The sequence below is a fragment of the Xenopus laevis genome, chromosome 1S (genome assembly GCF_017654675.1).
Source record: "Xenopus laevis strain J_2021 chromosome 1S, Xenopus_laevis_v10.1, whole genome shotgun sequence".
Taxonomy (NCBI): Eukaryota; Metazoa; Chordata; class Amphibia; order Anura; family Pipidae; genus Xenopus; species Xenopus laevis.
The window spans coordinates 193,487,787-193,559,875 of NC_054372.1; the positions used below are offsets into that span (position 1 = coordinate 193,487,787).

General features: G+C 43.3%; 1 protein-coding gene across 1 annotated transcript; it reads right to left on the bottom strand.

Moving 5' to 3' along the window:
- Window positions 1-14,137: 14,137 nt before the first annotated feature.
- On the bottom strand, window positions 14,138-43,702 carry smad7.S (SMAD family member 7 S homeolog). Its single transcript, XM_018244598.2, has 4 exons — window positions 41,835-43,702; window positions 39,866-39,919; window positions 34,427-34,501; window positions 14,138-15,470 (listed from the first exon to the last, which is right to left on the bottom strand). Exons 1-4 carry the CDS (start codon window positions 42,313-42,315, stop codon window positions 14,932-14,934), a joined length of 1,149 nt encoding a protein of 382 aa, XP_018100087.1. The 5' UTR covers window positions 42,316-43,702; the 3' UTR covers window positions 14,138-14,931.
- Between the last annotated feature and the right edge of the window lie 28,387 nt (window positions 43,703-72,089).

Consider the following 72,089-nt stretch of genomic DNA (forward strand, 5'->3'; position numbering starts at 1 on the left):
GATCTGAGTATCTTTTCTTGAAGGACTATGTTGCTTTATCTCTAAGATATAAATAAGGAGCCATGGTCAGCTGCCTTAACAAGACATTCTGGGGAGAAGCAGATCAATACTGGATAGTAAATTTATACCTTCATTTGTTGAAAATATAAATTGTAGTTTGGTGTAAGGTGGAAACATAATGGGTACAGTGAGTAGAAGATAATACTGGGGTAATAAAGACTTATGGTAAAGAAAAGGGTGCAGAGGAAGATATCATATAATGGATAGGTAGGGTAGAGGAATTGGAGTGTACAGTAGAGGAAGTCAAATGGGTGAGGGAAGAGTAAAGTAGTAGGTAAGAGAAAGTAAGAGAAAGACAACGGGTAACAGAATGGTACATTAAGAATACATCAATTTGTTAACTGAAAGGTGCTATAAGAGGAAGACTATGGGCTGATGGAAGGGTAAATGAGCAAGAACTGAGTAATGGAAAGGTACAGTAAGGAGAAGATAACTAAGTGCTATTTGCTGGGTTCAGTTAGAGGAACAGTATGGGCTAATAAGGGGGTAGGAGTATTAGAAGGGTGCAGCAAGAGGCAGACAATGGAGTAACAGAAGGCTACAGTAAGAAGAAGACTATTAAACAATGGATGGGTACAGTAAGAACCAGACAATGGGGTAATGGAATCATATAGTAAAAAGAACTATTGGCTAATAATGAGTAATGAAAGGGTGTAGTAAGAAGAAGACATTGGAGTAATGGTACAGTCGGGTAAGACTGTGGGATAATTTGTGGGTGCAGTACAATAGAAATTGGAGGAAGAAGAGGCCAAAGTAGGTAGAAAATGGAGGTAGAAAATCCTTGATTGCTAATGTTTATTGGGGAAATTCAAAGCATTTGCTGAACTGATTGGGGTGCACAGTAGAGGCCGTTCCTTCAAACAGATCTTTTTGATTGCAGATTTACACTCAGAGCCATCCAACAACTTTCAGAATTATTTACATGCGGGACAGTTAAGAATTGATTCATGTGCAGAGATCTTTGCTATCAACAACCATGATGTCTTCCCAATAAACTATTCATAAGTCTTTTTTGCCTCCAGAAAGAGCTACATTCTGTGCTGACTGCAGTGTCGACATCACCTGTAATAAATACTTCTCTTCCCTGGTCTGGAGATGGAATTTGCAAATATTTACTTTTTTAACCTGCCTAATTATATGGCCCTGTGTGTGATACTTTACAGCCAATCCCTGACAGTAACACATCCTTGTCCATGTATTGCACACATGCAAAAAAGAGAGCAAGGCTAGGGGTCTTGTGCGTGCAAACCAAAATTATGGGGCAATATCATGCACTTATAAGATGAGTATTAATTGTATCATGTCAATGTTTATATCCAATTAAATATATTAATATCTTTTTTTTAAGAATGGTTTTATTTGCCCTTTTTACCTCTCCTATTATCTAGATCTGTGACCCATGTTTGGATAGGGGAGAAGGGGCATTAACCTTAAATGCCCAACCTGAGAGGGAACCTCAGCTACAAATTGTCATTACAAATGACACATTATTACATTGTAAAATACTTGATAGGTTTTTTAGTATTTTCCAAATATGCTCAACCTTCTGCTGTTGGTAGAATCTAGGGTTTGGGCCTCAACCTCTCTTTGTTGACTCCAACCAAGCCTACCTGGTAAGAAATCATGTCGGTTTTAAAGGGAAAGTCCTTCATTTTACTGTTCAACTGGATGAAGTCTAACACAAAGGGAGGGTTCCTTGGGCCTCGAGGTGCCTCATTTCTTCATCTGGTTTCTGGTGCATCAGCTTTAGCAGATATTGAGGCTTTGATTCTGTATGATGTATCTCTGGGGAACCAATGGGCATTAGTTAAGAAAGCAAGAGCTCAAGTCAGCCGAAGCAAGAAGAGAAGGTCTTCCAACTCTGAATCTCAATTTGCCCAAAGGGACAGGTCCTCTCAGAAGAAGAAGATAAGAGCTTTAAGGTTCTTTCTTTGATCCAGAATGTATTTTCCCCTTATGTTTGGAGTGGTGGCAGAAAGGGAGAGGGATCAGGCAGTTTCTTCACTACTAATAACATGCTTTTCTTTATTCTCGGGTCTCTGGTCTGCTCACCGTGGGCTACAGGCTGATTAGGTAACCCCTGATAACACGTGCCACCCCAACATTTGCAGCTAAAGGCAATTTCTGAGCTGAAAATAACTTTTGTTTGAATTTACTTTGAAGGGTTGGTAGGCCCCGGGCATCAGTGTGTATTAATAAAGAGCAACTCAGAGGCCGGATGCCCTACGCTGGGCAAGGATCACACAGCACAGGTATAAAAACAATACAATAAAAAGAGAATAAAATCATGGTTTTCACTTCAAAGACAAGAGAAGGGCAGGGTGCAAAGTGAATAAAGATGTTTTTTGCTCATTGCCCTGCACATTCCATTGGCCTGGGAAGCTTTTCCTTAGTACAAAGGTGGGCAAGTTATGGCACTGGCCACCAGGAGAGGTGGTAATGTGTGATTCATTGGTCAGGGGCATCATTATATCATCATGAGATTTTTATTGGTTAAGGAGCCAACCAAAAACCATGCCGGGATCAGAAAGCATTTACAGTATTTCCTTTTGAAACTGAATTGATATTTGGCCTGCTGGGACTTTGCTTTCACCATGTCTGTTGGTAGAGGGTTTTGGCTAAGTGAAATTATTGGCATTATTGGCATTTAGTATTGGCTTCAAAGGGGAAATGTGCCCTAGTTTAGCTCTATTTCATAACTGGAGGGCAGTGATACTTTGTGGCTGTCACACACGACAATGAATTCTCATCTAATGTGGCCATTTTCCTAAAGAAGTGTAGCATCGTCTGTATCACCTCAGCCCCAAGAGGAGCATCGGAATGTCCCAACTGGTTACAGGTCCAATCACCATTGCATGTTGGGAGCAGTTTGTTTATTTTTGGTTGTGTTTTCTGTTGAGTTCCGTTTATTTGCCTGACCCGCACGCCCTGCCTTCTCACTCTATTTGCTATTGTGATGGGAATTTAACCATTTTATTTGTACTGCTCAGCCCCGGGATTTCTTCGTGTTCATTCTGCAGTGTGGAATGGGGTTACATCTAAAGGGCAAATGGCATGTATGTGGTGTTTATACAAAGGGCCTGTAGGTGTCACTGTGCAGAAGAGTTTTACTGTGTACATAGTACTTTCTAGACTATTTTAAAGTATTAGAGTTGAAGTGTATAAGGCTGATTAGTAATTAATACACATAATTACTACATGGCAGCACAGAAACCAGTGCAATTAGCATCAGAATTTAATAATCAGCAAACCTGTAGCATCAGCTTATATTACAGCCAGGGAAGCTCATTTTCTGCTGGATAATTAGTGACGAGCCCTAAGCTTATTGTTTGTCCATATATTGCAATATATTTAAGATGAACAACTACGTCAAAGTCATCCCATATCTGGCCAGTCCTATGCTCAATTTTCATCTGATTCATTAAGAATTCTATGGTTTAATTATACATTTTATAAAAGGGACGAATACGTTTTACCTGCAACTTACTAGCTGCTTTCAAAGTAAAACTCCCAAACTTGGCTGCCCTTTTATTAGACACCAGTGGGATCACCTGACTATAGTTGGAGGGGGTGGGAGCTACAACATAGAGCTGGTCACTGCTCTTGTAGAACTATAACAAACAAGGGAAAGTTGTGCTCACCACTAGTTTTTAAAAACATTAGGCGGGGGTGCAATGAGGCTGTGACCACAAAATACATATAGTCAAATACAAGATTCCTCTGCACTCAACCCATTATCAATATATTTAAGACAGAGACATTTTGTGCACACTGCTACTGAAAAATGCCAGGGAAGCTCATTTTCTGCTGGATAATTAGTGACGAGCCCTAAGCTTAGCTTCTCAACAGCCAATCAGAGCCCACTGAGCATGTGAGTGTCACAGACACTTTCCAAGATGGTGACCCCCTGTGACAAGTTTGAAGTCCTGGATCATTGCTGCTATTGACAAGCTCAAACTTTAGCCTCGTGCAATAAGTTCACTATATAAATATGGCATTTTTAGCCGTATTCATTTTTTGGGTTTAGTTCTCCTTTAATGTGCTCATAGCCTGTATATATATATATATATATATATGCTCTTCCTTATCATCATTATGTGTTATAAATAAGTCACAGTTTGAAAATAGGTCAATGCTCTTCCGCCACTTTACGTAGGTCGGGCAGGAAGGCTTGCACTCTACAGAAAATGACCCTCTTGCTTTGCTGTAGCACAAGTGTTGGCACGCCTATATTATTTGGCTGGGACTACGTTTCTCCTTCCTTGTGTAAAATTCCCAACATATAAATTCCCAACATAAATTCCAACCACAGTGCCCCCCCCCCCCCCGAATAAGAACAAACAAAGCTTTCCAGTGTTTACTTTCCCTTCTGCTCACACACCCGTAAATGTAAATGTTTTGGATGATAATGTATGTTTTGGACAGTAAGCAGAACATTCAGAGGGAAAAAAAAAGCAAAAGAAAAATACCCGGTAACTTTATACTTTTGAGAAAGTAACAAAGTAACTGGATCTGTGCTCCCTCCTCCATACAACTGGCGTATTGAGAAGAAAAGCAGAATAAAGTGGCCAGTTTCAGCCATAGATTTGGGAACAAAGGCATGCGAGGAATTCATGAATCCCAGGACCCGCTGGGGCTAACAATCTATTGTTTTGGGACCCCGGGCTCCAAGACCACAGAGAAAGCTTTTGTAGAGAGCTGATTTCTGGAGACTTTTCCTTTGCTGGTTGTTTGTACAACATGGAGTAGTCTCGCTTACACTCGGCACACAATATCCAGCCATTTCCCCGACTTGTATACATTTCCCATATTGGCTTTTGTTGACAGAGCGGTTTATGGTGATGACATAACGACTGTTCAAGCTGTAGAATAATGAGGCTTTTAGTACACAACGCGACACGTCTGCAAGACAACTTTGCGTTCAACAACTTTATGGGCCATTGAATGATTTAGAAGCCAAAAGGGACAGTGCCCTAAATACCACTTGGTGCTGGCGCTGGAACCAGACTAGACAAACCGACAGTCAGTGTGTCGCCAACTTGAGAATCACAGGAGGGCTTGAGACTACATAAGCTGGATATACACAGGGTCACCAAACAAGGCCCAGTTTGACCCAGGTGGTGAGAAAATGGCAACATGATTGGAAAACCATATCAATAGCCTGACGGGTTCCTTGGCCAATGGGATTTTCTCCCTAGCCATCTTAATGCCTGTACAACAATGGGTTGATCCATTAAATTGGTGACGTCTGGTTATTGGCACCAGGGCTTTGAGACGTGACCACAAAGAGTACAGGTTTGGGACCTGTTATGCAGAATTTTCTGGATAAAGGATTTTTTCTGTCATTTGGATCTTCATACCTTAAGGGTCAGGACACAGGTTCAGATTCGGGAAGATTAGTCACCCGGTGACAAATCTCTTCTTCGGGCGACTAATCTCCCCAAACCGCCTCCCCTGCCTTCCCACCAGCTAGAATGAAAATCGCCGGCGGGATGGCACTTGGAGCACTTCGTTTTCTGAAGTTTTCTCGTGAGGCAACTTTGTGCGACTTTAGAAAACGAAGCGCTCCAAGTGCCATCCTGTCTGCGATTTACATTCTAACTGGCGGGAGGCAGTTCAGGGAGATTAGTCGCCCGAAGAAGAGGAGATTAGTCGCCGGGCGACTAATCTCCCTGAATCGGAGCGTGTGCCCTGACCCTATGTCCACTGAAAAATAATCTTAAACAACAAATAAACCCAATAGGCTGGTTTTGCCTCCAATAAGGATTAATTACCGTATATACTCGAGTATAAGCCGTCCCGAGTATAAGCCGAGGTACCTAATTTTACCTCCAAAAACTGGGAAAGATTATTGACTTGAGTATAAGCCTAGGGTGAGAAATGCAGCAGCTTCTGGTAAGTTTCAATCAAAAAATTTAGGGTTTCTTCTCCCATTGGAGGTGCTGGCGTCTCATTTTTGATGCCGGCGACCATTCTTGGACGCCGGCAAATATTCTTGGAGACTATTCTTGGATGCCGGCGAATATTCTTGGACGCTGGCGACTATTCTTAGGCGCCGGCGACTATTCTTAGACGCCCGTGACCGTTTTTTGCGACTTGACCCGAGTATATGCCTATATGCCGAGGTAGAGTTTTTCAGCATAATTTGGGGGCTGAAAAACTCGGCTTATACTCGAGTATATACGGTATATCTTAGTTGGGATCAAATACAAGTTATTGTTTTTTTATTACAGAGAAAAAGAAAATCATTTTTAAACATTTGAATTATTTGATTATAATGGAGTCTGTGGGAGACGGCCTTCCTATAATTTGGAGCTTTCTGGATAACAGGTTTCCGGATAGTAGATCACATACCTGTAGCGGGTGTTTTCATCACTTTTAGAAATATCGTCCATTTGTGCTAATATCTTAAAACTGGCTTGGGTAGAGAAAAATAGGACCCAGAAATAAAAAATGGTATAGGAGCCATTATCCAGAAACCCATCATACAGAAAGCTCAGAATTAGTGAAAAGGTCATCTCACATAGACTCCATTTTATTCAAATAATCCAAATAATAATAAAACAGTAACTTGTACTTGATCCCAACTAAAATATAATCAATCCTTATTGGAAGCAAAATCAGCCTATTGGGTTTATTTAATGTGTATATGATTTTCTAGCAGACTTAATGAAGATCCAAATTAAAGACAGATCCATTATCTAGAAAACCCCAGGTCCTGAGCATTCTGGGTAACAGGTCCCATATACCTGTGCTCACATGTCAGTAGTCTCAGTGTAATGGGCGGTTAGTTACCGTGTAGTTCTGATCGTGGACATTGGGGCCAGGACTTAAACGGTTACAGAACCATAACATTATTTATTTGTTTAGACATGAGAGTTATTTCCAATCTTTACATGTTCATACGCCCGGAGCGGCTGATTCTCTCCATTCTACATCTATTTCTATCTGTTTTCTCTCTTCTTTGTTAGAGTAAACAGAACTGATCCTCAGAATCCTCTCGGCGCATTCCGGACCCATTTACAGTCACTGATTATGTGCGAAAATCATCTCCTTGGCTGGGAAACGGCTTTATCATAAAGATTTCTGTCCTGTGGGTGTTTTTACTCAGCCGTGAAGCCTTATTGTTGTGCACAAACCTTGTCACTTCTGACTCGGAACAAAAGAATATTTGGGTCTTCGGCACGCTAGAAAAACAAACGATTGCTACTAACCCCCAAAACAATGATTCTTTATACTCCACACGCCAGTCTGGTCTATCCTACGCCTGTTATAATGTCTCCTGGTTTTCCCATAGGAACCATTGTATTTTATCCAAGCAAAGCCCCAGATCCCTAAAAAATACACATCCAGTATCTGTCCCTGAAAGCTCTGCAAAATGAAACTACAGGACAACGGTGTAACTAGATATTACTGGGCCCCACAGCAAATTATTTTTCTAGCCTCCAAAATGTCTAGAGATTGACTTGCGGGGTCATTGTGGGGTTTATGATAAGTGGCCTCTCTTTTAAGTGCAACGTGGGACATGATGTTTATTTGGGGGGCCCAGTTGTTACCCGTATTGAATACATTTCTAAGGTGGGGACATTTTATCTGGCGCAGTCACACTGGGTTTTTTTTTCTTTAAGTTAAAGATTTCACGGCGACAAAGGGAAAGCAAAGGGAAGCCTCGGGCAAAAATAAAGATTGGGTTTCATAGATTTCAGTGAATAACATTATTTTGTAGAGAACCAGCAGAACATATATATGAAAGTGATCAAAAGAAAAGAACAGAATATTGTGTAAAAGAATCTGTGAGCAAAAAATGAGATCCTTCTATTGGATTTTCCTGCAGAGAACAGGGGGGAAGAGATAGGAGCACCAGCCAGTTTTAGGTAAGTAAATACAATCACTTGGGGGTGCCTAACATTTTGGCACCCCCCAAGTGCTAAACGACTTTCCTTCTCCCTTAACTCTCTACATGTTATGCTCCACTACTGGGGTGACTTATAAGGGCAGAGGGAGACGGGGAGATTTGTCTCCAGAAAACGCCTCTCCATTGGAAATAATAATAAAGTCGCAACAATTTGCCTCTGGAGGAAACATCGTTATGACGGACATTATTTCAAGAGAGGCGTTTTTGGGAGAATTGTCACCCGCAGTCGCTCATGAATAGTCGCATGCGACAAATCTCCCCGTCTCCAACTGCCCTTATAAGTCACCCCAGTAGTGGAGCATAACATGTAGAGAGTTAAGGGAGAAGGAAAGTCGTTTAGCACTTGGGGGTGCCAAAATGTTAGGCACCCCCAAGTGATTGTATTTACTTACCTAAAACTGGCTGGTGCTCCTATCAGCAGAAAACTGCACCGGCCCGGGGTTATACCAGTGAGCACCATGGAGCGATCCTCTTCCGGCTTCTTCTTTCTTCAAATTTCCCGGAGCAGACGCATGCGCAGTAGAATTAAATAGCCGACTTTTTAAAGTTCACCTCTTCGCTCTCATGCGCATGCACAGCCACGAGAAGAAAGAAGCCGGAAGAGGATTTGCACCCCCAAGTAGAAGAAGACTTTCCTTCTCCTTTAAGATAGATGATTAAAGCCATTAAAACAATATACAGTACTGTGATGTCTCATTTAGCATTTCTATTGAACACCGATGATGGGGATGCAGAAATTCCCTTAAGCATCTTCAGGGATCTAGGTGCTTCCTCTACAATTTTTAGAAATTGTCTCCTACTATAGGTGCCCTACTATACCTGCTATCCCACAGTCACACTCCCTTCCCAGAGACTATTATCCACTGTTACTATAGGCACCATTTCTCCCTACTATACCTGCTATCCCACAGTCACACTCCCTTCCCAGAGACTATTATCCACTGTTACTATAGACACCATCTCTCCCTACTATACCTGCTATCCCACAGTCACACTCCCTTCCTAGAGACTATTATCCATTGTTACTATAGGCACCATCTCTCCCTACTATACCTACTATCCCACAGTCACACTCCCTTCCCAAATACTATTATCCACTGTTACTATAGGCACCATCTCTCCCTACTATACCTGCTATCCCACAGATACACTCCCTTCCCAGAGACTATTATACACTGTTACTATAGGCACCATCTCTCCCTACTATACCTGCTATCCCACAGTCACACTCCCTTCCCAGAGACTATTATCCCACTGTTACTATAGACACCATCTCTCCCTACTATACCTGCTATCCCACAGTCACACTCCCTTCCCAGAGACTATTATCCCACTGTTACTATAGACACCATCTCTCCCTACTATACCTGCTATCCCACAGTCACACTCCCTTCCCAGAGACTATTATCCCACTGTTACTATAGGCACCATCTCTCCCTACTATACCTGCTATCCCACAGTCACACTCCCTTCCCAGAGACTATTATCCCACTGTTACTATAGACACCATCTCTCCCTACTATACCTGCTATCCCACAGTCACACTCCCTTCCCAGAGACTATTATCCCACTGTTACTATAGGCACCATCTCTCCCTACTATACCTGCTATCCCACAGTCACACTCCCTTCCCAGAGACTATTATCCACTGTTACTATAGGCACCATCTCTCCCTACTATACCTGCTATCCCACAGTCACACTCCCTTCCCAGAGACTATTATCCACTGTTACTATAGACACATCTCTCCCTACTATACCTGCTATCCCACAGTCACACTCCCTTCCCAGAGACTATTATCCACTGTTACTATAGGCACCATCTCTCCCTACTATACCTGCTATCCCACAGTCACACTCCCTTCCCAGAGACTATTATCCACTGTTACTATAGGCATCTCTCCCTACTATACCTGCTATCCCACAGTCACACTCCCTTCCCAGAGACTTATCCCAGGAGAGAGAGGGTGCAGCACATACATAAGGTGTAGTATAAGGAATATCCAGTATAGAGTGAAAGGAGTCACATATTTGTAGCAGAATTTTCTCTCCTACTGACTGGGGGGATTACGACAGCGCTCAGATATTCTCAGGGAAATGCCAAAGTAAATGTTCTGCTCAGCGAGTGTTGCTGCACATACAGTAAATGTGTCACCTTACGGCTAAGGTGCTGGTTGAAATTTTTTTTTGCACCAGAGACAAATTATTTTTGGGAGGGGGGGGGGTAGGGATACCATCCTTACTGGTGCCCCCTTTAAAAAATGATATAAAACAAGAAATGTATATAAAGGTGAGCCCATATACAGTGTATTTGTTACCATGTCAGCCCAGCCAGAAATCCACACACGGTGACTATTAGTTAAATGCTTTCTGCAGACTGCACTGATTTTTAAGCAGCTGCGCAACAGGTCCCTATACTGATTCTCAATCTGCCATACACTGCAGCATGCGGATTTTATATCTTGCCAGGGTTTCTCTCAGTAGCAACTATAAGTGGCTGCTCCTGCTGAATTGTAAAGGAGACGCTAGGGGTTCTTTATGGTTTACACTGCAGTGTTGGAGTGCAGGGGTTTGTTGGGGTACAAAAGAGTAGTGATTGACAGTTCTCCCTGAGAATACAGGGAAACCCTCCATCCTTTATGTGAGAGAATGATGGAACGGATTGCTGTCTCTGGTTCATGGCTTGTGAGTGTGGCGACTGTTTTTATGGGATTGAGTCAGAGAACATTGTTCAGTATAAAAGGAAGAGAAATTTCCTTGTAGCTCCTGCACCTCCCCATTGTGAAATGAAAAACTGGAAACCCACAATATTTGAGCCTCTGCTGCTGGTGGGGACAGGCCTGCGCTGCTGCAAGTCGGCACTGGAATCCGACTAAATCTTTTAATGACCCACAACTATGTAGTAAATTGTTTTGTTTCCCTGGCGGAAGCCTTGCAGAGCCGTCATTGTGTCATAAAACAAGTATTAAAGCTCACAAAAGAGAGATTAGACAGGAAAAAATGTGTATGGGGAGGGTCCTCTTTAATTATGAAAAAAATCGGTTGAAAATGTGTTTGCTGCAGGTCTAGTAGCCCATAGCAACCAATCAGATATTTGCATTCTGACCAATAAGCGCCACTTGCTGACCTTGTAGCTATGGGATACTAGACCAGGTACATAGTTTGTAGTTTTTTTATTCCATTATCCCCTTGTGCTTTGATGAGTGAGCAGACATAGAGTTTGCTGTTGCTCTGAGTCGTTCCCATGCAGAAGTAGGTGAAAATGAAAATATGCAGAAGCTGTGAAAATTCAGCAGGAACGCACTTGTCTGGCTGTCTGTCTCCCCTGTGTCCAGGTGCCTGGAAATTTCTCTCTGATAAAGATCTTCTAGATCACAGGGAGGAAAATGTTGCAAGACTTCTTGGTAACATGCCTACATTTTACATTTAAAAAAGAAAATTCAAATTCTACCAGATTTCTAGGGTCAGCGACCCCCAGCAACCAAAAGTACAGTACAGTAATATCATTCATTATTATCTTATCATAATCTTTCAGCATGGAGTGAAAGTAGTCAGTACTCTATTATACAGATAGAATCTCAGCTGCCATAAAGCAGGACAGGACTGCTGCTTACAATGGGGATCAGATAGGATCTGTGCAGCCACTGGGACAGAATGTTCTGTTATACAGATAGCTAGAATCTCAGCTGCCATAAAGCAGGACAGGACTGTTGCTTACAATGGGGATCAGATAGGATCTGTGCAGCCACTGGGACAGAATGTTCTGTTATACAGAATCTCAGCTGCCATAAAGCAGGACAGGACTGCTGCTTACAATGGGGATCAGATAGGATCTGTGCAGCCACTGGGACAGAATGCTCTGTTATACAGATAGATAGAATCTCAGCTGCCATAAAGCAGGACAGGACTGCTGCTTACAATGGGGATCAGATAGAATCTGTGCAGCCACTGGGACAGAATGCTCTGTTATACAGATAGCTAGAATCTCAGCTGCCATAAAGCAGGACAGGACTGCTGCTTACAATGGGGATCAGATAGGATCTGTGCAGCCACTGGGACAGAATGTTCTGTTATACAGATAGCTAGAATCTCAGCTGCCATAAAGCAGGGCAGATCTGCTGCTTAGCATGAGTATCAGATAGGATCTATATTGAGAAATATGTCATTTTATTGTAGAGTATAATTTCCAGCATCATATGGCAAAAGGAATCTCTTATGCATTAGACCCAAGACATAAGAATAAAAACATTTCCCATTCCCACCTCTCCCCTGGAACCCCATAAGAAACACACCAGACATGTCAGAATTTTTTTTTGTTTTTTTTAATTTGGCATTTTGTTATTTGCATTTATATTAAGCAAAGTGCATCTTTTTAATTTTTCTCGTTTATACACATTGCACAATATATAAATAATGATGCTTATAAAACGTCTTTTATATTTACAAGTAATAATATATTTATATATATATATATATAACATAAAATACAATTTTTTTTAATAAATCTCAGGGTTTTTTTTTTTTTCAAGGAGTCCATATTTTTTTGTTGTTTTGCGAAACTGTTTTTTTATTTGAATTTCGCTTTTTTTTTTTTAAATTTTCCAAAGCACTAGGATGCGTTAATTTCCAAAGAGTGCCTTTTTCTTGATCATTTAAACTTCGGGATTTAGAAAAATAGCTTATGTTAAACATGCTCACTGAGCTAGGAAAATGCTAAAGTTACCACACTCCATGTATGATAATAAGAGGAAACAATAACAACAACAAAAAATGAAATTTAACCCTTCCCTGTGCATAACGTGTACCTTATAAGGAGAAGAGCGTATAGAGCAAATACTGTATGTTTCATCTCAGACATATTCATGAGTTACTTATACACTGTGTCATTTAAAGAAACAAAGGCAAAGGAATATTTCCCCTTGCAGGGTTGTGGGCCTGGGAGGATAATCCCTTACTCATATGGTCTTGTTATTGAATTTTGGTTTCCAATGGCTAAGGGCAGAGACACACTTGGAGTTTCGAGGAAATTTAGTCGCCCGGCGACAAATGGGCAACATCTCCCGAACTGCCTTCCCGTCGGCTAGAATGTAAATCCCTGGCAGGATGGCACTCAAATCACTTCATTTTCCGAAGTCGCCCGAAGTTGCCTTACGCGGGTAAATTAAGACGACTTCGGGAAAACAAAGCAATCCGAGTGCCATCCTGCCAGCAATTTAGATTCTAGCCAATGGGAAGAAATTGCGGGAGATGATTCCGCCCGAAGAAGAGGCGATTTGTCGCCAGGCGGCTGATCTCCCCGAATCTCCAACTGTGTCTCTGCCATAAAAGTCCCATCATTCTTCAATGTATAATCAAAATAAAGAATGGCGGGAGTTGTAGTTTGGTTCTACATCACATTTGTGTTACGGTGGGATGTAAAACCAGCAACCAATCAGGTTTCCCTAGAATTAAATCTAAAGTCAGGACCGTATAACAAATACAAAAAAAAAAAACAGGGGCGCCTCGACCATTCCCTATTTTCTTAAACCATAAGGGATTACCCTCAGCCACACCCTGTATTAAAATTCAGGAAATCAAGGAATTAACTTGTTTGGCGTGAAGCCGTTAAAGGAGAAATCAACCCTAATCTTAAAAAAACCCTACAACCCCCTACCCTACATAGACCCCCTCCCTAAGTGTTACCCCGGGCAAATGCCCCTCACAAGTTTTACTTTCCCCCCAGTGCAGATTCAGGCATCGGAGTTCACGGGTGCCATCTTCTTCCCTTTGGTGGCGCACGCGCAGTTGGAGCAATTTTCTGTTTTGTGCCGAAACTCACGAAAATTGCCCAAGCGCCAGTCTCATTCCGAAGATTACCAAAGAGAAGAAGATGGCGTCCGTGAACTCCGATGCCTGAATCTGCACCGAGGGGTAAGTAAAACTTGTGAGGGGCATTGCATTTTTTTAACTTTAGGGTTTAGTTCTCCTTTAAGGGCCGTTCCTGAAATTCGGATTCATCACAGAATATACACTTGCAAAAAAAAAAAATAAATAACTTGTTTCCACCAAGGGGGCTGAAATAACACGGAGAAAGGTCAGTTATCCTGTAACGGTCTGTTTAAAACAACAAACCACGTGTCCTGACCCAAGACATTGCATTCTTTTTATCTTGTTTTTTTGGGGGGGGGGGGGGGGCAGGTAACAATATGGCAGTTTTTTTTTTATTGGTTTGGTCTTTATCGGGACATAGGACGACAGATCACTGCAAAACCTCGGAGGAGCTTTGTCAGGAGTGGAGCTGCGTGAAATGTATAATTACCAGTCGTGAATAAAAGACATTGGTCTGAAGAGTCTGCAGTGCTCGTTTCGCTATAGGACAGCAGAAATAGTAGCGCAGCAATCTAAGGTGCCTTTATTATTATTAGTATTGTCCTTGTTGTCGCCTAGCAACAGCATCAGCATCCTTTCCCTGTTATCCCTGCAATGGACAAGCCAATAAAAGCATCTAAGATGTTGCTTTAAAGTCGCCCAGAATACTTGATAATGGTGCCAGGCAGCTGTTGCCCGTAATTAGGAGATGGGAGGCGTAGCAGTGGTCACCCATATGCAAACATAAAAAAATACTGAATTTAATTCTGCATCACTCAGCCCAGTCCTAAGCTCCTCCCCCCACCCACCGTCAAAAATATCTTCTGTTCATTGCACAAGAAAGCGGTCGATACCCACCCAAAAATAACATTATTACAAGCACACGCCACGCGTTGCCCGAGCACCCGTCCCCTACCCGGGGGCAAAGCTCGGCCTGAAGTCATTCACACGGGGAAGAATAGAAAAAAAACAAGAAAAGATCATTCTTGACATAAGCTATTTCTCAAAACGAACAATTAAAAGGTAAAAACAAGAGAAAGTCGGCGTGAAGAAGCAAGAACTCAGGAGGAAATATTAGCAGCAAAGTAGTTGAGAGTCCAGATGTCCAAGTCACCGGTTATTAAATATCACCTCCAGCCAACACGGGCAACTGCTGATAAACTGTCTCGTGTAACATTGGCCCCAGCCTTTGACGAAGCTTATCTGTACAGTAAATCCGGTCCATGGTTGTTGCATGAACTCGTGGTCATTAGGTCTCTGCAGACTGTAAGCCTTCTCATAGTCAAACACTTTGATGGAAAATCCAGGGAATACTTTATGGACCAATAACGTCCTAGAGTCTGGGTTGTCCAGTGTGGCCGACTTGATGAAGATGGGGTAACTGCTGCGGTTGTAGACCCAGATGCCGTCCACTTCCTTGGTCAGCTGGATGCCGTAGCCGATTTTGCTGCGGACCTTCTGCACCAGCTGACTTTTATTGTCCGAGTTCAACTGCCCAAGGCAGAAGCCGTTCCCTTGAGGTAGATCATAGAAGATATCCAGGGAGGGCTCTTGGACAGAATATAAGCGACCCACCCTCGTTTTCTCTTCCCAATACGCCACCACGCACCAGTGGGACGGGTCACCAGTCTCGTGAAGAAGTTGGGAATCTGTTGGGGTGAAAAGGAAAAAAGGATTAAAATCAGGAAACAACAAAGCATCATTATGGAAAATAGTTAATGATGGTTATGATTTTTATTGTCATTTTATTTCTAAATTACACAGCAAATAATTCACTCCACAATATAAAATTTCATTCCTAACCCAACAAGTGTATTTTTTAGTTGTAATATTGGTGTGTAGGTGCATCTCAGGTCATTTTGCCTGGTCATGTGCTTTCAGAAAGAGCCAGCACTTTAGGATGGAACTGCTTTCTGGCAGGCTGTTGTTTCTCCTACTCAATGTAACTGAATGTGTCTCAGTGGGACCTGGATTTTACTATTGAGTGCTATTCAAAAGGTGGCCATACACAGGGAGATCCACTCATTTGACAATGTTGCCAAACCACCGGATCTCTCCCCGATATGCACACATTAAGGTGGGCGATATCAGGCTGATCTGATTGGATCAGAATGGAGGCAAAATGGGCGGTTGGATCATGGGACCACATCGACGAACAGATGTGGCCGCGATCCAATGGGATTTTTTACCCTGCCCCATCGACATCTGGACGAGTTTCGGCCAGAAATCGATTGGGGACTACCCGTCGGATGGCCCCAGAGTGACTGTAGTCAGAGCACACAAAAGAGCCACAAAGCCCACAATTCATTTCAGGCATACTGTTTTGCTAAACGACAGCAAATCTGGTACGTCTCAAACTATAAATACAAACATACAGATAAAAGGACAATTCTGGGCACACAATACACTATATCATTCGATAATACCCAAAAGCCATGAATATCTTGTAAATGATATCCTTATAAACGGTGAGCAGTGATGTCATCAGTTATAAACGCTGAGTAGTGATGTCATTTCTGTCACATGACTCACTAAAACTTGTGTATTATAATAAATAAATTACCCCTTGTTGGAAAATATGAGGATATAAGAAGTCACCTCGGAGTTTCCATGACCCGTTTAAAAGCACTTGGTCTTCGACCTCGTGTTTTTATATGGTCATGAAACTCCTCGGTGACTTATAATATCCTTATATTTTATTATACTTTTTTTTCCGGAGCACAATAAAAGCCATTGAGCTTTACCACTTTTTTTTTTAATTGTAACTGCCAGCCTAATCCATGCTGCTATTTGGGCGTCCGGCTTTTCTGGTTTAGTTTTGAGGGGCCGAATGAAAAGGCAGGGTATTATCTGGTGTATGATTTATACGGAGCCTTTAAACGCTTCTTTCTGGAGCCTCGGTAATAAAAAGGTATAACTCAGACGTCAGATGAATTATAGATTTAACCGAGACTATTAAGTCTGTGGTTTGTAGTGTGCAGGGTGGAGACCGGAAGTCTTGTGTTTGTTAGTAAAAGTGCACTCAGCTTTTCCCTGCAACTTTCCTCCTGACGGCTACAGAGAGAATTCGGCACAGTACAGGGACTCCTTTAGTATTTGGTAGGGCCTGGGGGCATAACAAGTACTGCAGGGCCCCACTATTACACATATTATTAGGGTTCCACTGGAATAGCCAACGGCCTGCAGGTTTGGCACCGGTATCATTCCATAGTGCCGCCATCTTGCTTTTGACTCTTCCCAATGATAAATACTGCTCTTTAACACCCTGTTCAACATTAACTCCTTAGTGCACCCAGGCCTGTAACAGATGCATTAGGGCTTCATGTCAATCAATCATTGGATTTTATGCTAAATAGGGAGATTTTAGGCAAGTTATTATGTTTTTGGGTTTAGCAGAGTATCTGAGTGTGTGTGATAGGGGGGAACAAATATTCTGCATGAAATAAGCAGGAGGGATCAGACAAGCTTAGGGGTGCCTGGTCGTCTCACATACAGCCCCCCTCTCGGTGCCTCACACTTTGTTTCAAATATCTTTATCCCACTGAAACCTGGCACTGAAACGCAGCGAGCGGTGAAAGAGGGAAGAAAAAAAATTGTGGGGAGGGGTGTAAAGGAGGGAGCGGTGGGGGGGGGGGAGAAAGTGTGTTTAGGGAGGGTTTTTGTTGGTGCAATCGGATCAGGTTACCTTAACCTTTTGAAACTACACGACTTCCATGGAGAAAATTATTTATTAGTAAGGGGGGGGGGGATTCAATCACATTAAATAAAAAGCCATAAACAAAGTGATTATTAATAAAGAAAACCGGTGGATATGCACTTAATAACCAAAATCAATTCTGATATTGGAACCGCACAGACTAACGCACACAAAGGTGAGCACACGCCAGCCCCTCACAACCCCGCACACGCCAGCCCCTCACACCCCCGCACACGCCAACCCCTCATACCCCCGCAAACGCCAGCCTCTCACACCCCCGCACACGCCAGCCCCTCACACGTCAGCCCCTCATAACCCCCGCACACGCCAGCCTCTCACACCCCAGCACACGCCAGCCCCTCACACCCCCGCACACGCCAACCCCGCACACGCCAACCCCTCACACCCCCGCACACGCCAACCCCTCACACCCCCGCACACGCCAGCCCCTCATACCCCCGCACACGCCAGCCCCTCACACCCCTGCACACGCCAACCCCTCATAACCCCGCACACGCCAGCCCCTCACACCCCCGCACACGCCAACCCCTCACACCCCCGCACACGCCAACCCCTCACACGCCAACCCCTCACACCCCCGCACACGCCAGCCCCTCACACCCCCGCACACGCCAGGCTGAAGGGAAAAGGACATTTCTTAGAAAAAACAATAGTTTTCGGCTGCAAACAAAATAAATGCATTCTGAGCGAAAGGCAAAAAAAGAATAAGAAAAAAAAAGTTAAAGAAATGTGTATAAAGCGAGGCTGTAGACACCCTATTGAAAATCCTTAAGCTGCATTTTTGCCTTTCATCTCCAGGGCCCGCCTGTACACCCAGCAATTTTCAGACAGACGTCAGTAAGGAGAAGTTTTGAGATTATGGTAATTGCCTGCCTGATAAATTGCAGACTATGTGCTGCCTCTGTAACCCCTTCCTGCCTGGAGATGTACCACCAAACATAGATGTAAAAGATAACTCTGCACATACTCTATGGCAGCCCCCACTCACAAGGTCTGTAGGAAGGAATGTTCTGGGCGCACAGCGGGTTCCCAAACGGTCAGTTTGGTTTGTTTGGGGGGGGGGGATTTGTGGCAACTGCTTCTGCTCTCCTAGATATTCCTGGAACTATGGGGTTTAAAGGAGAACTAAATACCTCCAATAATAAAAAAAAATCCCTACCCACTACTCTACATAGTCCCTGCATTGTTGATTACCCCTGAAATTGCCCCTAATTTATTAATCACGTATCGATGCAGAGTAAGTGCAGCAAAGCTCATGGAGCGACATCTTCCGGCTCCTCTGTTTTCTTTGGGTCCTCTTCTTTTCCTTTGGCAATTTCCCGCACTTTTTGGAACTACGAACCGGAAGACTGATCCAACTGCGCATGCGCCAATACGGCGTTCACTTCCCGAAGAAGGCTGAAGAGCTGGAACATGGCGCCCATGAGCTCCGCTGCCTTTACTCTGCACCTATATGTGAGTAATGAATTAGGGACACTTTCAGGGGTGATGAACTATGTGGGAGGGACTATATAGGGTAGGGGATTTTATTATTAGGGGGTTTAGTTCTCCTTTAATGTAAGCAATATGGCAGCTCATGCTTCTACCTTAACAATATTGGAAAAAAAGGTTATCTGCATTGGATGTGTCAGGCCCAAATAGTCTCAATTCACAGTAAAAGGAGTCTCTTTCTACCCACTCCATCAGGCTCTTTTGTGCCAGAATTTTTTTTTATATATATTTGTTTTTGGGAGTCGGAGGCAGCAAAGAAAAGAAACCGTGTATTGACTCCACAGAAGTAAACTGTTCACCTTTCAGAATTCTGTTTGATCGCCGCTGAGGGACGGATCGGCCGCTTCCAGAATGAAACTAAAAATATTCTTTAAGAACCCACCAGAAATTCTTTCAGGTTTATTTCGTGTTTATTTTCGTTTCCTATTCCCACACCCAAACTTGAAAGAGCCCCTTCCAGGAAAGGAGGGGGGCGGGCGAGTGGAGGCCCCGGGCGTCGGTGTTTGCGCATGAATTAGTGGATCCCACATTACAAGAAGTGCCCGGGCCGCTTACAAAAGGTGTATTTAAATTGAGCGGCGCGTCCAGGCCGAGCCATTCTGGCGAGAGATGAAGAGACCATTATGGGAACACTGGTAGCAGTTCATGAATGAATCTCACCAGCTTTTTCAATGACACCAGGCCCAAAGACTCTTTTTTTTTTTTTGGCCAAACCAAATTTTTTTTTTAATGATTCGGAGCCAAAGTACACTATAAATATGTCGAGTAAGTTCCGTTCTGAGGGACTGGAGTGTTGACTGGGTGTCTAGTCATGAATCCCAAACAGAAAGCTACAACTGTGATTTGCTTATGAATGGCAATTCAATCTCCCCAAACGCCTTCCCTCACTCTGCGCCGGCTAAAATGAAAAAACAAAAAAAAAAAAAAAAAAAACGCTGGCGCTAATCACACACGGCGGTTTGTTTTTCGAAGTTGCATCACGAGTTCGGAAGTTTGCCGTGTGTGATTAGCGCCGGCTTTTTTTTATTTTAGCCGGCACAGAGGGACGGAAGGCGTTTGGGGAGATTGGTTGCTGCAAAGACGAGACGATTTTACTTTGACCGCAGAATACACAAATTTGATGAAAAAAGTTTGAATTTGATATTCTAAGTATTTTAATTCGATGGTCGAAATTCGAAGTATTTTTTACTTTGAAATTCGACCCTTGATAAATCTGCCCCTTAGCGTTGAAGAATGATAAAACAAACAGACAAGGATTACACAAAGAGCTTTAGGGTAGGGGCACACGGTGTGATTTCGCCGCGATTCTGCGCTAAGCGAGTTGTCGCTGCGTTTTTTAAGCCGAAATAGCTTTGCTAACTTTGGCGCTGGCGTCAATGCAAATCGCGGCGAAATCGCTGCGCTAATTCACACGCGGCGATTCGTTTTCTATTGTCGTCCGAAGTTGCCTCGCTGGGCGTTTCCGGGCGACAGTAGAAAAAGAATCGCCGCGTGTGAATTAGCGCAGCGATTTCGCCGCGATTTGCATTGACGCCAGCGCCAAAGTTAGCAAAGCTATTTCGGCTTAAAAAACGCAGCGACAACTCGCCCAGCGCAGAATCGCGGCGAAATCGCGCCGTGTGCCCCTAGCCTTATGCAAATGAGGGCTGCAAGCTGCTTGCCCTCCAGCCATAGGAAGGGGCTGCTTTATGCAGCAAGAATAGAAGCCTCCAAATCCAAAATAGGCATGAGTACTCCTGGGCCCTGCAGCAGGTAGACAGCAGGCCAAGGAACATTTATATGTGTGTTGAGCAACCATAGCCCTCCAGCTATACTAGGAGTAGCCATCACCCTCCGGCGACAAAGTCCAGCTCATTATAATGATTTCTTAATTGGTACAGTCTGTCTTAGAAACCTTCAGCCTATTCAGCAAACACACCCAAACGTATGAACTACTGAAGCATGCAAATCTAAAGGAGAGCCATACAAATGACTAATAAAGTAATAGGATATGCCATGTGGTTTAGCTGGCCTGTACCTTTAAAAAAAATGGAAAGAGAAATACCCTGTACAATCAGAAGTCAAAAAATCTGCTGGAAAAAGCTATTGGTAGACAGAGAGCTGAATAAATCTTACAGATACAATAAAAGCAAAGAGAGTCCAGATAGAAAACAAGATGGCTGACCTTAAATTCACTTCCTTATCTCAACATATATCAACACCAGGAAAAAAAGGAATGAACAGAAATATATGTGGGACACCCTCGCTTATCTGCATTTTTGGGTTTGTTAGAGGACTGGAAGCAGCCATGGCTGTTCTATCAAGATAGTGTCCTTCACAGACTCAGCAGGGCACTGGCTGCATTGTAAGGAAAAATGGCGGCACGCATGCCTGGTGTTCAGTGGTATAACTTGTCAACACAACACATCTCTCAGACAAAACAAAAGGCACAGCAAGATTAGTCACACAAACAGATACAGTCATCTAAATCTATAAACTGCACAGTTCCTTTAAGACATGGTTGCTTTCAGGGCACCTAAAAGAAGTTTGGCGGACATTTTTTTTGCCCCAGTAAGCCATATACAATGCTGTAGGCTAATGTTAATGGGAGTTGTAGTTCTTAAACAAACAAATTGCACACAACTTTTAGGGCAGAGACACACGGTCAGATTATGGGCGATTTAGTCGCCCAGTGACTAATCTTCCTGAACTGACTCCCGCCTGCTACAATGTAAATCGCCAGCGGGATGGCAATTGTTGCGCTTTGTTTTCCGAAGTTGCCGCACGAGGAAACTTCAGCGACTTCTGAAAACGAATGCTCCGAGTGCCATCCAACCGGCGATTTCGATTCTAGCCGGCGGGAGGCAGTTCAGAGAGATTAGTCGCCCCGAAGAAGAGGCGATTTATCACCGGACGACTAAATCTCCCCAAATCTGAGCGTGTGTCTCTGCCCTAAAGAAACAGAATTGAAAAGTATTTCTAGGCAATGGCTGCATTCCTCTCAATAAATTCCATCGCTACCCCCCCCCCACACACACACCGCCTTTTTTAGTTTTCACAAAATCTCCAGCCCGTCTGACACAGGGCAGCTCAAGGTCCCCATAGACACAAAGATTTTTCTTGCCGAACGACCGATTTTAGCCAAGTCCAACCAATCCTTCGAAATTATCGTCCAATCTATCTATGTTTGCAGGGCCAAGCAGGCAGCTCCCCTTTGTTTTCCTGCCAAATTGGTCTTTTTAGTTGATGGACAATTCGTACGATCGTTTTGAGATAATCGTGGTCTCACGATGACAATCGGATCTTTTAAAAATCTCAACATCTATGGCCAGCTTTAGGGAGTAGAGGGAAAGCAAAGAAAGAAAGAAAGAAAGAAAGAAAAAAAAAGCAGCAGCAGTCAGGTTGGAGACAGTATGCAGACTGAAAAAGTTAATCATTACTTGTGTCTGCATGTATAATCTAATCATTTCTCCTAAGCACATGTTCAACTCCCATCCACACGCACGATCATGCTCACACAAATATTCCCTCTCTGGCTTTCTTCTTAGGAAAACCCCAGACACATTCATATACCGTCGATGGACGATGGATGGAGCTGCTGTGTAGCCATGGGGCAGCCATTCAAGCACAGGATACACAGTAGATAACGGATAAGTACTACTATAGTTTATATAAACAAGCTGCTGTGTAGCCATGGGAGCAGCCATTCAAGCACAGGATACACCGTAGATAACAGATAAGTACTACTATAGTTTACATAAACACGCTGCTGTGTAGCCATGGGGCAGCCATTCAAGCACAGGATACACAGTAGATAACATATAAACAAGCTGGTGTGTAGCCATGGGGGTAGCCATTCAAGCACAGGATACACAGTAGATAACAGATAAGTACTACTATAGTTTATATAAACAAGCTGGTGTGTAGCCATGGGGGTAGCCATTCAAGCACAGGATACACAGTAGATAACAGATAAGTACTACTATAGTTTGTATAAACAAGCTGCTGTGTAGCCATGGGGGCAGCCATTCAAGCACAGGATACACAGTAGCTAACAGATAAGTACTACTATAGTTTATATAAACAATCTGCTGTGTAGCCATGGGGGCAGCCATTCAAGCACAGGATACACAGTAGATAACAGATAAGTACTACTATAGTTTATATGAACAAGCTGCTGTGTAGCCATGGGGGCAGCCATTCAATCACAGGATACACAGTAGATAACAGATAAGTATTACTATAGTTTATATAAACAAGCTGCTGTGTAGCCATGGGGGCAGCCATTCAAGCACAGGATACACAGTAGATAACAGATAAGTACTACTATAGTTTATATAAACAAGTTGCTGTGTAGCCATGGGGGCAGCCATTCAAGCACAGGATACTCAACAGATAACAGATAAGCTCTGTAGTATACAATGGGATTCTTCAGAACGTATCTGTACTCTATTGTGTATCCTGTGCTTGAATGGCTGTCCCCATGGCTACACAGCAGCTTGTTTATATAAACTATAATAGTGTTTCTATAGCAAGCACACCAGTTTTATCAGTGCAGGGCAACAGTATATTATATTGTCATTTCATTAAAACTCATTTTTTGGCGATACTGTTCCTTTAAAGGTTGGGCTCTACAATGTTTGTTTGGGCCCCATGCGCTACTACCACTACTACCACAAATATGGCATTTTCCCTCCTTTTAAAGACAGACTAATAATTCCAGCCAGTAAGCAACTATTTATGTCTGGATTCTGTCACCTATGCTAAATATATTATGGTGAAGGAAAGGAGCGACTTTCCTCATTAAGGTACATAAACTGCCATACCGATTGCTTCAACCTTGCCCTTCTCCTTAACCTGGAAACACAAATCATTCCTTAAGAAAGCAGTATGGCTAAGGGCTGATAATGCCACGGGAAAGACAAGTATGACTACAAATTATACAACTGGAGGAAAAGAATCCAGAAAACGAATGCTCTGTGCTTACTGAAAGTTATCCAGTTATACCACACGGTCTAAGAAAAACAATATGGCAGCTCCAGCCTTTGCACAAATACACATACAGAGAAGGAATGCTCTGTGTTCACGTTTTATATTTGAGTAACTTTAGCCCAAGTCTTCTCGCAGTTGCATACAAAAGCCTATTTAGCCAACACGGTCCCCTTTCATCTAGGCAAGTTAACAGCCATCAAATACTTCTTGTATGATTTAAGAGCAAAAGAAAAAAAAAAAATACCTTGCCTGGTAGAATATCTTTAAATGAAATGGAAGAGCTGCCTAATTACCTCCTTGCACTGTAATTTGAAACATGTGTTTGCACACAGCTGCCATGCCATCCAGCGACCATCAAACGCAAGCTCACTGATTAAACTGGTGTCACATCGATTCAGTCCAGATAATATATCTGTGGCTCTGCACACCGAGCAGGGGGGACTCTGGACTTTTTAGATTAAAACCTTTAATATTGGAGAAGCACGGAAGCCAGCCATTCCTGATCAAAACCACATTGCCTACCTCCCCATAACACAAATGCTACCATTTATTCGACTGCTCCAAGGGCATGGTATCCTTAAAGATGTTTAACATAGGGAGAGCGCTAACCTACCCAAAGCCCTGCCTCTTTTGTATATGCAAAACAGTTATCGCTGAAATAGCTACATTAGTAGCATTCTTAGGGTTCATGTTTGTACAGAAAATTCCTACAGGGTCCAAAGGAAGGATTCCCAGAAGAGTCCTGCTTGTGTTGTGTTGGGATCCCAGCGTCCAAAGTCATCATGAGGCCTTGAGCTGCAAACAAGAGCTGCAGAGCTAACAGTCTGCCCTATATACTTTAAAAAAAAAAAAAAGTATCTCTCCTAATAGGTAGCAAACAGTGTGCACAAGATACACCAACGTTTAACATTTTCCATAAGTGGGAAAATGCTCTGTGCACACAATACAACATGGCAAGCAACATGGCAGCCCTACGTGCATGTACAAACACAGCTATACAGAAAGCTACAATGCCCTTGTACCTTGAAGTTAAAGAACCATGAATATACTGTAAATTATATCCTTATAAACGTTGCTTAGTGATGTCATCGATTATAATCTGATTATATTATAATCTAATGATCTCATGACTATAATAAATAAAGTTCCTCCTGTTGCAAAATGAGGATATTAGAAGTCACCTCGGAGTTCCACGACCTGAATAAAAATACTCTGCCTTATGCTTTTATAAAGCCATGGAACTCCTCTGTAACTTACATATTATATCCTTATATTTTACAAGAGGGGGTACTAAGTTTTCTAAGGTCCTTGGGAAGAAAAGAAAGCAAGGGAGATAAAGCTGCCACATTGCTTTTCTTTTTATTCTAATGATTATTTAACTCTAGGAGACGCGTCTCACTCAGCTGCCCCCCTTCCCAGCCCCTGGCGGCTTGTGTGTGTGCTTTAGTCTCATTATAGGGAATGTCCTAGAGGGGCGTCTTGTCGATTTTACAGTCCAGGATAAGAAAACGTTTGTCTGGCTCTCTATGACTTAAGGGCTTTACTGATTAACTGTGCCTTTTGTTTTATCAAAGGGAAAGGGGAAAGGCTTGTTGTGTCCTCCCAGTTTTAGTCAATAGGCTGCAAAAGAACCAGTTGTTTTGTTTTCTTATTCACAAAAGCCAGTCCTGCAGACTAGGACAACTATGGGAGGACTTAAAACATGAATACATTATACTGAGAACTCTTGCCGAGTTGAAGGGGTGGTTCAGCATTAAGTTTACTTTTAATATACTATAGAAGACCAACTTTTCAGTTGGTCTTCCAATATTTCATTTGGATAGGTTTTTAATTATTGTTATTATTTTCATGCTTCTACTGACCCTTTCCAGTTTTCAAATGGGGGTCACTGACCCCATCTAAAATAATCCCCAAATACTCTGTATGGCTAAATCTTCCTATTCAGGCCTTCTACTATTCAAATTCCAGTCTCTTATACAAAACAATGCATGCAGTATAGGGGTGCAGTATAGGGGTGCTGAATTCAAAGCAACTGCTTGATAAACTTTATAGCTACTGACTAGGCCCCTGGAGAATAAGTTGGTAGTTTATTAGCCTATGTATGGGGGCAAACCTACAGCATGTCTGACTCATATCTCCCAGGAGGCAAATCTGAAAATTCCACTGGGTAAAGGTGGCCATACACGTAGAGATCAGATTGTTTGGCGATTCTGCCAAACGAGTGAATCTCTCCCCGATATCGATCGAATTGAGGTGGAAGATATTGGGCTGATCCAATCATGGACGATCGGATCATAATGTAGCTAATACGGGAGGTCATATTGCTAGACTGCATGTACGAATAGATGCACCCGCAATCCGACTGGGTTTTTAACCCTGCCAGATTGACATCGGGCCGTCTTTTGGGCAGATATCGATCGGGAAATCCCGTCAGAGGGCCCTTACACACGGGCCAATAAGCTGCCGACAGACGAGTCTTTTATAGTCCTGTGTATGTCCAGCTTTAGGCCTGTTGGCTAGCAGCTCCGCCATTGTGGGCTCTAAAGGACGGCATTTGAAGCACCCTAGCGTGCTTGCAGCGGCTATCCTTTTAAATGAATGAGGAATATTCTGGGGATCATTTTGTTCCTATGTGACCCACACGTGCATGCACCGTCATTAGTACTAAAGAGTTAATGGCAAACCTCCCATGTGTAGTACTTAGATCAACAGCCTATTCCAGCCTGGCTAACAATTAATGAACTCCAGAGAAGCCGAGGCTAGCAGGGGTTCAGACAAAAGTCAGTCACTGCTGCTAAAGCTATTGTTGCGGATTAGACTGTGGCTGCCCATAGTCTGGCCTCTACGTGTCATTAATCCCATGGAACAAAACAAGCCATTTAAGTCACAGAACAGCAAAGCCGTCCCACTGCGAGGAGGGAAAAACAGACAACTCTAAAGTGTGTTAATTTCACTCACTAACACAAAAAGAAACAAACACACACAGGCAACATCCATTCTGTCTGTGTAACAGTGCCCACCAATAGCATAATACAAGGAAGTCACATGATCAAGCACCATCTTGTAAGAATCTGTCCCATTGGTGGCCTTGCCCTCACATGGAAAACTACAAATGGCTGTTGCCTTCAACACTGTAGGCCCAAACCATAGTAGTAGTAGTAGCACCTTCCAGAGCTGCTTCCGACCATCACACACACACACACAAGGACATTAATAAACAACAGCTTTTCTATTAAATATCAACTATTCTTTCATGGAGGTAGAAGAGATATTAGTCTAATAGTCGAAATAAAGTTAAACCCAAGATAATGACATTGGGTGGGGACCCGTGTGAGACTCCTGCAGCCAAAGCAAAATTAGCTCTCAGCCAACACTTTCCTTGGCCTCAAACTTCAGGGAAGGAAGCAAAAGTCATGAAAGATCCTTTAGAAAAATGAGAGGGGGAAAAAAAAAAAAAACTCAACTCCAAAGCAGCTTAAACTAGTGGTGACCTCTGCTAATAAAATATATATATATTTTTTAAAATGCTACAAATAAAATAAAGTCCTCTGACGTTGAATAAAAGCTTTTATTATTCTCTTTCTTGAGAATGTTAAGTTTTTTGGCACCGTCTGCATAAAGAAATGATGTAATTTCCCCCTCCTCATTATTTCCTGTTAACCAACAAGGTGAAAGTTATTGCCACAATGTACTGCTCCTACCCCCTCCCCCTCCCAGGGCAATTAATGCGCCTTTTTCGCCCTATGGGAAGCTTGATGCTGATGCACTTTTAATTAGCGCTGGGGGCTTAGTTGTTGCTAAATATATCTGTTTTCTTCGATTTATTACGAATGTTAATAGAGGTTTCCTTTGCCTTCCTAATATTTCCCATGCCAGTCACTCTGCTCACTGATTTGCTTAAGGACTAAATTCTTTAAAGGGCTCAATTCTGTTGTAGTACAAACAGTGGGTATCAGATATTATAATCTTGGACCATAATGACAGAATGTTCTGTTATACAGATGGCTAGAATCTCAGCTGCCATAAAGCAGGACACAGTGTCGGACTGGGGGGCCCGGGGCCCACCAGGACAGCTGTCTAGGGCCCCCCTCTGGCCTCCCCGTCCGGCCCCTACTTTGAAGTGCGCCGGCGCGCACGCATTCTGGCGCGCTCAGCGCGCACGCACGATGCTGTACTCGCCGCATCGGCGCATGCGCAGGCTGCGCGGCGCAGTTTTTTCTTTCCGATTTGTGAATGGAGAGAGGTGGTCTGGCCCGGCGGGGGCCCATGAGGGTCGGGGCCCACCGGGTTTTTTCCCGGTGTCCCGCCGGGCCAGTCCGACACTGGCAGGACAGGACTGCTGCTTCCAATGGGGATCAGATAGGATCTGTGCTTGCTAGAGCTAGACACTAACGCCATAAAGCAGGGTAAATGTAACGCAACATCAGTATGAATACACGTTACACTTTTTACACAAAAATGAACTCTGACTACTCCAGCAGTGAAAATACAATTCAGAAATTTTAGAGTTGCGTTCTGGCAGGTAACCATTTACTCGTTAATTCATTACACGACTTTAATGGCCTTATTCTGGGGTGAAATCTTAGAAAAAGGGGAACCCGCTCTCTATTTATTTGTGTGTCCCGACTAGCAAGTGTGTGGCTCAGAAGGCTATTTCTATATGGCTCAAAATAAACTGCAAAGGAAGCTGCTGTGAGACAGTAGGCAGTCAGCCAGACTGCTACGTGGGTCATTTAATCCTGCTTAAGAAAGATGGTGGTGTTGGCAGTGACCCCTGTGTGGCCTGTTAATTTATTCCCCCCACAGCCTGCTCACTGCCAGGTCACTGTGAGACGGCACCAACAGGAATGTGGCATTCACCTTCCAAACTCAACAGCTGACTGGGTGCCAGGCAGCTAGGGATAGTGAGACATGTAGTTCAGCAACAGGGGTAGTGTTTTGGCATGCTGCTACAGGGTAAGAAAGTATTAATGGGGTTGTTCGCCTTTAAATAAACTTTTAGCATGATTCCGAGAGTGATATTCTGAGACAATTTTCAACCGGTTTACATTTTTTATTATCTGTGGTTTTTGACTTATTTAGCTTTTTATTCAGCAGCTCTCCTGTTTGCAATTTCAGCCATCTGGTTGCTAGGGTCCAAATTACCCTAGCAACCATGCATTGATTTGAATAAGAGACTGGAATATAAATAGGAGAGGCCTGACTAGAACGATGAGTAATAAAAAGTAGCAATAACAATACATTTTAACCTTACAGAGCATTTTGTTTTTAAGATGGGGTCAGTGTCCCCCCATTTGAAAGCTGAAACGAGTCAGAAGAAGAAGACAAACAATTCAAAAACTATAAAAACAAATGAAGGCCAATTGAAGAGTTTCTTGGAATTAGTCATATAACGTACTAAAAGTTAATCATCCCTTTAAGGTATAAAACTATTGTACCATTACAAATTTTTTTTTGTTACTATAGGGGGTATGGCAAGTCCTTAATAATTTAAAAATGCTGAAATAAACTGTAGGGCCAGAGAAATGTAAACTTATTTTTCTTCCATGTCATAAGTAACCCGTAGCCTCACATAGCCCACCCTAGCTGCTTGAATCAGAAAACTACCAGAAAGGGGCCAACAGAAAAAGTAAAAAAAAAAAAAAAATCTCACAGTCCAAGAGTTATACAAAGAGCTTGCCAAGTCCCAGACAGTATTTCTCTCCTTCACCGGCCCGGCGGCTCCCAGCAACGGTCAGATGATGTGCTGTTTGTAAGGTACACACCGCCTGGCAGGCAGCCTAGACTTATCCAGACCCTTTAACTCCTGATAAATATGTTTGGACCGCTGAGCATCAGCCATTACCACTTTAAGTGCTGCTTAACTACATCTCCCAGAATTCACAGCAGGCCAATAGCATCAGACAATGGATGAAAAGCAACAAACATTATTACCTTTTCAAATTCTTTTAGACTGCAACTGCCAGCATCCCATTTTTTGAAAAATCAACGTTATTTTGCCCGAGGCCCCTGCATAAAAACGTCCCACCAGCATCGTATTAAAAGTTCTTTATTTTGAATGCCCAGACTTGGGCTGCATATTGCCGAGATGCCACTGGGGATCAAAGGCCCAGAAAAACATTTCATGCCTCTCTGTTATGTCACAATGAAACCCGAGTCGGATACACAGCAGGTCTTTTGTAGGAAGGATGTATCTACATTAATTCCAGGTGGGCGCAGCATGAAACCACTGAAAAGCAGGAATGCTTTTAGGCTATTGGGATACATTTTTCCCCCAGAGGGGGCAAAAAAAAGTACATTAATACAAAGTATATTAAAGGGATATTGTCATGGGAAAACATGTTTTTTTTCAAAACACATCAGTTAATAGTGCTGCAACAGCAGACTTCTGCACTGAAATCCAATTCTCAAAATAGTAAACAGAAATTTTTATATTCAATTTTGAAATCGGACATGGGGCTATACATATTGTCAGTTTCCCAGCTGCCCCCAGTCATGTGACTTGTGCCTGCACTTTAGGATGGAACTACTTTCTGGCAGGCTGTTATTTCTCCTACTCAATGTAACTGAATGTGTCTCAGTGGGACCTGGATTTAACTATTGAGTGTTGTTCTTAGATCTACCAGGCAGCTGTTATCTTGTGTTAGGGAGCTGTTATCTGGTTACCTTCCCATTGTTCTGATGTTAGGTTCCGGGGGGGGAGGAGGAAGGGGGTGATACTCCAACTTGCAGTACAGCAGTAAAGAGTGACTGAAGTTTATCAGAGCACAAGTGACATGACTGGTGGCAGTTGGGAAATGGACAATATGTCACGCTCCATGTCAGATTTCAAAATTGAATATAAAAAGAATCTGTATGCTCTTTTTAAAAATGGATTTCAGTGCAGAATTCTGCTGGAACAGCTCTATAAGTGTTTTGAAAAAACATACAGTGCCATGACAGTATTCCTTTTAATATGCTGCATGTACTTTTGGCATTGCCAAGGGACCCTGCTCTTCTTGTTCTCTGGCCTATAAAAAGGGCAGGAGAACAGACACAGAATTATGTAAAAACATTTAAACCAGGTCTGCTGCCCATAGCAACCAATCTGTTTTCCAATAGATGATTGGTTGTTATGACTTAGTTATAATAACCATGTGCTTATTATTACAGGTATGGGATCAGTTATCCGGAAACCCGTTATCCAGAAAGCTCTGAATTACGGAAAGGCTGTCTCCAAATAATCAAAATTTTTAAAGACGATTTCCTTTTTCTCTGTAATAAAAAACCAGTAGCTTGTACTTGATCCCAACTAAGATATAATTAATCCTTATTGGAGGCAAAACCAGCCTATTGGGTTTATTTAATGTTTACATGATTTTCTAGTAGACTTAAGGTATGAAGATCCATTATCTGGAAAGCCCCAGGTCCCGAGCATTCCCATACCTGTACTGCCCAGCGCCTTGCCATACACACTGCCCCTGTCCCCTGCTCAGTATAATGTAACAAAATGTTTGGAAGATGTAAAACATAAGCCATGACGAGAACAAAGGCCCCCATGACATCATTGCCCCATAAATTCTCTACGAGGTCAGAACACACACACAACTGTACGTGCCTGGACCCACGGAGCCCTTTAAATGCTTGGGGCCCCCCACATCGCAGCCTAAAAATTCTTCTAGGACGCACAAAAGAAAATGGCTTTGCCGACATAAACTGGCATTTGTATTGTCCCACAGTTGTTGCTGAACTACAACACCCAGAAACCTCCGGCAGCGCAGTTAATGAAAGAACAGAGTGCACTATTTCGGACAAGGGACGGTCCCCGCAGGAGGGATCATTAAATAAGAAGACTGGCCACAAAAGTGGTTTTCTGTTCCAAGATCAGCTTCTTTTAAGAGAACTAGGAGGGGGGGGAAACGTTCCCGAATGCAGCATGAAAGGGCAGCGCCAGTGAATTAAAAGGTCACCCCTGTGCTTTCCAAGAGGAACCAGCTTCTTTTGTGAGGGGGGCCTCCGGGGATTAGATTTTTAGCATCCACGTTATTTCTTCCTTTGCCAAAGGAATCAACTCTCTGGCTCCAGCCTCCTGAGTTCCGACCTTTCTCCAACCCCCCTGAACTGTGCCCCATTGATTAAGTCAGCTCAGTGAGGCAGGGCCCAGCCAGGAGTCCTGGGGGAGGCTGGGGGGGGGGGACGCTTGTATAAAACAAGGCTCTGATTGGTCATAGCCAGAGACTCAGAAATGTTACACTTTAGTTTAGAAACTTCAGAATATTATAGGGAAAGGGAGGGTGTCGTCTACTCTCTTGGAACCAGAATGTTACAAAATAATAAGCATTCTAATGAACTTCAAATACAAAGCAAGTAAGCAACAGTCTTACATAAATCCATTAAATATTTGTCTATAATTTACTATGTAAGCCTGTCCATTGTTGTTCTCTGCACTGCTGGATACGACTACATGTACCATAGAAACATCAAAAAAACTATTTCCTCCAATAGCTTGCATGTTCTTTGCCAGGGGTCCCCAACCTTTTTAACTTGTGAGCCACAAAAAAAAAAAGAGTTGGAGAGTAACACAAGCATGGAAAAATCCATGGGGATGTCAAATAAGGGCTGTGATTGGCTGTTTGGTAGCCCCTATGTGGACTGGTAGCCTACAGGAGACTCTGTTTGGCAGTACACCTGGTTTTTATGTAACTAAAACTTGCCTCCAAGTCTGGAATTCAAAAATAAGCTCCTGCTTTGAGGCCACTGGGAGCAACATCCAAGGGGTTGGTGAGTAACATCTTGCTCTCGTGCTACTAATTGGGGATCACTGTTCTATGCAATGGTGCACTAAGCAAACTGGCTTTGTGGGAGGCAGCAGAATGCCTGCCATTGCCCCTCCATAGTAAGCGCCTTGACCCTGCTGGTGCATTAGTGGGTCAATATTTCAGCAGAAAAATCCTGACCATTTATCTGCATTTAAAAACCAGCAGCTGCCATGGATTCTGGGTACCAGTTCTATGACATTCCCCTACTATAGACCAGACAAAGAGCTTACCATGACTCTTGAATGTTATTCTTTGTTCTAAAGGGGTACAATGTAACCAAAACACAAGAATAAAAATTTTTATTTTTCCAGTCATGCAGCCCGGAGGGGGGGGGGGAATAAACATTAAAGGACTGTGCAGAATAGGGGTGCTAGTAAATCAGACTTAATATAAAACAAATGCTCTTTCATGTGGTAGCACTTGGCTTTGTTTCATGACTTGCATAGTTAACCCAATTGCTTCATGGAGCAGCCCCGTTAGCTCCCCCTTAATAAAGGGAAAGCCAAGGGAGGAAAATGTATTATAAAGAAAAAGAAAAAAAAAATTACAAAGAGGAAAAAGGGCGAACCCCCAGATTGGTCCATATATGAGTCTAATAGTAAAAAAAAAAACAGAATTGTATTTTAGGCATTTGTTGTGGGTTCAAATCTGGTCTGCTCACTCCAATGGATTCCATGTTCTAGGTGCTACAAAAAGACCCCCCAAACCGGTAACAAAATTGACTATTTGAATTCACCTACTGACTTTTACGATACATAACTTATGCAATAATCAACAGTTTTGAATAATATTACAATTGTTTCTAAAGCAGCAACAGCAGCACTATATGCATCACACAAGCACTGAACAAAAAGAGCTTACAATCTATTCAGGGTATAGAGGGTAAAAGGAACTGTAAAAAAAAAACAAAAAAAAAAAAAACCACCCCTGACGCCAACGCTCAAGCCTCCTGTAAAAAGCATCTTTCTGATGTGATCTAGAACCCTACTGCCTTGACTAGATCACGTTGTATGACCTAGAACACAAGCAGGCACACCCCAACGGGTTCAGAGATGAACAAGAAGAGTTACATCACATGATAAAGCCCCAAAACCAGTGCTCCCTTTGAAACCCCAAGAGCAGAATGAAGCCCACAGGGACAAACAAGCAAGACTTTTCCATAAAGGTTTGTACCCACGCCATTTAAAAAAAAAAAAAAAAACATTAACAAGAAGGTTTAAGCCGATGACATCTGGAAGTGGAATTATACAGACTGCTGGTGCCTTCTGGCAGAATTCTTAATGAAGACTTGGGAAGAATTTACAGAGCTTTTCTGCTTTTCATTTTTCCTCCCTCCTGTAGATGCGAGTCTGCTTCCCCATAACTGGCCAATTAAGATCTGCGCCATCCTGCGTTAAATGCAGCGCCGCACTCAAATGCTATGGTACCTAATAAAAGTGCCAACTGCACCCAGGAAATGCTTTTAATATACCAATATTTTCAAAAACAACCTCTTAATATTATTTCCACTCCAATTTCCTTCATATACAACCAGGCTACATCAGTTGTGGCGTCACCAACATCCTAACAGACATGCTACACAATAAATAAATAAATATCAATAATTTGCATCAACCAGTGCTCTTACCTGAAAGCCCCTCAGGGGCCAAATAATTTGTTCCCCCTGTTTCTGTGGAGGAAGGGACAGAGTCTGGGGGATCCGCTGCAAAAGAAAAGGAAAATGTGTCAATAGAAATGGCAGGATACTGTGATTTACAAATACACAAGGATAATACACATTGCTGCAAGTGCTACACACCCCCATGGTTCAGTATAACAAGCAACAGCCCCCCTCAATGTATAAAGGAGGGCACAAAAACCTGCCCAGTTATATATCAATGAACCCTAATGCTCAAGATGAACCCAACTCAACACGAAGTCTACACTACAACACCTTTGCAATGGATTGGCTCCTTTACAATGAACACAAATAAACCTCCATTACATCAGCTCCCACAGCTTTAACTCAATACCTGAAGCTCTTCCTGTTCCAGCAGAAATACAGTGTATGTGTAGTCAGAACCTCCAGTGCAGAGAAAAGAAAGGAAGGGATGGCTATTGATTTCATATTTTAATACTGGATTTACATCCCCTTCAAATGAGGCAAAGTGACAACTAGAGAATACGGTTCTAACACGATTCATTTAATCAAAGCGGGAACAATGGAGAGCAGGGGGACATGCCATTGGCCCCATATGGACATTGGAGGCGTTTGGTGCAGAAAATGCTTTTTAGCCGCTGACAGTTACTGTATTTTTTTGGAATTAAACAACTGCCACACGCACTCAGATTATTCCAACACCACTCTGCAACAAACACCGGCCCTCACCCTTGGAGCCTCTGAGATTTCACTGACCCATAAGGAAGAATCTAAAAGATAAATCACCATCCACTTGAAATTAGACCTTGGTTTAAGACTGCAACAACTTGACTAAGGGACATGCATAAAAATAACTTAAAAACCTTATTATAAATGGATACTTAGTCCTTGTGCAAAACACTAAAAAAAGACTGCAAGTATATCATCAGCAGCCTCATGTCACTACATCAGAGTTAAGCACCATGGCAGTTCCCACTTAATAAATATAAATCTGAATATAGAAGGGCTAATTAACTACAAGCTGTCCCTTCCAGAGGATGAGCAAAAATTGGGCTATGGATCAGGAGTTTGATCCAAACACACCCTCAATGAACACCAGTAATGCCCAATGGGCCCTTTAAAGTGGGAGGTTGCCTTTAAAATAACCTTTAGTACAACGTAGACAGTGATATGCAAAGGCTATTTGCAGTTGGTCTTTAAATTATTTTTTTTTTTGGTTCAGCGGTTTGGGATTTCAGCAGTTATCTGGTTGCTAGGGTCCCATTTAACCTAACAACCAGGCAGTGGTTTGAATGACAGTCTCGAAAAACAAATAGAAGACAGCTTCACTTTGACTTGAAAGGCAAATAATTAAAGAAAAAAAAAAAAAAGGAAAAAAATGAAGACCAAATGAAGTTGCTGAAACAGTCCATAATATAAAGGTAAATTCCAGAATGCTGTAAGCGCAGTAATATAAAACAGTCCCAGACAAAAACATTTCCCAGAATTCCATCCGGTGGTCTGGCCTGGAAGTAGCCCTTTTAAGGCCTTATTGCTCCAACGTGCCACAACTCCCAGCATCCTCTGCTCCTCTGAAAGCATTGCCTTTGAATTTCCCTAATGAGTTATTCTCTCTTCCCCTTTCAAGCCATTATGATGATGATGATTAAGGGCCCAGACATCGAGGCTGCACTCCCTCTTCTTGTTAAACTGGTTATGATTTCAGCGTTGTTCCATTACAAGGCGATGTTGCTTCTTCTCACCTAGTAACGTCAGATAAATATACGGAATACACACATCTTCCTGCCCAAACTCCCGCTGCAATGCTTTTAACCCAATCCTTTCCATGGCGGGGGGCATTTAAACATGGGTGGGCATGGCTTTTGAGGAAAAGGCTAGCGGGTATTTCAGGTTCAAGTCAGAACCCAGCGGTACATTGCAGAGCAATAAAGCATCAAATCAGCAGGGCGTTGTACACACTCCTCTATATTATGAAACACCAGGGCTGGAGGATAAGTTGGCCTTTATTTAAAAAGGGGGGTTATGTATTTAAATGGAAACACAATGAAAGAACTTTCCTTCCCTGCAAATTGTAGTGGAGGGAGCTGCCATATTGTTTCTCTCAGACTGTACAGTAGGAAGACTCTGCTTTCCGTGGGAAATGGATGCGCCTCGTGTATGTTTGTACTTATACAAATGGGTGGGAGCTGATGAGAGATATGCACAACTGCATTTATACATGAGTGGGTGCTGTCATATAAAGCCCTCCTGAAAGCTGGATCAACCAAGTGCTATGGCAGCTTCCGCTCATGTGTATCAGAGTGAATAGATGGGAGAATAAATATTCTGTGCAAATAAAGCATCACACACACACAGTAACACAATGAGTAACGCAATGCTGCACACACAGCAACGCAATGCTGCACGCACACACACAGTAACGCAATGCTACACACACACACACAATGATTAACGCAATACTGCACACAGTAACGTAATGCTGCACACACACAATAACGCAATGCTACACACACAGTAACGCAATGCTGCACACACACATTAACGCAATGCTGCACACACACACATTAACGCAATGCTGCACACACACAGTAACGCAATGCTGCACACACACACAGTAACGCAATGCTGCACACACACACAGTAACGCAATGCTGCACACACACACACAGTAACACAATGCTGCACACACACACATTAACGCAATGCTGCACACACACACATTAACGCAATGCTGCACACACACAGTAACGCAATGCTGCACACACACACACAGTAACACAATGCTGCACACACACACACAGTAACGCAATGCTGCACACACACACACAGTAACGCAATGCTGCACACACACACATTAACGCAATGCTGCACACACACAGTAACGCAATGCTGCACACACACACAGTAACGCAATGCTGCACACACACACACAGTAACGCAATGCTGCACACACACACACAGTAACGCAATGCTGCACACACACACACAGTAACGCAATGCTGCACACACACACAGTAACGCAATGCTGCACACAAGGGGAAGTGATATTTCCCCTCACTTCCTAACACGTCGGCTGAAGACAAACAACACAGATGAATGACAGACAGACAGCTTCACTTTGCCCCACTGTAACATCCATCTGCTGTGCCCAACCAGAAGGTCAACGCAATCAATGCACCTTCCTCGCAATAAATGCAGTAAACTTTCCCCTGGAACCTGACTCTCTTCCTATCAATCCATGGGACTTTCCTTTAGTACAGCAGGACACACAGCTCCATGGAGGCCTCTTTATTCCACATCTCACTGCCTACATGTCATCACTTGCTAATGAAGCCAAAGATCACTCAGCTCCCTGGGACTTGGGAGGACAATGAAACTGATGCACTCACGGCTTCCTCCAATCAAAAAGGGGAGCGTGATTAAATTCTGAGGTGGAAGCTTATGTTGTGGGGATGCAAACCCAAAAATGCTGAGCACTGAAAGAATCTGTAATAAACTTTCCCATATACATTAAGTATGACTTTTCAAAGGTTTTAAAGTTATTTGTAAATGTTTCATTTGCTGTTGAAAGCACTATCTGTTCTGACTCCTGAAACAATGTTGCACAAGCAGCTGATTACGAGACCTGCTACACTGTATCCAGTCAGAAGAATGAACAAATGCTGCTTTCAATTTCAACATCATCCTTCAGCCAAAATCCTTCACACTTGAGGTCTGCTTAGCAGGGGGAGCCCCCCGAGTTTGGGAACCTTCATTTCAGCCAATAGACATTCCATTCTATAGCAAAGGCCGTGTCAGTCTCCTATGAGTGAAATGGGATGTCAGAAAGGTGCAAATCATTGGTTTTATTGCAGGGAAATGATGGACGAGGCTGGTTTACTGCTGGTGTGACATAAAGGACATAATCACAAATAAAAGACTCACATGGATCAATATGCAGAGGGGCATCATCCATCTCCGCTCTGTGACATGAGCTGATTTGTGGCCACTCCGTGATATATTACTGATTATATATATATATATATATATATATTTATCAGCAAACCACAATCTTATTTGTCTAACAAGGTGAGCCAGATGCCAGGCACAAGTTTTATTTGTCCCTCTCCAAGTGGCTCAACAACTCTGGTGCCAAATAAAAATGGGTTTTGGTTCTGGCATTGAGCCCATTCATTAAAAGCAACAGGCGCTCCCAGGTTCTGTTTTAACCCCATGTCTCCCACTTTGCCCTTATGCTGCCACCTTGCCCTCCTACACCTGTAACCCCCCACTACAGACACCACAACTAGAAACGTATGCAAACAGGCAGCCAAATGGGCATGGGAGCAAATCAACCAATGAGAGTGAGAGCAAATCAACCAATGAGAGTGCAGCTCTCGTGCGGGGGAAAAAAAGGCGACATTCTAACATGACACCACTGCACTGGTAATTGCATAACAGCTGAAACCCAATGTGTTGTGCTGCATATAAGTTGTTTAGATCTATCATAGACTGTAAGCTCTTGGGGGTAGGGTACTCGATTCAACAGAGTACTAAATTTCCTACAATATATGTAAAATTGAGATAGACCTTACCCCACTATGTACATCTGTAATAACGCTATATATATATATATATATATATATATATATATATATATATATATATATATATATATATATATACACACACATACACACAAAATCACCCCAAAAAAGTAAAAAGGAAAGATTTCCTATATATGGGGATGCAAAAATCTGAACTATTTTTATGGCATTTTGAGCTGTCCAGCTGTTGCAGAACTACAAATCCCATCCTTCTCTGACAGCAGACAGTTATAAGGAAATATTTATGACAAAAACTCACAGCAAATGAGCTACCCAGAAAAACTCAAAAAGGAGCATCACGACATTGCAGTAGAACAAGGAACTGGATCATTTATAAAAAGTCACAAACATGTGGGAGTCGCTAATACTAAACAGGCGATCCCCCCCAATAGACCCAAAACTCCACCGGACCCCCAACCCTAACACACATGCACACAATGAAAGGTAAAATACCATAAAGTCTCACAGCCGTGAACACTGAGAATTCCGAAAAAAAAATTCACCCTAAATGTCCTGATCTCAGCACATGAGGAAATTTAAATGCACACAAAAAAAATTCCAGAAATCTGTGTTAAAACCTCCCAGCCCAAGATGTAGAGGAGTCATAAAACCCTATTCCCCAGGGGGGACAAGTCAGGGGCCTCCTTATTCAGCCCCCCTTGTCCCTGATCCAGCAGCAAAATATTAAAAATAATAAATAATAATAATGATTAATAATAATAATAATGATTAATAATAATAATAAATAATAATAATAATAATAAGCATAATAATAATGATGATAAATAATAATTACATAAATAATACTAATAAATAAATAATACTAATGAGAAATAGTTACCAGTGGGTTTGAGGAAGTCCATGGGGTATCTGGTGTAGGGAGGTGGGGGAGATTCTGCAATGGGAAGAAAGAGAGAGAAAATAAAAGCAGGTCCATGAGGAAAGAGATAGAGACCAGAGATAATAAAACTGACATTCTTCTTGTACGAGGCAAAGTGTTTGTGTAACAAGGCCCGGGGGTGAGAGGCAGGGCACAGAGTCGGCCATTCGTTGATATTTAGCAGAGAGATAAACAATCGCTGCGGCTGGCGCCAGCCCTCCCCGCTATCAACTCCTGCAACTGTCTGACCGGGGGCTCAAAAACGCTCCAGCCAAAAGCGCTCCCGCCAGCGCCGCTCTGTGTCCCTTTATTTCACTGAGGCACAAGATAAAGGGACTTTATTCTTTGACACCCGCCTGGACTATAAAGTAGCCGCGCGACTGCAATTTCCTATCCTTACTGTACTCAGCTGGGGAAACGCTGCAAGTCGCACAGATACAGCCGCGCGTAATAAACAAAAGTCTTTTTATTACAATCAGTAACATTCACTCTGCACCCCAACTTGCTCTCTCAGGACTTTAATAACAAACTCGGGCTGGGGATTAGGAAACAGGGGGGGTGGTTATAAATAATGAAACAATAATCAGGACAGAAACAAGGGGGGGGTCTTATAAGGTTAAATAAGCAGCTCGGTTATAAAAATGCATCATATAAATGTAATATACACGTGCCAGGGGCAAAACTGAGGGACACCCCACAATTCATTGATTGGGGAGATGAATGAAATGACAGAATTACACAGAACTGTCAGAAAATAATCAGGTTACTCACTCTACTCTCACTGTCTACTCACAGACCCCACTCTCACTCTACTCTCACTGTCTAATCACAGACCCCACTCTCACACTCTACTCACAGACCCCACTCTCACACTCTACTCTCACTGTCTACTCACAGACCCCACTCTCACTGTCTACTCACAGACCCCACTCCCACACTCTACTCTCACTGTCTACTCACAGACCCCACTCTCACTCTACTCTCACTGTCTACTCACAGACCCCACTCTCACACTCTACTCTCTCTCATACTCCCAGACTCTACTCACAGACATTACTCTTAGACTGTGGCACAGGGAAGTGCAATAACCAATAATGACACAAGCTGAGCCCCCAGGTGCATTTGAGGTGCCCCCTCTATATTGCCACTGGTAGGAGCCCCACTGAGTTGGCATGGAGGGGGCAGATGCCTCTGGATGATCATGGGGAATATCTGGGATTCAAGGTTTTCTGGCAAACTGACAAGTCACCCACAAGCCCAGTCAGGGGGGACACACAGTGTAACTGAAGCCAGACACAATCGCATAGATAATGACACCTTCCAGCAGCAACTGTCACCCAGACTTTCCCTTCAACCTCTCCCACCTACATCTGTGTGCCCAGAGCCCCCCACCATGCCCACGACATTATATGCCAATATACCCGGGGAGTATAGCCATGACAGAAAGAGGTACAGGTTGGCATTAGCCCATTGGCAGGGGATTGGCCAGCAGTGCCTGGGATTAGGGAAACATGTGCCCATGTAGCCCAGAGATAATTATGCCAAGGGATAATCAGTATAAATATTGCCCCTTTGCAATGTGCCTGCGCCCCCAATGCCAGTAATAACCCCCTCTCAGCACAGCCAGGCCTTCTGATTAACTGCCAGTTACATACACACAGCAGCTGTGCCAATGCCCTTGCACAAGAGACTGGCAGTCAGAAGTGACAGTGTAGATGGCAGTAGTAAAAGTAGCAGCAGTAGTAAAAGTAGTAATAGTAGCAGTATAAGCAGTACTACCAGCAGAAGTAGTAATAGTAACAGTATTAGTAGCAACAGTAGTAGTAGAAATAGTAGCAATATTAGTAGCAGCAGTAATAGCAGCAGTATCAGTAGTAGTAGTAGTAGCAGCAGCAGTAATACTAGTAGTAGGAGTAAGGAGGGCACGTACCTAGCTCGCACAGTCTGCTGAGATGGTGGGGGTTGCAACAGAGCAGCTCCGGGTTGTTCTTGCCATAGGAGTCGCAGCAACTAAGTCGCTTGACGTCGGACGAGTGCCTGAGATCCGGCCACCTGAAGACCTTGCAGAGGAGCAGCGGCAGAGAGAAGGCTTGTTGCCCGAGCCTGGAGTCCAGCTTGGCCGCGGGTAACAGGAGACAGGGGCTGCGGGCTCCCCCTTTACACTCCACCGCCTGCAGCAGCCCCTCCAGTTGCTTCTCCTTCAGCTTCTTCAGAACACAATGGGCGAGCGCTTTCAGTTCTGCAGCCTCCGAGCCCACCAGCGCCTTCCCGGGCACCTTATTCGCCGATTTGCCCAGACAGCAGCCGCCGGCTCCATGCGCCCTCTCCCCGCCTTCCCCTTCCCCGTTCTCCCCGGGAGCTCGGCTCCTCCAGAGTCGCCGGACGAGCACCGATCGTTTGGTCCTGAACATGCGGGACGAGAGCAAGGCTTCCCGGCTAAAAAACGTGCATGTCGCCCGCAAATCATGAAGAATCCTGGATCCGAGGCCGGACAGAGACCAGCAGCAACAGCCCGGAGGGGTCGGGAGGGTCGGGGGGAGCTGAGGATCCGACAAACCAATGCGATCTGGAACATGCGCCAGTCTTTTATGGGAAGAGATCCTGCTGCAAAGTGTACGGGGAATAATAATAATAATAATGATATTAATGATAATAATAAGGCTCAGCGGCTCCCGGGCATTGGGTGCAGCCGAGAGAAGCCCCCGGGCTCAATCTGCACCGAGATCTCAAGGACATTTAATCTCCACGTGGGAAATCAGGGTCCCCCCAGAACTGCTACATCCAAAGTGGGGTGCGCGCTCCTGACTGCGGGGAAAGCGATAGAACTGGGGGGTCGCTGCCTGTGCGAGGGGTCAGCGCGGCCAATAGAAGCGACAAATAATCCGTTACAGGCGCTGCGGGTCCCGGACTGAAGCTCTGGCTGCGCCTCGTTTAATCCACAGGGAAAAATCGTTCATCCGGCCGCTCAGTAGGAGCGAGGGGGAAAAATAAACTGGGACTTGTCTTTTCCTCCTTCTCTAAACGCGGCTCCGCCCCCGGCTGTTTTATGCAAATGTCACATCAAATGAGGGGCGGGTGGGGGAAAGTCACAGGAGGAGTCTCCGACCCCAACCAACAGCAGCAGAAGCAGGGGAAGCGCTTAGTGCTGGGAACCCTCCGATAAACCGGAGCAGCCTGTGCCACAGAGCTCACACTCACTGACTAATCTACAGCTCCTGCTTGTCACTCACCCTCCTCCTCTCCCCACATCTCTCTCTCCTACTTACAGGCTGTCTTTCTCCATGTCTCTCCTTCTTACAGGCTGTCTCTCTGTCCCCAGCTGTCTCTTCCCCCTACTCTGTCTCTCTCCCTGTCGCTCCTTTTCACAGGCTGTCTCTCTCCCCTAGACTGTCTCTTCTTTTCCCCGGCTGTCTCTCTCCTCCATAATCTCTCTCTGTCCCCAGCTGTCTCTTCCCCCTGTCTCTCCCCCTACTCTCTCTCTCTCCCTGTCTCTCCTCACAGGCTGTCTCTCTCCCCGGCTGTCTCTCTCCCCCATGCTCACTCTCTCTCCAGGATGTCTCCCCGACTGTCTCTCTCCCTCCCGTCTCTCCTCTCCCCGGCGGTCTCTCCTTCTAACAGGCTGTCTTTCTACTCTCTCTCCCCGGCTGTCTCTCCTTCTCACAGGCTGTCTCTCTCCCCTAGGCTGTCTCTCCCTCCCCTGTCTCTCCTTCTCTCCCCCCTCCTCTGTGTCTCTCAGTCTCCAGTAGGCAGTGGCGCGGCCCGTCACGTGGGCGTCTAGACACCCTGTCGCTTTAAAAAAAAAAAAAAAAAAAACCCCGAGGATTGAGTTGCGCAAAACTGTCGGGTTACTGAAAGCTCCTCTTTTATGTCGCACTCAGTCACATGACAGTGTAGCGCGGCCCGTGCTCATTAGTGGGGTATAAAGTCATTATGAGCAGCAGCTCGTCATTAAAGAAGAAGTTAACTTTTAGCATTTAGTTAGAGACTGCCTAATTCTAAGCGACTTTCCAAATGGTCTTCATTTTTCTTTTTTGTATCTTTTTTTTTAAATAATTTGCCTCTTTCTTTTGACTATTTCTAGTTTTCAAATGGAGGTCACTGACCCCATCTAAGAAACAGATGCTCTGTAAGGCTACAAATGTGTTGTTATTGCTACGTTTTATTACTCCTCTTTCTATTCAGGCCTCTCTAATTCATATTCCAGTCTCTTATTCAAATCAGTGCATGGTTGCTAGGGGAATGTGGAGCCTAGCAACCAGATTGTTGAAATGCAAACTGGAGAGCTGCTGAATAAAAAGCTAAATAACTCAAAAACCACAAATAATAAAATATGAAAACCAATTGCAAAGTTTCTCATAATATCCCTCTCTACATCATACTAACAGTTAATTGAAAGGTGAACAACCCCTTCAAGTTAACTTTTAGCATTTACAGCAGACACAGGGTCATATTTGGGGAGATTAGTCGCCCGGTGATAACGCTCCTTTTTTTTGGGGAGACTAATCACCCCGAACTGCCTTCCCGCCGGCTAGAATGCAAATCGTCAGCAGGATGGCACTCGGAGCGTTTCGATTTCCGAAGTTGCCTCTAGTTCGGGGTGATTAGTCGCCCCAAAAAAAGGAGAGTTATCACCAGGCAACTAATCTCCCCAAATCTGACCGTGTGTCTATGCCCTTATAGTGCCTAATTCAAAGCAACATTCCAACTGGTCTTCATTTTTTTCCTTTTTTTATAGTTTTTGAATTATTTCTTCGGACTCTTTCCAACTTCCCAATGGGGGGGGGTCACTGACCCCATCTAAATAAAACGAATGCTCTGTGAGGCTTCACATTTATAGTTATTGCAAATGTTTATTACACATCTTTCTATTCAGCCCCTCTCCTAATCATATTCCAGTCTCACCTTGAAGTATGTTGTATAATGGTCAATTCTAAGCAACTTTTCAATTGGTTATATTTATTTATTGTGTATATTTTTTTTAATTTGTAGCCTTTTTCTTCTGACTCTTTCCAGCTTTAAAATGGGGGGGTCGCTGACCCCCATCTAAAAAAATGCTCTGTTAAAGGGGGCCATACACAGAGAGGTACGTTTGTTTGGCGATGACGCTGAATTAGCAGATCTCTCCCTGATATGCCAACATTGAGGTGGGCAATATCGGGCTGATTCGATCGTGAGCCCTAGGGCCCAACGATGGGAGGGCCCAACGATCGGATCGGACCACATCAACGAACAGATGCAGTCGCAATCCGACAGGATTTTTTAGCCTGTCATACAGTAAAGGTAGTAGATGCATGGAGTGGGCTCTCGAGAGAGAGGGTAATCTGCTTTAGTAATCAGGTCAACAATATAAATGTGAATGGAACTCAAGTGTGTATTGGTGCAGGTGAAAGGGTCAGGTGGGTAGTAAAGTTGGAGGGTGAGTTTGGATGGGCTGAGTAGTTTCAGTGTATGTTGTTGGCTAAGTCCCCTCGAGCTGCTACTTAAGCCTCCCTGTTGGCTCCTGACATTTGGGTACAAACTACAAAGTGTTCATGTTGCAACTTCCCCGGCTTGTGTCTGGCTCCTAAAGACTGTCTGTCTGGTACCTGTCCTTCTGTCTGCCCCTGGGTCCCTATGCTCAGCCTGCCTGAGGACTTTACCCCCAGCTGGGGTTGCCACCTTTTCTGGAAAAAATACCGGCCTTCCCATATATTTATCCTTTCTCTCTTTTCATAACATTGGGATCAACCATCATTTTTACCGGCCAGACCAGTAAAATATTGGCCAGGTGGGTAACCCTACCTCCAGCCTGTCTGACTATTTCATCCCACTGGTTATGTTGTAGTACTGGATCCAGTTCTGTGACTTCTAGTCTGGGCCAATGAGTATTTTATCCCTGTCTGTCTGAGAATGTTATGCCAGTTTGTGCAACTGCCACATTTTAATATCTGTCAGTGCTGTGTCCCAGGCTGGTTAAGTAATTACTGTATCCCAAGCTATTACTGTATCTCAGGCTAATTACTGTATCCCAGATTGGGAGAGTACTGTATATAGGCTAATTACTGTATCTAGACTAATTACTGTATCCCAGACTGGGAGAGTACTGTATCTAGGCTAATTACTGTATCCCAGACTGGGGGAGTACTATATCCAGGCTAATTACTGTATCTAGACTAATTACTGTATCCCAGGCTGGGAGAGTACTGTATCCAGGCTAATTACTGTATCCCAGACTGGGAGAGTACTGTATCTAGGCTAATTACTGTATCCCAGACTGGGGGAGTACTGTATCCAGGCTAATTACTGTATCTAGACTAATTACTGTATCCCAGGCTGGGAGAGTACTGTATCCAGGCTAATTACTGTATCCCAGGCTGGAAGAGTACTGTATCCAGGCTAATTACTGTATCTCAGGCTAATTACTGTATCCCAGGCTATTACTGTATCCCAGGCTGGGGGAGTACTGTATGCAGGCTAATTACTCTATCCCAGGTTGGAGAAATACTGTATCCAGGCTAATTACTGTATCCCAGGCTGGAGAAATACTGTATCTCAGGCTAGTTACTGTATCTCAGGCTATTACTGTATCCAGGCTAATTACTGTATCCCAGGCTATTACTGTACCCAGGCTAATTACTGTATCTCAGACTAGTTACTGTATCCCAGGCTATTACTGTATCCCAGGCTGGGGGAGTACTGTATCCAGTGTAATTACTGTATCCCAGGCTAGAGAAATACTGTATCCAGGCTAATTACTGTATCTAGGCTGGAGGAGTACTGTATCTAGGCTAATTACTGTATCTAGGCTAATTACTGTATCTAGGCTAATTACTGTATCCCAGGCTAATTACTTTATCTCAGGCTAATTACTGTATACCACGCTAATTACTGTATCCCAGGGTAATTACTGTATCCCAGGCCAGGTTTGTACCTGCTGGAGATTTGGGTAACTCGCCTCAGTCAGTGCTTCTCATTCACCCCTGGCTTTATTTGGTGTCTGGAGTCCCAGGCGTCTGTACGAGGGAACTGAAAGTCAAACAATAAAGGCAGCTAATTTGCATTGCAATTCTGAGCTTGGCAGACAGTTGGAGCCAGGGCACTGTTAACCTAATTGTTTAACCAACAGCACCGGGGTGTGAGACACAACAAAGACAACACAAGAGATAAATAAGATCCTAGAGAAAAAATCCCTTCCACAAGCCATTAAGAGCAGACACTACACACAGTTGTTCCCCTTGTGCCGTCACGCTAGTATGTATTATGGCTTCCACCCCCCCAGTATGTCCCCCGCATCTCACTCTTGTTCTACTACTACTACTACTTGTTCTATATGATTATATACTGTATACCAATTAAACCTAGTTTTTCACAATTTAAAGGGGAAGTTCAGTTTTACATTTTTTCAATGTGGCAATCTTGCAGTTGCTGGAACAAGGATGAAGCAGAGCACACTCCTCAATGCTTTTCAGAAGATAACCCGGTGCCCAGAATAAAGGGTACGGCAATGCTTGAGAAAGGGGTTCGCCCCGAAACGTCGAACGTCCGCACAAATAAACAACAAGGGGTCACCCTGCACTGCAATTGCCTTGTGTTCCAGTGTATCTTTACTTGAAGAATCTTGCAGTTGCCACTTTAGGATGGAACTGCTTTCTGGCAGGCTGTTGTTTCTCCTACTCAACGTAACTGAATGTGTCTCAGTGGGACCTGGATTTTACTTTTAAATGCTGTTTATCTATTAGGGAGCTGTTATCTTGTGTTAGGGAGCTGTTATCTGGTTACCTTCCCACTGTTCTGTTGTTAGGCTGCTGGGGGGGGGGGTGATATCACTCCAACTTTCAATACAGCAGTAAAGAGGAACTGAAGTTTATCAGAGCACAAGTCACATGACTGGGGCAGCTGGGAAACTGACAATATGTCTAGCCCCAGATTTCAGTGCAGAATTCTGCTGCTGGAGCAGCACCATTAACTGATGCGTTTTGAAAAAATATTTTTTTCCCATGACAGTATCCCTTTAAGTAAACAACAGGATGGTCTAGCAGGGATTTGTGGAAAGGCCACCAAGGCCTGGGCCTAGGGTGGCAGGATTTTTAGGGGGTGGCATGCTGCTCAACCACATCCACATTGTTTAGAACACTGGGGTTGTCCAGGAAATACAATAGTTTTGTAAAATTTCCTGTGCGCCAATCCCCAGTGCTCTGAGCATTTGAGCATGAGCATGTGCACGAATAAAGGGGAGGTGAAGGGGCGGCTAACAGGCCTAGGGGCACCCGCTATGTATACCCGGCCCTGTCTAGATGACTCTGATGGAAGCTTCAAGGAGTTGTCGGAAGTCTTTACACCAAACAACAGTATGGTCTAGACTCAGACTCTGGAAGACTCTGATGGAAGCTTACTGGTATAGGCTTTAAGTCAAGTGGTGGGTCTTTAATGCAAGATTTCATACTTTACAAAAGAAATAAAGAAATTGAGTTGCCTTCTTAGCTAAGATTATAGTGTAAACGACAAGGATCCAAACCTTCCCTTGTAAAGAAATGCTCTCTCCAACTGGGAGCCCACTTTTTTGGACATGTTATGTATGATTGATATATTATATATATATATATATATAGAAGCCACACTCACAGGTCTAACGTTTCGGCTGTGTCACAGCCTTTGTCAAAGCTACATACACCATTCCAACCTACCCCTATATACACAGTATATGGAGCGAAATTCAAAATCCCCATCCCCCAATGACATGTCTCACAACCAACCCATTCGTTGGATGCTCATACTGCCGTATATTGTATACAATTCGTTACATTGATCAATTGACTGATCTTTTTACAAATGAAAAACTTTTTGTTCTTAATTAAAATCCATATTCCTCTATTTGACCCACCTATCAGGGATTCACCCTACAGGTAAAAGGTATTTAATTTTTCACACTATGGCATTCTATACTGCACAAAGGTAAGCTTCCTTGTGGCAGGGTGACCGTGGTACCGACACCGATGGAAGGGTTTTTGATTCAGGGGCAGCGTGTGTCTTCACGATGAGTGCTGTGAACTTTGGGGTTTTTATGTGTAGAAATCCAATAACCCGGGTGCTGCTCCAAGGAAAAACTGCACATAAACGTAGGATCGGATATAGCACTCCTGGGATTTTTTTAAAAGACAGTAGCCGAAACGCTGTAGTGCTATTTCCGATCCTACGTTTTTATATATATATATATATATATATATATATATATATATATATATATATATATATATATATATATATATATATATACAGTATATATATATATATATATTATATGTTGTATCTAACTGGGCTGAATGAGCAAATGTGCCCTTCTTATGAATGCTTTCCACTAACCTTACTGGCTCTCTATCACTGTCCATTTGCTTGCGTGAAACATGCCTTACCCTCAGCAGTAATCTGCCTATCCTCTCATTTTCATCCCAGGAATGTCCTGACTTCCCTTTCAGGGAGATAAATGATACCATAAGTGGATGCAGCAATTACCAGCACAGACATGTCTAAAGCAAGAAGGGATTGGCGTTACTGAGGGTACCAGTGAGTAAAGTAAATATCAGTTATGTCCTTGTGCATCTTCAAGAATTCCGTCAGCAACCAAAGCCCGTCTGGGGGAAGCTGGGAGTTGTAGTCCAAGCACAGCTGAACATGCCAGTTTTAAATCATTTTCAGCTTCAAATGGGGACCCCAGCCTTGGTGAATGGATAAGGGGCTCCCTGTGACACCAGTGGTGTCCCTAATTTGCAAGGTCAGATGCTGCAAGGGGTTGACAGTAGTGATGTGTGGACTGGCCCGATATCAGCGGGATCCGCGGGTCGGTCGGGTTCGGGCCAACCTCGCACCCCCATTTGCGGATGGCCACCTTACACTGCCCCGCCCCTTTGGAGGGACCCTCCTCTCTTACTGCCTCCTTTGCTTTTAAAGGTTCAACATTTGTATTCCATCAGTGTGTTAGTATATTTAAGAAAACGTTGCACCTACTGAGCACTGATCTAGTTAAAGGGGTTGTTCACCTTTAAATTAACTTTAAGTATAATGCAGAGAGTGATATTCTGACACAATTTGCAATTGGTTTTCATTTTTTATTATTTGTGGTTTTTGAGCTATTTATTTTTTATTCAGCAGCTCTCCAGTTTGTAATTTCAACCGTCTGGTTGCTAGGGTCCAAATTACCCTAGCAACCATGCATTGATTTGAATAAGAGACTGGGATATGGATATGAGAGGCCTGAATAGAAAGATGAGTAATACAAATTAGAAATAACTAAACATTTGTAGCCTTACAGAGCATTTGTTTTTTAGAAGGGGTCAGCGACGCCCATTTAAATGCTGCAAAGAGTCAGAATAAAAATGCAAATTATTATAAAACTATAAAAAATAAATAATGAAACCCAATTGAAAAGTTGCTTAGAATGGGCCATTCTACTACATATTAAAAGTTTCCTTAAAGGTGAACCATCCCTTTAAGGGAAACATTTTTTAAAGATTTTTTTTCAATCACTCTCTATTTTCAACCGTTTTTCTAATATTTAAGTGTAAAGTTTTATTTTTCACCATCTTATGTCTTTTAAAATCAGCTTGGGGGGGGGTCGCCGACTCTTTAACTGTTCTAAACTGATATAGTTAATACATGTTTTATCTTTGTCCCTGCTGAGCAGAATCCCTGAGTTTCATTAAGGGCTGGGACACACTGGGCGATTTGGGGAGATTTAGTCGCCTGGCGACTAATCGCCACGACTTTCCATGACCAATCTTCCCCGAATGCATTCCCTCGCTCTGCGCCTAGCTATAATGAAAAATCGCCTGCACTAATCACACGCGGCAATTTGTTTTCCGAAGTCGCTCGAAGTTTCCTCGTGAGACAACTTCGGAAAACGAATCGCCGCGTGTGATTAGTGCCGGCGACTTTTCATTTTATCCAGGCGCAGAGCGATGGGAGGCATGGATCAGCCAAAAATAGAAATTGGACAGCGTTTGAAACAAGTTTTTGTTTCTGATGAAAACTCTGAAAAGTGTTTGGAAGGTGAAAGCCACTTTAAACCCAAAAAGTAAATGTAATTTTTGGCTTCAGGTTACACAACCCCCTCTGATAACAGTGTTTGTCTATGATGTGCCATTACTTCTAGGAGGATAAAAGACCAAGCAGGAAATGTGTAAGATTAGGGCCCTGACCTGACTTCCTGCCCAGCTGACAGTTAGCATGGCATTATCAAGTAGGCACCAATGGAGGTCACTTACTGCTGATAAGTCATAAAAATGTCTAATTTGGGGCTGATGTGTCAAAGAGCCAGTGGAGATCAAAGCAACGGGATATTACATTCATCCTCCCCTCCAGCCAAATGTGTCACCTCTGCACAGATCCACGTGCTCAGGAGGAACCTGAAACAACCCCACCATTCAGCCTTGTACAAGAGATAACCTCTCCCCAAGCACCACTGGTTTTCCTTCCAATAATCTCCTTCACTAGGGAAATCTCCATTGGCTTCCAGTGCATTAGGAACAAAGCCTTGGGTAGGGGACACAAGGGAATTACAAAAAACTCAACACTGTTCAAACATTCCTAACCATGCCAGCCTGGCTGCTCCACCGTCAGGTCCCATATATCTCTATGGGTCTGGCCACACGGGCAGATTCTGGGAGATTAGTTGCTCCTCTTCTTCGCGGCGACTAATCTCCCCAATCTGCCTTCCCCTGCCTTTCGCCGGCTAAAATGAAAATTGCCTGGGGGCTAGGGTTGCCACCTTTTTAATAAAATGCTCACTGGCTGGTGAGGTAAAACCACCAAGGTAAAAACCATCGCTTGTTAGTCTAGCACAGGGGCCCCCAACCTTTTTTTTTTACCCTTGAGCAACTTTCAGATGTAAAAATATTCGGGAAGCAACACAAGCATGAAAAATGTTCCTGGTCCCTATGTGGACTGTTGGCCTACAGGAGGCTCAGTTGGCAGTACACATGTTTTTGTACAACCAAAGATTGTCTCCAAGCTGCTTTAAGGCCTCTGGGAGAAACATCCAAAGGATTGGTGAGTAACATGTTTCCTATTAGCTACTGGTTGAGGAACACTGGTCGAGCAAACCTACCCCCATCAAAAACAAATTACCTCCAAAATCACCTATTTTTTAATGTGGACAATTCTCATCATCATCATCATCACTTGACAATCACCACTTTCTTGTGGACTGTGGCGCAGTGGGTTGACGCCTATTCAAGGGATTAGCTGCTTTTTAATGTTGCTGGGAGCAGCCAATCACATTATGCCTTCTTATGATATCATAAACTTTTATGTCAGTGTATAGGCAAGTATTAGACCAGTGATCCCCAACCAGTAGCTCGTGAGCAACATGTTGTTCTTCAACCCCTTGGATGTCGCTCCCAGTGGCCTCAAAGCAGCTGCTTATTTTTGAATTTCTGGCTTGGAGGCAAGTTTTTTTTTTGTATAAAAACCAGGTGTACTGCCAAACAGAACCTCAATGTAGGCTGACAATCTACATAGGGGCTGCCAAATGGATAATCGCAGCCCTTATTTGGCACCCCAAGAACAGTTTTCATGCTTGTGTTGCTCCCCAACAACTTTTTTTTTTTTGCTCATAGGTTCAAAAGGTTGCTGATCCCTGGTATAGACTCATGCTCCATAACTGTGGAAAGCACTAGGTATCTACTGCCCCCTACATGATAGGAGTAAACAGTGGTATAACTACCACCATTCTTTTTTTTTGTCCTTTTATTGAAACTGTGCGGGGCCCATGGCAGTTAGAGGCTTCCCCAGGCACAAGTGCCAGCTTGAAATGAATCATACAGCTAAAAGCTATTCTGGCAAGGGTGTGTGCCCAAAATGATTGGGAGCAAACCGGGATAGGGGCAGAGAAGTGCAGCTCTGCACAGTGTTTAAGAAACTGTTAGGGCAGAGGCACAAGAGAAAATGTCACGGGAGAGAGAAAAAACGTGGGATTCACAGCAGCCCCCTCTATTAAAGCGAATTGAATGTCACCTTAAAGTGATACTGTCACCATTTATTACTTTCAAAAACAGTTGGAAAAAGGCAAAACAAAGAAGGAAATGTTTAACAAAAGTTGCCTAAATCTGTTTGATCTCATGTAACTGTTATTCAGCCAATCGTGGCTGCCCCTTCAATCAACTTGTAGTCACTGATGGTCGGCCACTGAGTAGAAATACACCCAAACAGGACTAATAGCAGGCAAATTCGTTTGCAAACCATACATTTTGTTGTACTTGCTAAAATTTGAATATTCAAACTAAAGGGGTTGTTCACCTTTAAATTAACTTTTAGTATGATGTGGTGTTATTTAGCTTTTTATTCAGCAGCTCTCCAGTTTGCAGTCAGCCATCTGGTTGCTAGGGTCCAAATTCCCCTAGCAACCATGCATTGATTTCAATAAGAGACTGGGATATGAACAGGAGAGGCCTAAATAGAAAGATGAGAAATAAAAAGTAGCGATAACAATATATTGGTAGTCTTTTAGAGCATTTGGTTTTTAGATAGGGGTCAGCGACCCCCATTTGAAAACTGGAAAAAGGCAAATATGTCAAAAACTAATGAAGGCCAGTTGTTAAATTGCTACTGATTGTAAGTGAGATTGGGCCAGTAGAATCCTGCCCTTTGATATAAATGCCCAGTGAGCTCTCACTAATACCTGTGTATTTGTAACACTTGCCATTCTCTTAAATTCTGTTTGGGCCGCTCCCAAATGCAGCAGCCTGGGGCGAGGAGCTCACCTTTCGATGGGTTCAGGGCCGCCCTGTTACGCAGGGAGTTTACTTTATTCTCTGCCACAATTCACAGACGTTTGGGGCGCAGGGATCTCAGGGGCTGAACAGTTTATAGAAATAAAAGTGAAAAGATGGTGTTTGCTTACGAAACAGACGTCAGACTTATTGATAGGATTTTGTAAACAGCCCCGAGGTGGATCACAGACAACTGATACTGTGCTGCTGTCACCTTAATGTACACCTTCCCTGTATATATATCTGCTATGGGGAAAAAGAGGTATATGCAGGGCCTTGTCACCCCTCTTTCTGCCTGTGTCCCCTACAGCTGCAACATCTGCTCCGCCTAGGACAATGGGTGTGACCTTTAATTAATGCAGGGATGTCTATACTGTTGTTTTCTGTCACCATCTTGTCCTACTGTCTCTGTCTTCCACTACTGTACCTAATTGTCTTACTGGCTCTGTCTTGTCCTACTGTCATCATAGTCTGCTAATGTCTTAATCTTGCTCTTGCATCTTCTTCTTTTTTCTCCATCTTGTCCTACCTTATCCATCTTGTCCCGTGTTGGCCATAGACTACCTTCTTTACTGAATTAAAGCTCATAACATATGCAGGAAGACTATCCAATGCATTTATCATGTCCGACAGTTGCCATCTTGCTCTACTACCTCCATCTTGCCCTACTGCCTCCACCTTGCTCTACTTCTGCCATATAGATCTACTGCCTCCATCTTGTCCTACTGCTCCTATCTATATCTACTGCCTTCAACTTGCCCTACTTGCTCTTACTTGCCTTACTGACTCCATCTTACCCTACTGCTCCCATCTAGATCTACAGCGTTCAACTTGCCGTACTGCTGCCATCTGGATCTATTGCCTCCATCTTGTCCTACTGCCTCCATCTTGCCCTACTGCTCCGATCTAGATCTACTGCCTTCAACTTGCCCTACTGCTCCCATCTAGATCTGCTGCCTCCACCTTGCTGTACTATCACCATCGTGCCTTATTTCATTCGCTATATCTCTACCACTTAACTCCTACAGTTTTTCTTTTTGTGGCTTGTTTTTTAGCCCCTTAAAGACATGTGGTTAAAGATCTGGCAACCCAGCAAATAAGGCTCTGGCCACATGGGCAGATTCAGGGAGATTAGTCGCCAGTCGACAAATCTCCTCTTCTTCACGGCAACTAATCTCCCCAATTTGCCTTCCCCTGGCTAAAATGTAAATCGCCTGGGGGTAGGCACATGGAACACTTCATTTTCCGAAGTCGCCCGTAATTACCTCACGAGGAAACTTTGGGTGACTTTGGAAAACAAATCGCCGTGTGCCTTCCCCCAGGTGATTTACATTTTAGCCAGCGGAGGGCAGTGGGGAAGGCAGTTCTGGGAGATTGTCGCCCCGAAGAAGAGGAGATTTGTCGCCAGGGCGTCTAATCTCCCCGAATCTGCTCGTGGCCAGACCCTAAAAGAGTAAAAGGGAAATATCTACTATTCCATGTAAATGATTGATTCTGAATGAAGAAGAAACCCTGGGAACATGTCCAAGGCTTAATAATTATCCCTGTAGGAGGAAAGTTCTTTGGGTTTAGAGCAAACAATCCCACATTGTATCTTTTTTGGTGCAACCCATGCAAATAGCCCAGGGTCACGGAGAAAGCACGGGAACACGCGTGGGTCCATTTACCATTTCACATGATAAGCGCTAAGCCTGGATTTCAGTTTAGAATGTGACCTTTCTTGTTTCAAACAAAACATTATGAAGTCACTGCTTTAGGGATACTTTTACTTTCAGGTCATTAGTCCTCTCCTTCCAGACACAGAGTAATGCTTAGCCTTGTAGCCCTCCAGCTCTTGTTGAACTACAACTTCCAGTATGCCCCCAAAGGGCCACAGGTTGCCCTTTCACAACAGTTAAAAGTAAGTTGGATATTATTTCTTGTTTGGAGTCCATAGGACAGCTGGTAGCAAGCAATGTAGGGCCCGCATTATAAATGTTTGACTTGGGACAGAAAACCCCACAAACTGAAAGTGAATGATAACACTTGTTTTATACTGAATTTTCCTTTCAGGTGGGAAACACTGTTTTGGTGTATGTGTCTTGGCCAGTAGTTGCAATTGCAAAATATGCTGGAAATCTGGGGGAGAATGCTGCATTGTGTGTGTGTGTGGGAGGGAACACAATAAAGTGCAAAGTTTGTGGTAAAGAGGCTTGTAGTTTTTGGGAATAGATGGCGCTGTTCATAAGCAGCTTATGGAAAATGGCTTTGCCGAGGTGGGTAATATGGCAGCTGCCACTCCTAGGTATCAAAAGCCAAAAAAATAAGGTTCAGTGCATACACCATAATATGCCATTACAATAAATCTTCTAGTCATGGTTTAAATAGACAGAATATTTAGAGAACAGTAACATAATTGGAATTATAAGAGGTTCTGCAGCAGCTGTTGGTAGTACACAATGATCTGCCCTTCCCACTGTGCTCATTCCCCTGGGCTAAAAGGTTTCCCTGCAGTGCTGAGTATGTAGTGGAGGTGCAAGAGTTACTGGTGGACTCCTATTTGGCTCAACAAGATTAACTTGAAATCAGTCCAGAAGCAGCCAGTCTCTGTCGCCAGCTAGTCTTGGCTCATTTAAAAGGTGTCCATTTGCTAATATTAACCCATAGCTGCAGCCTAGAAGAGATTGTAGCAGGTAAGCTTACTTTCCTCTGGGAACCTGTAGAAAACAACAGATGATGAGAGTTGTAGTTCAGTAGTGTCTGTTGTATCTCTTCTTGTCTGCCACCAAATAAACATTACTCCAAATTAGGGATGCACCGAATCCACTTTTTTAGATTCGGCCGAACCCCCGAATCCTTTGCAAAAGATTCGGCCGAATACCGAATCAAGCCCTAATTTGTATATGCAAATTAGGGGTGGGAAGGGGAAACATTTTTTACTTCCTTGTTTTCTGACAAAAAGTCACTGGATTTCCCTCACCACCCCTAATTTACATATTCAAATTAGGATTAGGATCGGCCGGGCAGAAGGATTCGGCCGAATCGGAATCCTGCTGAAAAAGGCCAAATCCCGAACCGAATCCTGGATTCGGTGCATCCCTACTCCAAATATTGGTGCACTGCAGGAGGGGATATCTTGGCCCAACCAAATTAAATATTGGTGACTATAGTAGCGGTGGGATAGGGAGTGTGGCTGTGGGATAGCAGGTATAGTAGGGAGAGATGGTGTCTATAGTAACAGTGGATAATAGTCTCTGGGAAGGGAGTGTGACTGTGGGATAGCAGGTATAGTAGGGAGAGATGGTGCCTATAGTAACAGTGGATAATAGTCTCTGGGAAGGGAGTGTGACTGTGGGATAGCAGGTATAGTAGGGAGAGATGGTGTCTATAGTAACAGTGGGATAATAGTCTCTGGGAAGGGAGTGTGACTGTGGGATAACAGGTATAGTAGAGAGAGATGGTGCCTAGAGTAACAGTGGATAATAGTCTCTGGGAAGGGAGTGTGACTGTGGGATAACAGGTATAGTAGGGAGAGATGGTGCCTATAGTAACAGTGGATAATAGTCTCTGGTAAAGGGAGTGTGACTGTGAGGTAGCAGGTATAGTAGGGAGAGATGGTGTCTATAGTAACAGTGGATAATAGTCTCTGGGAAGGGAGTGTGACTGTGGGATAGCAGGTATAGTAGGGAGAGATGGTGCCTATAGTAACAGTGGATAATAGTCTCTGGGAAGGGAGTGTGACTGTGGGATAGCAGGTATAGTAGGGAGAGATGGTGCCTATAGTAACAGTGGGATAATAGTCTCTGGGAAGGGAGTGTGACTGCGGGATAGCAGGTATAGTAGGGAGAGATGTTGCCTATAGTAACAGTCGGATAATAGTCTCTGGGAAGGGAGTGTGACTGTGGGATAGCAGGTATAGTAGGGAGAGATGGTGCCTATAGTAACAGTGGATAATAGTATCTGGGAAGGGAGTGTGACTGTGGGATAGCAGGTATAGTAGGGAAGATGGTGCCTATAGTAACAGTGGATAATAGTCTCTGGGAAGGGAGTGTGACTGTGGGATAGTAGGTATAGTAGGGAGAGATGGTGCCTATAGTAACAGTGGATAATAGACTCTGGGAAGGGAGTGTGACTGTGGGATAGCAGGTATAGTAGGGAGAGATGGTGTCTATAGTAACAGTGGGATAATAGTCTCTGGGAAGGGAGTGTGACTGTGGGATAGCAGGTATAGTAGGGAGAGATGGTGTCTATAGTAACAGTGGGATAATAGTCTCTGGGAAGGGAGTGTGACTGTGGGATAGCAGGTATAGTAGGGAGAGATGGTGTCTATAGTAACAGTGGATAATAGTCTCTGGGAAGGGAGTGTGACTGTGGGATAGCAGGTATAGTAGGGAGAGATGGTGTCTATAGTAACAGTGGATAATAGTCTCTGGGAAGGGAGTGTGACTGTGGGATAGCAGGTATAGTAGGGAGAGATGGTGTCTATAGTAACAGTGGATAATAGTCTCTGGGAAGGGAGTGTGACTGTGGGATAGCAGGTATAGTAGGGAGAAAATGGTGTCTATAGTAACAGTGGATAATAGTCTCTGGGAAGGGAGTGTGACTGTGGGATAGCAGGTACAGTAGGGAGAGATGGTGTCTATAGTAACAGTAGATAATAGTCTCTGGGAAGGGAGTGTGACTGTGGGATAGCAGGTATAGTAGGGAGAGATGGTGTCTATAGTAACAGTGGATAATAGTCTCTGGGAAGGGAGTGTGACTGTGGGATAGCAGGTATAGTAGGGAGAGATGGTGCCTATAGTAACAGTGGATAATAGTCTCTGGGAAGGGAGTGTGACTGTGGGATAGCAGGTATAGTAGGGAGAGATGGTGTCTATAGTAACAGTGGGATAATAGTCTCTGGGAAGGGAGTGTGACTGTGGGATAGCAGGTATAGTAGGGAGAGATGGTGTCTATAGTAACAGTGGGATAATAGTCTCTGGGAAGGGAGTGTGACTGTGGGATAGCAGGTATAGTAGGGAGAGATGGTGCCTATAGTAACAGTAGATAATAGTCTCTGGGAAGGGAGTGTAACTGTGGGATAGCAGGTATAGTAGGGAGAGATGTGTCTATAGTAACAGTGGATAATAGTCTCTGGGAAGGGAGTGTGACTGTGGGATAGCAGGTATAGTAGGGAGAGATGGTGTCTATAGTAACAGTGGATAATAGTCTCTGGGAAGGGAGTGTGACTGTGGGATAGCAGGTATAGTAGGGAGAGATGGTACCTATAGTAACAGTGGGATGATAGTCTCTATATAGGCACATTCGATTATATTACATTGTCCCACTTTTACAGGCAGTTACCCATGATTCAGTGCAGTTCTGTAGAGTAATGTGTGCTGCTCTGCTCTGAGAATTTACCCGCAGGCGCTGGATTCAGGATTTGGATTAAAGTCATAAACCTACAATAGAGTTGCAGCAGCCAAACTTAGCTGAACTACAACTCCCAGAATACTCCAACCTGTTCGTTTAGCCAGGGCTGCCAGTAGTACTCAAAAGCACAACTACTTCCTCAGCAGATACTTACACGGTTAATCTCTGGTCCCATAATGAAAGCTAAGGGGTACAGGAGGAACTGCCAGATACATACATGACTTTGATTGGCAGATTTCCTTGCATATTTGTGGACAGACACAGTAGGTGCTTTCACTCTTGGAGTTGGTATGAAAAAGGGTTAGTTGGTGGGATACATTGCAGGTCATATACACCAGGAGCCATACATCACAACGTGATACTGTATATGAAACAAGAGGGGTTCTCAGCCTTAAAATAGCTGATTGTAAGTAATACTGGATGTAAGATGAGGCAAGGAGATAACAGCACAGGAGACAGACAGGCTCAAACAGGGATGGATCCCCTCTGAGACATTCACATCTTTTTCAAATTGCTGTTAGACTTTCTAGAGGCTCTTTACATCAGGGGATCCCAGCTTCCAGCCCTCCAGCTTTTCTTAGACATCAACCTCCTTTTGCTGGTAGGAGATGCAGAGAATTGTAGTTGGATTCTGTTATTTGTGTGCTTCTTGTGACTATTGCATTTGTTTTCATTTTAAAATTTAAAGTAATCAAATAATAAATGCCCATAGGTTAAGACCAACCTGTAGCCAATTAGAATATTAGAACACCTACTAGGTTAGACCAACCTGCAGCCAATCAGAATATTAGAATTTCTACTAGGTTAGACCAACCTGTCTGCTATCAGAATATGAGAACATCCACTAGATTAGACCAACCTGTAGCCAATCAGAATATTAGAATTTCCACTAAGTTAGACCAACCTGTAGCCAATCAGAATATTAGAACATCCACTAGGTTAGACCAGCCTGTAGCAAATCAGCATATTAGAACTTCCACTGAGTTAGACCAACCTGTAGCCAATCCGAATATTAGAACTTCCACTAGGTTAGACCAGCCTATAGCCAGTCAGAATATTAGAACAACCACTAGCTTAGACCAACCTGTAGCAAATCAGCATATTGGAACTTCCACTGAGTTAGACCAGCCTGTAGCCAATCAGAATATTAGAATTTCCACTAGGTTAGACCAACCTGTAGCAAATCAGCATATTAGAACTTCCACTGAGTTAGACAAACCTATAGCCAATCAGAATATTAGAATTTCCAGTAGGTTTGCTCAACCTCTAGCCTTTCAGAATATTAGAACTTCCACTAGGTTAGACCAAACTCTAGCCAATCAGAATATTAGAATTTCTACTAGGTTAGACCAACCTGTCTCCAATCAGAATATGAGAACATCCACTAGATTAGACCAACCTGTAGCAAATCAGCATATTAGAACTTCCACTGAGTTAGACAAACCTATAGCCAATCAGAATATTAGAACTTCCACTAGGTTAGACCAAACTCTAGCCAATCAGAATATTAGAATTTCCACTAGGTTAAACCAACAGAAAATTACAATGTCAAGGCCTAAAGCTGACCAATCACTAACAGATCCATTCATTTAGCAAGGTCACCAAACACGTGAATCTTTTTTTATGTAGTGACTATGTGGGCGACCAAATTGTGCTGATACAATAGTTTAGTCCCAATAGTTTGCCAAATATTCACAGGCTATTGGTCCCTTCTGAAATCTGAGTCTTCCCACTTCAAAGAAACGAGGCTGGAAGGTCTCAAAAATGAAGAAAATGTATATTTTTAAACAGACAGAAGATGCAAGTCATGTTTAGCAGAAAAAAATGGTTTATTCTTAATGGGGGGGTATCTGGAGTCCTTATGGGGCTGACCCACTGGGCGCTCCATTGTCCTACGGGAAAACTCTTGCAGGTAGGGCTGCCACCTGGCCGGTATTTTACTGGCCTGGCCGGTAAAAATGATTGTTGATCCCAATGTTATTAATAGGGAAAAAAGATAAATATATAGGAAGGCCGGTATTTTTCCCCAGAAAAGATGGCAACCCTACTTGCAGGTGACAAAGCACCCGACAGTATCTGCAACTTGTCATTTTCTGGAATCGTCGCATGTAAAAGTCATCACGTGCTGCAACCCCGGTAATTACGCAAAATTGCATTCTTCTGCATTTTCAGGTGATTATCAGGGGTCACCAAATGTAATGAGGTCAGGGAAGACATGTTTCACGTGGGTCTGGTTTCCATGCTTTTTTTCCAGTGTCCTTCCGACCCCATCTGACCCTGTCGTTATCACTCCAAAGCTGGGCCCCTGCTGCCTGTAAGTCTCCCATGTGCCCTGCGAGTTTGCCCACAGCTGCAGCCAGATAGTCACCACCTGCTGAGACACCTCTAGGAACCACTACAGAAGCCAGGGGCCAAAAACCAACTCTGCAGATTGGCCAGATCAAGCCTGCGTTCTGATAGGCTGCCCTGTGATGGGCATACCCAATAGCAATAAGCCTAGCTTGTACCCCAGCATAATAGCTGCCAATGGCACATTTTTGATAAAGTTTGGGTCATGTGCCGACCTCACCAAATAAGTGTATGGGCAGGGAAGAGGGGGTCAGGAGCCTGTCTGAGCTGTTCAATGTAAAGGATAGATCCATTTCATACACAGCGGGGGGGGGGGGGGGGTCTGGCTGCTGTCAATGAGACGCTACACTCCAGCTGGCCTGATATGTCAGAGCTTGTTGTAACATCTCTGCTCCCCCCCATAAGCACAGCCTGTTTTGGTTTGTCCCTCACACTGTCTCCTACCAAGGCGCCTTTCTTCCTTGGGGTGGCAGCACCTATAGGTGTCACTCAGCGGGTTCATGGGTCTGTGTGTCTGCAAAAAGAAAAATAAATCTGTCAAACAGTAAGGGGGCATAATGGCAGCCTATAGGCAGTGGAGAACAGATTCACAAGTCCAGCCAGAGGGCAGGGTTAGAAATATAATATATATTTACTGTATATATTCTCTGCACTGCCGCTTCTGACTGCTGAAACAATGTAGTAGAATCCAGCTGAACACATGGTATGTATCACAACCAGACTTCAGACACAAAGGTGAACTCTGCAGCACTTCCAAAACTTTTAGCGGCACATGGAGCATGAGTGCACATGGTTGTCCTGTTCCCCAAGAGCTGACAACCTAAGCACATATAAATGATGAGTGGAGCTCATAGTAGTCTTACAATCTAATCTTATCTAATCTAATGTTGTGCTTCCCATAATCTAAAAGGGGAGCTGGACGTAGAGAAAATCTTAAACGCAGCTGAGTTACAAATGTATAAAGTGTACGAGGGGTCAGAGTTGCCTGCTCCCCAAGAGCTTGCATTCTAGCAACATACAAATATGGAGCGGAGCTGGTGATACAGTCAGAGATGACAACAGAATGGTAATTAACTACTCCAGGCATTTAGTTGACATCCTAAGAGTGCTCTGGTCCCCAAGAGCTTACACTCTAACAAAATACAAATATAGAATTAGGGATGGCTGATTCAGTTAATGCCTTTAAGAATGGCTTGGATGATTTTTTGGACAGACATAATATCAAAGGCTATTGTGATACTAAACTCTATAGTTAGTATAGATATGGATATATAGAATTTAATTAAAAGTAGGGAGGGGTGTGTGTATGGGGCTGGTTTTCATTTGGAGGGGTTGAACATGATGGACTTTGTCTTTTTTCAACCCAATTTATCTATAACTAACTATGTAACTATGACAACAGAATAAAGTATCTACACCAGGCATTTACGGAACATTATCAGCCTAATAACACAGGGTTAGTTGACATCTGAGAAGTGCTCTGGTCCCCAAGAGCTTAAACTCTAGCAACATACAAAATTCAGAGCTGGTAATACAGTCAGAGATGACAACAGAATGGTACTTAACTACTCCAGGCATTTAGTTGATATCTGGAGTGCTCTGGTCCCCAAGAGCTTACACTCTAGCAACATACAAATACAGAATCAGGGATGACAATAGAATAAGTATTTACTCCAGGCATTTACGGAACATTATCAGCCTAATAACACAGGGTTAGTTGACATCTGAGGAGTGTTCTGGCTCCCAAGAGCTTAAACTCTAGCAACATACAAATTCAGAGCGGAGCTGGTAATACAGCCAGAGATGACAACAGAATGACAATTATCTAAACCAGGCATTTAGGGAACATTATCAGCCTAATAACACAGGGTTAGATGACATCTGAGGAGTTTTCTGGTCCCCAAGAGCTTACATTCTAGCAACATACAGAGTGGATCCGGTAATAGAGTGAGAGGTGATAATAGGAAGATATTTATCTAGTATTTAGGGATCATGACGAACTCGAGGACATAGGGTTAGTTGAGACCTCTGCATCTCCCCCCAAGAGCTTACATTCTAGCAACATACAGAATGGATCGGGTAATAGAGTGACAATAGGATATTTATCTAGTATTTAGGGATCATGATCAACTGGAGGACATGGGGTTAGTTGAGACCTCTGCATCTCCCCCCAAGAGCTTACATTCTAGCAACATACAGAATGGATCTGGTAATAGAGTGACAATAGGAAGATATTGATCTAGTATTTAGGGATCATGACAAACTGGAGGACATAGGATTAGTTGAGACCTCTGCATTTTCCCCCCCAAGAGCTTACATTCTAGCAACATACAGAATGGATCTGGCAATAGAGTGACAATTAGGGTTGCCACCTGGCCGGTATTTTACCTGGCCAGTAAAAATGATGGTTGATCCCAATGTTATTAATAGGGAAAAAGATAAATATATAGAAAGGCCGTTTTTTTTTTCCAGAAAATATGGCAACCCTAGTGACAATAGGAAGATATTTATCTAGTATTTAGGGATCATGATCAACTGGAGGACATGGGGTTATTTAAGACCTCTGCATCTCCCCCAAGAGCTTACAATCTAAGAGTACAATGAATATAGCACAGAGCCCAACAGCTGACAGTCAGACAGGGCTGCATTTCCCAGGTGCCCTTCTGCTTCCCCCTCCCCCGAGCCTGGGGCGGCCAGACTGTCAGACTCCCGGGCCAGGTGCTCAGTCAGTGGGAATGAAGCTGCTGTTGCTGCGACTTTCAGGGAGTCGCTGCGGGGCAGGAGGAGATTCTGCAACTGATAATGAGGCTCCCTCCCCCCCGGCTGCTGCTGCCTCTGTGCCTGGGACCTCGATGGGGGAGGGAGAGAGGCGCCGCCGAGCTCTGGCTCAGTCTCATTGTTCCCATATTCCCCACTGGCGCCGCGCAGCACTCAGACTAGCCCCGCCCCTCAGACTAGCCCCTCCCCCAGACTAGCGATCCCTTAACCCCTTCCTCCCCGCAAAACACAAAACAGCTTTGTTGTTATTATTATTCTTTGCATATTAATTATGTGCCATGTGGCAATAACCTCAGATGCTGCAGAACCTCTTGTAAAACTATAAATCAGATGGGGGGGGATGGATAGATTAAATGGGAAAGTCCAGCAGAACTTGCTGCCATCACATCCAGTGACGAGGCTGAGAGAAGGTGCTGTCAATCACATAACTGACAAGATGAGAAGAGCAGCCTGACCTCAGCTGATGCACAACCTCTTGCAGAGTCCAGCTGTCTATCATTAGAATGCTTGATGTAGCAAGACAAAGAGGTGAAATCATTCTAGAGCAAGTGGGAGGATGGAAAGACCTCAGATGCTGCAGAATCTCTTGATATAAAACCAAAATGTTGAGACATTTTTCTGCACCTGGGGGTGACAATAAGGGGAGCAGGCTGTAAAACTGTTGGGGTGCCCAGGTCTCAAGAGGTTCCTGATTACTGTATCAGTATCAATATAAGTTGGTATCAAATGAGTGGATCTTGCCCTACTGAATATAAATTGCCCTCTCTGCAGGGTGGCCACCTCCCCAAGAGCTTACAATCTAAGAGTACAATTAATATGACACAGGCCCAAATTTTGCTCAGATGTCAGACAGCCCCATACATGGGATCACATTTACGGGAAACTTCCCCAAAGTTATTACTTAAATATTGATTTATGAGAATAAAAATGTATAGTCTTATATTTAAACATGTATTTCTTATATAACCTAAAAATAAAAAATATCTGAATGAAAAACATGAAATAGGTGGGTGACAGACAAGCTGATTGTTGACAATGTCTTAAGATCTACTGATCACCAACTAAAGGTCTCCTGGTAGGTCCCGATCTTCCTTTTGGGCACCCCTGGTTTAAAGGGCACCTTTTTAATGGGATTATAATGAGTGAGTACCCGAGATTGCTCATTATGTGCCTGCAAGTGAAATGAGCATTGTAAGCAGCAGTCCTGTCCTGCTTTATGGCAGCTGAGATTCTAGCTATCTGTATAACAGAGCATTCTGTCCCAGTGGCTGCATAGATCCTATCTGATCCCCATTGTAAGCAGCAGTCCTGTCCTGCTTTATGGCAGCTGAGATTCTAGCTATCTGTATAACAGAGCATTCTGTCCCAGTGGCTGCATAGATCCTATCTGATCCCCATTGTAAGCAGCAGTCCTGTCCTGCTTTATGGCAGCTGAGATTCTAGCTATCTGTATAACAGAACATTCTGTCCCAGTGGCTGCACAGATCCTATCTGATCCCCATTGTAAGCAGCAGTCCTGTCCTGCTTTATGGCAGCTGAGATTCTAGCTATCTGTATAACAGAACATTCTGTCCCAGTGGCTGCACAGATCCTATCTGATCCCCATTGTAAGCAGCAGTCCTGTCCTGCTTTATGGCAGCTGAGATTCTAGCTATCTGTATAACAGAGCATTCTGTCTTAGTGGCTGCACAGATCCTATCTGATCCCCATTGTAAGCAGCAGTCCTGTCCTGCTTTATGGCAGCTGAGATTCTAGCTATCTGTATAACAGAGCATTCTGTCCCAGTGGCTGCACAGATCCTATCTGATCCCCATTGTAAGCAGCAGTCCTGTCCTGCTTTATGGCAGCTGAGATTCTAGCTATCTGTATAACAGAACATTCTGTCCCAGTTGGTAAGGATCTAATGTGACACAGCAGTGTCAGTAACAATGGGTCTTAATATAAGAAAACGCACAATGACAGCAGAATTCCACATTTATATTCTGTGCCATCTCAGTATATAATGCTGTGTGACATGTGGGAGCCAAGGTTCATTACTTCTGGGAAGTGGGAGGATATAAATGAGATATTACAATTTATGCTCAAAGGACTGATTGTATTTAGAGGAGGAGGAATATAAAGGCACATCCATATATAAATACACAGACGCCTCCAATCAATGCAGTTAAGGAGACATAACAGATGGATATAAGACACACATATAGAACACTTATATATATATATATATATATATATATATATATATATATATATATATATATATATATATATTTTTTTTTTTTTTATTATTATTATTTTTTTTACAGAACAGCTGAGGTTGAAAAAAGTCCCGTATTCATCAATATGTAGTGGCATTTTCGGGCTGCCAATGTGGCAGTCAGTGGGACGCCAGGAGTTTGAGAGCAAGTGGAAAGGATGGTGTTAGTGCTATTATTATCTCGTATTTCTATAGATCTGGCCTATTCGCTCGCACAGAATGTTGAATCATCGGCGTCACGCCTCATTTGTGCAGTGTAAATACTTACCTAGACTTAGTGGCTCGTTCTTATCATTTTCCCATGATCCTCCAGCAACCCTGGCAGTGTGCCCAGCTATGGTTGGTCAGCGGGGAGCCGTGTAAGAGCGTGCGTGCCATTGTCATGTCAGGAGTGCAAAGGAATTTGTTCCCATCAGTCCCTGCCCCAGTGGAGCTTACAATCTTCTGCAAGTTGTGCAAAGTTAACAAAATTAGGGATTGATTAACTGGAGTTGTGAGTTGCGTGTGTTGTACATCAGCACATTGGCATCATGCCACGGACACAGGCACCACATGTCAATCAATAAACCTGGACTGAGCGGAAACCTCCTGCTTAAAGGAACAGTAACATCAACAGATAATATAATATACGGTTGTCGTGCACTGGTAAAACTGGTGTATTTGCTTTATAAACACTACTTTAGTTTATACAAACAAGCTGCTGTGTGGCCATGGGGGCAACCATTTAAGCACAGGATACACAGTAGATAAAAGATAAGCTCTGAAGAATCCCATTGTATACTACAGAGTTTATCTGTTTTCTGTTATGTAGCCTGTGCCTTTTCTCCCTTTTCAGCTTTGAATGGCTGCCCCCATGGCTATACAGTAGCTTGTTTATATAAACTATAGTAGTACTTATCTGTTAACTACTGTGTATCCTGTGCTTGAATGGCTGCCTCATGGCTACACAGCAGCTTGTTTATATGAACTATAGTAGTACTTATCTGTTAACTACTGTGTATCCTGTGCTTGAATGGCTGCCTCATGGCTACACAGCAGCTTGTTTATATAAACTATAGTAGTACTTATCTGTTATCTACTGTGTATCCTGTGCTTGAATGGCTGCCCCCATGGCTACACAGCAGCTTGTTCATATAAACTATAGTAGTGGTTATCTGTTATCTACTGTGTATGTTGTGCTTGAATGGCTGCCCCCATGGCTACACAGCAGTTTGTTCATATAAACTATAGTAGTGGTTATCTGTTATCTACTGTGTATGTTGTGCTTGAATGGCTGCCCCCATGGCTACACAGCAGCTTGTTTATATAAACTATAGTAGTACTTATCTGTTATCTACTGTGTATCCTGTGCTTGAATGGCTGCCCCCATGGCTACACAGCAGCTTGTTTATATAAACTATAGTAGTACTTATCTGTTATCTACTGTGTATCCTGTGCTTGAATGGCTGCCCCCATGGCTATACAGCAGCTTGTTTATATAAACTATAGTAGAGTTTTTGAGGTGAACACATACCATTTTACCAGTGCAGCACAACAGTACATTTTATTTTAATTACTTAAAAATACTTTCATTTTTTGGTGATACTGTTCCTTTAATTCCCTGAGCTGAGCACACACCACCTACAGGTAGGTAGAGGTAAACATTCTTATTCCTGGAATATTCACAGGACTCTATACTTATTATTTGCCTTCTTCTCTTTGCAGCTTCCAAATGGGGGGGGTCACTGACCCCATCTAAAATAACGAATGCTCCGTCAAGCTAAAAATTTATTGTTATTGCAATTTTTTTATTACTAATATTTCTATTCAGGCCTCTCCTATTCATATTCCAGTCTCGTATTCAAATCAGTGCATGGTTGCTAGGGTCATTAGGACCCTAGCAGCCAGATGGCTGAAATTGCAAACTGGAGAGCTGCTGAGAAAAAAATTAAATAACTCAAAACCACAAATAATAAAAAATGAAAACCCATTGCAAATTGTCTCAGAATATCACTTTATATGACATCCGTCATTAATTTAAAGCTGAATACCCCTTTATTACAAAATTCAACACCCGTGTCAGATTACAATACATTAAATGCCAGGATGGCAGCTGAAGGGTTAAAAGCGGCCTGCCGTGACATTGACTGGTTAGTGGCTCCGCCGGGGGGACACGCATTTGGGAATTGCTGGTGCATGTTTGCGTGGTTAGGTAAGCGCCCTGTAACAAAAGCCGGGATTGTTAGTGAATTCTTTTGCTGGAGATGTTTCCCTCTAGGCCTGACAGGCGCTGTCACACACCCGCGTGTAAAATAGGGGGGAAAGCAGTGTTACTACTGAAACGGGGTGATATCACTGTGCGTAGAAGGAGGAGTCAATGTGAAACCTGTAAACCCCATGGGCCACCCACCAGATGAACAACATATTAAAAGTGGTTGTGTGCCTTTAAATTAACTTTTAATATGATGTAGAGAGTGATATTCTGAGATAATTTGCAATTGGATTTTATTTTTTATTATCTGTGTGGTTTTTGAGTTATTTCACTTTTTATTCAGCATCTCTCCAGTTTGCAGTTTCAGCCATCTGGTTGCTAGGGTCCAAATTCCCCTAGCAACCATGCACTGATTTAAATAAGAGACTGGAATATGAATATCAGAGGTCTGAATAGAAAGAGGAGTAATAAAAAGTAGCAATAACAATACATTTGTAGCCTTACAGAGCATTTGTTTTTTTAGATGGGGTCAGTGACCCCCCATTTGGAAGCTGGAAAGAGCAGAAGGCAAATAATAATAAAAAAGAAACACTAAAACAAAAGAAAAAATGAAGGTCAATTGAAAAGTAGCCATTCTATAATGTACTAAAAGGTTACTTAAAGGTGAACTGCCCCAGGATAAGTAAACCTTTAAAATAAGTGAATGTAAAATTGATGAGGGGGCTATTCTAAGAACTTTTGCAATTCACATTCATTATTTATTTTCTTTAAATTCCAAGATATTAGGGGATACATGTACAGTTAATATGAATGAATTTTGTTACAACAGCGCCACCTGCTGGTCAGTTTCCCACCAGTCTGACCACCAAGTAGTCAAGGAAGTTGTCAGGAGAAAGAAAGAGGCTGCTCTGATGTTCTTCTGCTTAGGAAAGATGTGAGAAAGGTTTCTAATTTTATTCCTAAGCAGAAGAACATCAGAGCAGCCTCTTTCTTTCTCCTGACAACTTCCTTGACTACTTGGTGGTCAGACTGGTGGGAAACTGACCAGCAGGTGGCGCTGTTGTAACAAAATTCATTCATATTAACAGTACATGTATCCCTTAATAACTTGGAATTAAAAGAAAATAAATAATGAATGTAAATGACAAAAGTGAAGTTAGAATAGCACTCTCATCAATTTTATATTCACTTATTTTAAAAGTTTACTTATCCTTTAAATAAAGGATAATAATGACATGTGTAAGTGCTAGAGCTGATGTCTGTAGTGATGGTTCCCAGATCACAAGCGACCTGGCAGCTCCCACGCACCTCTGCCAGTGCAAGTTCCTGCATTGTCTGTCGCACACTATTGTCTCTTTAAGGGAAATACAGTGTAGGTTTGGGACTCTCATAAATAGGGGGATATATTCTCTTTAATTTCAGAAGGATTCCAGGGATTCCCGGCGCTAAGCGTGCTGTGCCGGCAAGTCTCTTCTCCTTGTTTGCCGTCACTGGGCCGCGATTAGTGTTTTCAATTTCTGACTGTGTAAAGTGCCGTGTGAATGGAGATCGGCGTGCAAATAAAGCTTTGTGTGTGCACAATGGCGAGTGCAAAGCGTGGGCAATACAAATAACCCTAATGGCTTGCACGAATTCTAGGGGAAAGAGCAGGTGTGGGCGGGGCATCGTTGCAGGGGTTGAGACCACACCCTGGATTTGAGGGGTCCAATCAGTGGTGTAACTAGATGTAACTGGGCACCACAATAAATTAATTTAAGGGCCCCCAACATAACCAGAGGTTGTCCTGTTTTACCAATATATGTTGGAAATGCTCATTAATTTGGGCTTCATTGAGCCCCTATAACTCCTGGGCTCCCCCTGCAGCCGCAAGGTCTGCTTCCCCTGTAGTTACGCCCCTGGGCCCAATGGCATATTGATTTCGGCCAGATCTCGATTGGGGAAGCCCATCGGTGGGCCCCAGACACGGGCCAATAAGCTGCCGACTCTGTCTGTCGGCAGCTTTTATCGGCCCGTGTATGGCCACCTTTAGTTCACCTTAGCTGACCTTCAAGCCAACAAATCTGCTGCCTCCACTGCTTTGGGATCCCCCCTAGATACGGCCAGCCCCACAGTTTAGGAACCACTGCAGCTGGGCTATGGCACGTGCTGTTTGCCCTCCTGAGACTGTATCAATAAATTACAAAAATCGAATGATGCACAAGGCCAAAATATTAGTACTACCATGAAAAAATATAATAGAAAATGTAAACAAAAATAAAAATAAATTAATGTTAACAGGAGGGCATACTCACAGTTCACCCCAGTCTCAGGGTGCAAATCCACAATAGCCTTCCAATAATTGTGAGTTCCTCCAAAAATTAAGTAGACAATAATTGTAAAAAAATACAAAATATTTATAGGCTAACCTATGAGTAAGTGCCCCAACAGGCACGAAACGCGTTAGGTCTCAGTCTAACGTCCTAATAAATATTTTTTTTACAATTATTGTCTACTTAATTTGGAGGAGGAACTCACAATTATTGGAAGGCTCCTGAGACTGTATTCAAATATTTCTATTGGGATTTTCATGATAAACAGCAAAATGACAGCTACTATCTTGCAGGCTCGAAATGATGTCACAATTAACACCTAGGGGCACATTTACTTAGCTCGAGTGAAGGATTAGAATAAAAAATACTTTGAATTTCGAAGTTTTTTTTGGCTTCTTCGACCATCGAATTGGCTACTTCGACCTTCGACTACGACTTCGAATCGAATAATTCGAACTAAAAATCGTTCGACTATTCGACCATTCGATAGTCGAAGTACTGTCTCTTAAAAAAAAAACTTCGACCACCTACTTCGCCACCTAAAACCTACCGAGCATCAATGTTAGCCTATGGGGAAGGTCCCCATAGGCTTTCCTAGCTTTCTTGATTGAAGGAAAATCGTTTGATCGATGGATTAAAATCCTTCGAATCCTTCAAACGATTTTTCCTTAGATCGTACAAACAAAGGAAATGCGGTAAATCCTTTGACTTCGATATTCGATATGCGACCCATAGTAAATGTGCCCCCAAGTGTGCTAGTTCAACATGAAGAAGAAAATGAAATGAAAAATGTTCGTATAATTAAGACATTGTAAAAATGTTCGTATAATTAAGACATTGTAAACCGGTTATCAAACTGAATAGTAACAAAGTGCTCCTGAGACTGTATATGCCTCATTTTTTCAATGCTTGGACCCATTATGGACTACAAATCGTATTTAGAAGAATACAGGCCCAGGTGAACAGAAGTGCTTTATAAGTATCAGAACATTAACTGGGATTAACCAAGTAGCCAATAAGAACCTTGGGACATTTGTACAGTTACACTTGACAAAGGGCTCCGCCCAAAACATGTTGTGTAACTCTACCTCCCAATAAAGAGTATTGCAGTCAACTTGCTGCCTTGGGTATGTTCCACAACCAACTGCATTATTGAGACATTTGTACA

Coding starts and splice junctions, on each gene's coding strand:
- smad7.S (XM_018244598.2), bottom strand. CDS start 42,315: ATGTTCAGGACCAAACGATCGGTGCTCGTCCGGCGACTCTGGAGGAGC. Junction 34,502..39,865: donor GGACTTCCTCAAACCCACTG/GTAACTATTTCT, acceptor TTTCTTTTGCAG/CGGATCCCCCAGACTCTGTC. Junction 15,471..34,426: donor GGCCCCTGAGGGGCTTTCAG/GTAAGAGCACTG, acceptor TCACCCCAACAG/ATTCCCAACTTCTTCACGAG.